We start from the raw sequence: 60,948 nt of genomic DNA on the forward strand, positions 1-60,948 counted from the left end.
ATGTTTTTAAACTTCCTGTTGAAAACGTATCAGGGCATCGCTGCAGCAGGCACCTACCGCCAGCTGGGTTCATTCGTTCCTCGTTTCTGATTTATTGCTGCATTTATTTATTTATTTGAAAGGATAAAACCCCTTGAGATGAAACCATCTCGTTTTCAAGAGGGTCCTCAATCAAAACAAAACAGAAATAACAAAATTACAGCAGTGCAGATATGCAAAAAAACCAAACAAAATTAAAAATACTCTCTCTTTACACACAAACACACATCCACACACTCAAGCTACACACATACAAACATGCACATGTCAAAATAGTAATAATAAACTAAAATTGCAGTTATTACATGAAAAAATAAGATAGCAACACAAAGTTAAAAACAATTACAAGCATTTTGAAAATGTAACAATAGGGCATTTTTAAACAGATTATAAAATTTTATAAAGCAGATGGATGATGGAAGACTGTTCCAATCAGCGGGAGCTTTGAATTGGAATGCAAATTTCCCTATTTCCTTTTTAATCCTCGGAACAACAAAAAAGGTTTGGTCAGCATGACGTAAACTATAGGAAGATTGGAAATAAATTAAATAATGTTTCAAATAACCCGGATAACTGAGGTTAATGCATTTAAAAATAAATAATAACCAGTGAAATTGTCGTCTGCAGGATGGAGTAAGCCAGGACAGTTGTTGGTACAGCAACATTTTCATTGTGTGTATGAACTATTGTTGTCTTTTTTTGTATTTGGCATTGTGATTTTGACTTCTGGCACTATACTGTTGACACGAAAGAAATTTCTTGTGTTCAAAAATCATCAGTTAAAAAACATGGTGCGTCCCGTAGGGCTTAATGAACAGAGAAGACCCCAAAAATGCGGAGACAGAGCCAGGGACCAGATCCGAGTCTTTAATCACGCTAAACAAAAAAACACTGTACTGAGGGGCGGACGGGCTGGAACGTCCAGTAAGAAAAGCAGCCAAAAGAAATTGCAAGAAATAACGGGCTGGATCTGGTAACTTATCCAACAAAACGAACTCAAGATACTCAGCTGACTTCATGCGAAAAACGGCAGAGAACGGAAAGGCATCACAAGAGCAGGAACAGGAACAGATCGGATGGAATGGGAGACATTCGGGTGATCTGGTGATTGGAACACAGGTGACCGAGGGACTTAAGCAGTCGGGTAATTGGAGGATGGATAACCGGTGTGCCCGCTCTGCTCTGCCGGTCCGTTCTCTGTCACGCCCACTGCCGAGAGAGAGAGAGAGAGGAGAATGAATGAACAGAAATTAAACAAAGGAAAAATCCCAAACCCAACAAAACATGGAGATTTAATTCAGTTGAGTGTGTGTTTGTTTCCAGGGCCACAGGACCATGGCTGGTGTTCGGGCTACACCTGCCGGAGGAGATTGTCTCTCTTCCACGCCATCGTGGCCACCGGCCACAATTATGACATCTTCTTCTCCAGCACCAGCCCTCAGAATCTTCGCCTCATGATGCTCAATGCTGAGCCATCAGAGGTCAGTGAACACAACACTAATCTGCTCAAAGGGTTATACAAAAGCACCTCGAGTTAGAGACTGTGAGGTTGGAAATCATTTGTCATCAATAAAAACCTGTTTCTGTCTATCTATCTATGTCAGTAAAGTAGAATTAAGTATTATGGTCATATAAGCCAAAACGTGATGTCCGCTTCATCTAGACTCCAGGTCCTCAGAGGTTAAAGATTTATATTTCATTTATGTAGACCATCGTGGCGTCCGTCTTCTACTCCAAGCCTCAGCGGATGGAAGTGTATGTCGACAGCAACCTGGTTGCTCCGTCTAATGCTGAGTGGAATGCTGACAAGTCTGACTACGCCCTGAAGAAACCTTTCTATACAGGTGCTAATGCTTTGTACACGTGCAAATAATGTAACTGCAAACTGGTGCAGACAGTAATACAAGTAGATGTAGTAGCACTAGAATTTTAGGTCACTTGGATCAGACACTTGCATTTGACTGACTTTTGCAGATGCTCTGAGGTGGTTTACAAAAAAAACGAATCTATATGTACGTTGAATTTTAAAGGAGAATTTCCAATTTCACAAACGTCTCTCTTTTAACCTGACCAGATCACCTTTGCAACTTTCATTAAAAAAAATAAAATAAATAAAATGTCAGCCTGTAAAGTGTGAACCATGATGGGCCAAGGCAGGTACCTTGTGCAACCCCACAACATTTCCAAAGCTGACCCTTGAAGTAGGATTTGAAGCAATTTAAAACTTACTCTCAAAAACCACCAGATTTTTCAAGACAATTGATTAAGTTGATCAATCATATCCAACACTGTGCATAGGTCAAAGCAGGACAAATCCTTGTTAAATTGATATGTTATCGGGAACACAAGAAGCAATTGTGGTACCGGTAACAGTATTGGTCTCACTGAAAGTTGCAGAATATTCAATACTGTACTATCAAAAAAAAAGTATTGACACCTTTCTGAGTTTTTTAACGTATTTGTTACGCTTAAGTCTTTCAGGTCTTCAAACAAATGTTAGTATTAGTCAATAACAATGATAGCAAGCACAAAATGTAGTGTATAAATACACACCAGCCTGACCTGTTAAATCAAGAAATCATGTAAATGGAAGCTGTGAAGTAGGCTAAAAGATCTCCAAAAGATCATGCAAAAATAAAGAAATTCACAAGATGATGAACAAAGGGTTGCAAAGACAGTGCACCAGACCATCAGCTGTAAAGCTGAGGGTTGAAATAAGTAGTAAAATTGTATTCTTTTATTTCTCGTCGCTTGTCTCTTTCATAACTCCAGGGCAATATTTCCCAAAGCTGAATGGCACTTTAGGAAACAACTACTTTGACCCAGACAAAAAGATGGTGATGGTGTTGCTGAGAGGCTCCGAACCAGCCGAGGTCCGAACCTCTCCCATGATCTTCGTCTCCTTTGACCTGCCTGCCATGACCGAGGAAGAGTTCTTTGGGGAGGCCCTCGTGAATAACCTTGCTGCGTTCCTCAAAGTTCCTCCGGATATGATCAGAATCACCAATATCATCCGGGAAGATGGAGGTGCACGCAGGAAGCGCTCCTCAGAAGGGGGACTGACAGTGAAGCTTGAGATTAGAAAAACCGTCCAGCAAACCGAGAGCAGCACCAACGGTCAGTGGAAGGAGTTCCACGTCCAGCACGTGTCAGTCTATAATTTCACGCCCATCCCCTAACAGACATGCGTGTTCCACCTCTCTGTCACCTTTGTCTCTTCAGAAGAGACCTTTACAGACATGAGGAACATTGCTGATCGTCTCGGTCAGGCAGCGATTTTGGGAAGTCTCACTGAGGCCACAGGCTACAATGTGTCTTCTTTAAGCATGATCAAACCACCTCCTCACTCGTCTGAGTCAAGCTGGCTGGAGGTGAGCATCAAGACAACGTCGTAGTAGCTTTGGGCCACGCGGACATGTCGGGCTTGCGTGGGCTCCCACTGGTTCAGCGGGTTTCTGCTTTTTGTTCTCAGGAGGCCTCGGAAAACGTGACAAGGGAGGAGCCTGGAATGAGCTTTGTGTCCAGCATGGCCAGCCTGATGCTGATGGTGGAGCCAAACGCGAGGGGGGTTGTGGGTCCTCTGTACCAGCAACCCAAGCTCATGGCTGTGGATGAGAGGGTGGGGCATCGACACATGCCCAGACCATGACTGCATATCTGCTGTTATAGCTGATGGCTGTAGGGTGGAAGACGTGGATTGATGAGTGGCTCAGGATTAGTTTTAACTACAGTGGTACCTCGACTTACGAATGTCCCTACATCCGAAATTTTCAGGTTACGAAGTTTCTGAATGGGAAAATATTGCCTCTTGTTACGGAAGCATTTCAGGATACGAGGTGAACTCTGGGAGCGGCGAATAGCGCTATTCGCCGCTCCCAGAGTTCCCCGAACGTAAACAAACTTGTAGCTGCTCTGCCATTGGCTATCGCCTAAAATCTGCCTGGCAACCCGTTGCGTATGCGTGTATCTCAGCATGCTATTCGTGTCCCCCTCGTGTCACCCGGAAAAAGTGTTGACAAGTCGGGCTATTGCTCATTATGATGACGTCTGCCTCGCACATTTCCGACGGATTGTCAAAAGCCGGCAAAAGCAGACGTCATCGGATCAGTTTTTCAAGAAACGCGAGGCAGAAAACACCGCAAAGGACCAGTAAACAAAGAGGACAAAAAGTAACAGCTAACAGGTAGATTAATATTTAAAAAAAATATCATAATGTAGCGTCCGTCGGACGCTGGAATAAGCACACGACGGGTAACTCTCTGTGTGTGTGGGTGCCGCGGGGAGGAGGAGGGGAACGGGAGAGCTGCGCGCAGCTCTCCCGTTCCCCTCCTCCTCCCCGCGGCACCCACACACACACACCGCCCCTCCTCCCTGGATGCCTTTGCGGACTCTCTGCAGCGTAGGAATAATGAACACTCCTAAAACATGAACCGTTACAATACTTTTGCGGGGCTTGGAACGGATTAGTGCATTTACATTCAAAATGCGTCTCTACTTACGAAGTTTTCACGTTACGAGGTTAGTCCCGGAACGGATTAAATTTGTAAGCTGAGGTACCACTGTATTCTACTATAACCCGGAAGTGCTTGAGGAGGTGTCTGGGGACAGGGAATTCTAGAATTCCCTGCTGAGACTGTTGCTTCCGTGATCCGGCCCCAGATAAGTGGTGGAGGATGGAGGGATGGATGGATGGATTCTGCTGTATTTGATTTAGAAATCCTGATTTCAATCCAGCTGAGCTTCATATCCACGCCTGTCCCTGGTTTGCGACCATTTGTCAAATATTACTTAAAAAAAAAAAAAAAACTTATAATGTAAAACATTTATTGGAAGAAGGTCAGGAATCAGCTGACACCAGGAAAATTCCTTGGGAAAATATGAAGGATTGTAAATCAACAAATAATAATAAAATGCCGCTGTAAACACCAACCCGTGGTTCTGTCTGCAGGGTCAGTGTGTCTCTGTGGGGGTGACGACTCTCACTGTAACAGCGAGCCTGCAGGACTCCGAAGGGAACAGCATAGACGCACTGGGTGGAAACACCACCATCCTGTTCAGCGGCTGCTGGGCAAACTTCACCGACATATCCGTCGACCGCAGCGGTGCGGCTAGACTTCAGCGACAAATTCAAATATACTTACTTGCTGCTCACTTAACCCCAAGAATTGTTCCTTCTCTCCCTGCAGGAGAGAGCCTGACAATGACCTTCACTCTGAAGGAGTGGCGTGCTACATCAGGCAGCTTCTCCATCAGAAACACTGCAACCGCCAGCAACACCGCTCCTCCTACATACAGCACAATCCCAACAAAGACCACCGCTGACAGCGGCATCCCCGCCGCCGGCGCCGCTGTCTCAGCCGGCAGTCTGTGTGTGATTAGCATCATTTACTCTATAGGCTGCTCAGACATGATCCCAAGTTTCTAGAAGCTAAGATGGTTTGATGAAGGACCGCCAACATATTTATAATCTCATCTTTGAACACAGTGAGGGGTTTCCTTCCTTTCTAGCAGCAATACTTGTTTAATCAAGGTTCCGGGGTCATCTTTTTTTGTTTCTATTGGATTCTTTCTTTCTTTCGACTGTTTAATTTGCAAAGACACAAGGTGTAAGAATGTTTTTTACTTTTTATTTTGAAACGGGTACAAATGGCTTTGAGATGAATATTTTACAAGGTGAAGGAATTTATGAAGTTTGAATTTTGATAATGATTAAATGTATATTTGGCTTTAAATAAATACGATTTGTTAGCTTGCATCATAATTGCCTGATTTTTTCATTCCTTCATTTTCTTAACCTCTTAATCCCAAATCTTCTTTCGTGGGATCTACTAGAGCCTAACCCAGCATTCTACGGGCACGAGGCGGGGTACACCCTGGACAAGCCGCCAGTTCATCACAGGGCCACGCATAGACAATAATTCACGCACACACTCACACATATGGAAAATGTTGGTGTTGTTTTTGGAGGTGGGAGGAACCCGGAGAACCCAAAGTACTCACAGACACAGGGAGAATATAAAAACCCCTCACAGAAAGGCCCCAAGATGCATGTGAACAACGTTCCCTCTAAGATGTGCGCGTGCGCAATTGCGCACTGCTGGCGCGTTCTTTGCGCAGCGAAAACCTCCGCTGCGCACAAAAACAAAATTCAACCTGAATTGAAAATAAAAGAAACACGTAAAAATTCATCCTGTGCTACTTTCCAATGTGAGCCGGTGAGTGACCGGCTGCTGCAGCTAACGATGAGAGTCACGATGATGACGTCACTTGGAGCAGCAGATATTGCTGCACTGGCAGAGAAGTGTGAGGCTGTTCTGCAGAACTCACGTTCTGGAGGTCATTACTAGTGAATGTGTTGAATTCAAGTCCAAAATGAGGCTAAAACTTAAACGTGGGTCAATCAGCACCTTCTCAGACGTGGTGCTGCAGCACTAAAATCTAGGAGCTCAAACATCTCAGCTGTTTGTGCTACATCTCAAGCATCCAGAGCAGAATGTGAAAGAGAACTTAGTTTAATGAACTAAACGTGTTAATGAACGTGTCCAACCATTGGAGACATGAGAAGGACACAGGACAAATGAGGTTATATACTGTATTTTGCAGACTACCACAGTACACACATGACTGAATGAATTTTATTTTTGAACATGTATAAAAATATGTAATTATTTGTACATACAAAACAAAGAAATACTGATAAAAAAACAAAAGACATAACAAAACAAAGCACATAGTTCGAAAAAGGAGTGGGAAGAAGTGGAATACTTATTTACAAAATAAGTTATTTAAGTCTAATTATTATTCAGTTTAGAGCAAAATATTCAACGTAAATACTTGGAATAATAAACCATAAAATACTATCATATATAAATAAAAAAAATATATACTCCTCGTCATCCACAGTTAACACCTTTCCTCTTCCTTACTTGTTTAGAAAAAACATGTTGTACCGCCCTTGCTTGTTAATTTTATGTTTTATTTGTTGATTTTATCTCTGTTTTTATGTTTTATTTTGATACTATTGAGGTTTGCTTTCAAATATAAAGTGTGTTCAACATAAAATGTATTGTTATGATGTTGCTCACATTTGTCTGAGGGTCTGCTCACACTTTGTGTGTTTGCTCAGACACATGAAACATTAGAGGGAACATTGGATGTGAACCTATGACCTCTTGCTGTGAGGCGAACGCGCCATTCACTGCGCGAGCAGACTGCCAAGAGTGCAAAGACTCTGTCCGTGGTGCTGAAGGAAGCTGATTGGATGAACGTGGTCTCTCTGGATCAGTGCAATATGTTGAACGCCACTAGAGGGCGGAATACGCTTAGCTAAAATTCATGATGCTGCAGTTGGAGCGACTTTTGGAAGCGCGACACGCAAAGAACAGACAAATAAAAACACCAATATTCATTTTGATATTTTTTTTGTCTCAGGAAGAAATAAAAACAAAACATGAATCCACAGACACGAAGCTGATCAGCATCTTTCTTTGCCTGTCGAGGCACCAACAATCACTTTTACAGCCTCACTTGCTGCGACCCTCCATTTGGCCGTAACGGCACAATGTGGGCGTGTCCGCGCCCCCTTTTAACTTTACACCGGCTGTTCTCTTGCGCTGTGCAATTTTTTTTTTATTTTTTTTTTTTTGGCGGAGCCGCCACTTGGCGCAGAGTGGATGCAGAACTCAGCTCCGGATCTGCCCGTGCCCCCCCCCCCCCCCCCCCCGCCCCCGGCCACAGCCCGGGCTCAGGCTCTGATACCACGACGAGACCAGAGGATGGATGTCCATCACTTCACTTTTCTCTGCGGGGCTCTTGCGTTTGTCTGTGAAATTCCCTGTTTTCCATCTCTTGCCATTTTCCCTGCGACGCGCCCGAAGGTGGCGAGGATCCTTGATGGACAGGAGGCTTCTCGCCACTTCAAAAAGATTCATGCGCCGTCGTCGATCGACAGAAACGATAAATCCGCGTCGATCGAGCCTCACGACTACATGCTGTCCATCTACAAGACCTTCTCCACGGCAGAGAAACTGGGGCTCAACGCCAGCTTCTATCGATCCTCAAAAGCTGCGAACACTATTGCAAGTTTTGTGGACATGGGACAAGGTATGTTGAGCCGTGTGTGTGTACGTGTGTGTGCGCGCGCGCGTGCGTGTGCGTGTGTGGCAGTCAGCCTGGGATGAATCCAAAATTGAACCACTGGAAAGTCAGAAGGAAAAATAATAATAATAAGTTCATTGCTTTTGTTAATTCATCTTTTCATATCTGAGGTTCAAAATTATTTATAGTGTGTAAAATTGCAGAATAACGATAAAGGGTTAGTGTTACACTAAAGTCTATTAAAAACAGCATTTTCTTGTATAGAGAACAAAAACAAACGATGCATTATTATAACACCTGTAACAGCATGTGTTATAATAATGAATTATAATAATGGGAGCTGAATGTTACTGAATGCTCATGTTACAAGCTATTTCAAGATGTGTAATAAGAGGAAAAGTTTTACAAATTCTAATAACAATTCAACTTTAATGTACAAATGTACTTTTCTTACACAGTACTCCAATATTTCACTTTTTTCTGGAGCTATTTTTTTTAAATACAATTGAAGGATTTTTAAAAAGCAGACACCCTGTGGGACATGCCAAGTGGGGGGGGGGGGGGGGGTATTTGACGAACTATTTAGTTTGCATCTGTGCATTGAAACTGTGAGTGATGGTTCTGGATTAATTCAGCGCAGACAATTGTTGGATTGTTCCTGCTAAATTCACACACATCATCTCTGCGACAATGCATGTGACCCCCCCCTGCTTTAATGCTTCCCCCAGATGACCTCCCACACTCGCCTGTGATGAGGCAGCGGTATCTGTTCGACGTCTCGACCCTCTCTAAAAAGGCGGAGGTGCTGGGAGCTGAGCTTCGGATATACACAAAAGTGTCTGGGAATTTCAGGATATCGGAAACAGAACCCGTCGACATCCAGCTCCACTCCTGTCATGACCAACAGCTGCTTGACTCCAAAACACTGGACTTGCAGGATTCCCAACGGCCGAAGTGGGAGGTTTTGGACGTGTGGGAAATATTCAAAGAGCTGCAGCACCTGAGTGACGGTAAGCACTTCTGTCTGGAGCTCAGGGCCATGCTGGACAACCCAGACAGGGAGCTGGACCTGCACCTCCTGGGCCTGCACAGGCATAGCAGGCCTCAGCAGAAAAAAGCCATCTTAGTGGTGTTCACCAGGTCGAAGAAGAGGCAGACTCTCTTCAGCGAGAGAGGGGAAGGGAGCCTTTTGCTCGGTTTAGACAGGAAAGCCAAAGAGGGGGGCCCTGGTTCCAAAGCCAGCAGGAGAAGGAGGACGGCAGCATCAAAAAGTCGCCATGGGAAGAGACATGGCAAGAAGTCCAAATCCAGATGCAGCAAGAAGCCACTGCACGTCAACTTTAGAGAACTGGGCTGGGACGACTGGATCATCGCCCCGCTGGATTATGAAGCCTACCATTGTGAGGGAATGTGTGACTTCCCCCTGCGCTCCCACCTGGAGCCCACCAACCACGCCATCATCCAGACTCTGATGAATTCCATGAATCCCAGCAACATGCCTCCAAGCTGCTGTGCCCCATCCAAACTCAGCCCCATCAGCATCCTCTACATCGACTCAGGAAACAACGTGGTCTACAAGCAGTACGAGGACATGGTGGTCGAGTCGTGCGGGTGTAGGTAGTACCACGGATGTGTTCGTTTCCTTTTCATTGGGTATCCTGGTTGGTGGAAATGAACCAGCATTACAGTTTGGAAGGTGGAAACGCTGCACGTGAAAAAAAAAAAAAAAAAAAAACCCGTGACATATCATTTCCTACCCAGAAAGGTCATGAAAAATACCTCAAATGTCTGTTTTCTTATTCTGTGCATGCTCCCGGCCACTTAAACACTGCAGTGCCTGCGTATCCTTTGAAATGTGAGATAACAATGTTTGAAACTCTTCTGTAGCCAAATGTCCATCTAACTACTTCATCAGTCTACCTCTAGTTTACACACATCTCCCTTCAGACATACGTTTTCAACACAAGGCAAGACCTTTACAAATGTCTCGTTGGGGTCCCGATGGAGGATGGTAAAATGGGTTCTGCCAAGCAAGAGTCCTGGAGGGTCAGGGTGGAAAGCACAGGCGTGGCCGTCGAACACTCACGTAGTCAGGAATCGTAAGCGCTGACATTAAAACGAAGGTCGGGTTTGCAGTGCTGGATACTCTTCTGCTGAGTATCAAATCATGTGCTTCTGTTAATATACTACCATGTAGTATGCTGTATATGAGTATACTTCTGTAGTGGTGGTTTACATCTGCCATGGTGGACTGGCTTGAAAAGGCAGGCGTAACATGTGACTTCAAATGTCTTAAATATCTAGTCTTTTTCCCTTGACTAAAAATGAATGGTCCAATGTACTCGACACGTCATGCGCATTCACACGGTGTATTGGATTTATGTACTCAACCTGTCACTTGCACTGTGTACTGTTCTTCTACTCATAACTGTTGCCTCTTTGGCCACCCGTTTTTGTAAGCTTGAAAAGTCTTGTACGCTCCTGACCCTTCTGCTATATAGCTAAGCCGGAGAGCACTGAGGGCGTGACGTGTCGCCTGACACTCAACATGTAGGCTGCTTTGAATTTGCCGTTCAAGTACGTATCGAATACCACAATGACTTGTCAGCGTAAACATATGGATGATGGAAGTACACAGTTTAGCAGTGTAATAATGAAGTATGGTCCGATAAGATAGCAGACATTCCACTGGGGTAGCAAAAGTCCACTCTTAGAACCTCCAGGTACGTAGGGGGCGCTGGTGAGCTAGTCCAAAATGTCACAGGTTCATGGAGCTGAAGCCCCAAAATGTTAAAAAAAATATTTTCTGCCAACTTTTATTATGTTTTCAATATATTGTGTGGAAACAATACTTGAATGCATGGACCAGATTTACAGTTGTCTGTCAAAAATGACGATTTTTATGGGATTTTATAATGCAAAAACTTTGAGTTGTCAGGTTGCGATAAACTCTTAAAACTGGCTAATCAGCATTCATTAGCATTGCCACAATGTACACAAACTAATCAAAATGTGGGCTGTTTAAGATGCAGGTGAAAATATTTATTTTACACTTTTAATTCCATTAAAATTTCTTCAAAAGTGCCCTGTGGGTGAATCATAGCCGATTTCATATCTGATTTCATGCTTTGTATTGTTTATTTGTGGTAAGACTCTTTTGTGATGCACTGATGTTCAAAGGTACCATGTGTAAATATTTGATACAGAAATAATAATTTATGCTTTATGAATAAGTTATTTCATTTTAAATGTCTGCGGTTCTTCATTCCGTTACAACCTCCGGACAGCAAAGGTCACACAGCTGGACGATCGGGTTGAAATAAACCGTGAAGGCTGTGTTCCACTCACCGACTGTGAAATACTGAGTGTCAAAAGCATTTATTTTAGGTATATATAAAAAAAAAAGAAATTGTTTGCTTAATGAACTCTTTATTTTAGGCTATCCTGTTGTTTACTGTAAAACATTATTGCCATATTTTAGCCTCTTTTTTATTTAACATTATTTAGTGGAATGTGAAAATAATATATAATACTTATTGATGCTGACTGTATGAATTAATAATTTAGTGTGGGCAAACACACACACACACACACACAATTTAAGCGTACTTCTCTTTGCTCATCGTCATCAAATAATGTGACACATTTTTATTTGTTTATTTGAATTCGTCATGTATTTCTCCAGAGTAAAGTCATCAGTTACGGATCTGTTCTTATAATTTGTAATTTAAAAGTTTGAAATCAAAAATATTTTTTGCCGATGGGAGGAATTTGACAATGTTTTATCTATTTCTTTAATTTACCACAATTGGGCAGTGGTAATACAACTACCACTTAAGTTGCATGTTCTTAATTATTCTTTTGCAGTATAATAGTATAGTAATCCATATTATAATACTCTATTTCATTTTTTCTGGTTCTGGCTGCAGACCAGTCATTAAAATCTTCATATGTTTGGTGAAATGTATCTTTAGTTGATCAGCCAAGAACCACTTAAATTTTTATTGTCCTGCTAGAAAATAAAGATTTAAATGTCCTGCTTGTTTCCTTTATTAGTATAAAATGTAATCAAGACAATGATAGTAATTTCTTCATATTTAACTATTTTTTACATTTAAAAGCCAGAAAAATATTGCAAAATTATCAATTAATCTTATTATTTAACCAAAAAAATAATTATACATTTGAAAAAGAAATAAATAATATACAAGCTAGAATATATATAGTTCTCCTATAAAAGAACTCGTTCTGGAGGTTTAATACAAACAATATAATTTGTCTTAAAGGAGCTAATAGATTGATTAAAGTTTATTTTAATACACTGTATATAAAATAAAAACAAATTTATATACCTCCTGTCATCAGCTTGACTGAAGTCGTTGGCATGAAGCTAAACGGTCCCAAATCTGTTCAGCAGCATTTTAACTGATGAGCGGGTGAATGACAGTTTGCAAGGTGAAAACAGGGTCAGCAGACAAGTGGAAAGAGCGCCATCTTCTCTGGGTGGCCCGTGTGTGTTGGAGGTCGTGGGGGGGGGGGGCAATATGTGACAAACAAATTGGTGTGCAGATGCAGTGACTGATGCCCCCCCTCTTCCTTTAGTCTGGAGCCACGCTGGGCCCTCGGCCTCTCACACAATGGCAGCGTAGGATCTCAACATCAGATTAACCCTGCCTTTTCCTCACTGGGGTCAAAGGTCAAGTGGAGCATTGTCTCCGTGGGCTGTGGACATTAAACTACACACACATGCCCTTAGGAAAGGACTGCAATCAGGATGACCGGAGGAGGGTGAGGGGAGAGAATTTGTGTGACGGTCTCTGAGGTCCTCGCTGTCACCCCAAAAACAACAAGGTGAGAAATAAAAAAGGGGCGGGATGAAAGCAGCTGCTCTGAAGAGTTAGTGGAGGACAAAAGACCGGAATTCACCGTCTCTATAGCGCCGTACGGAGGCGTTTCTGCACTGTGTCTCCCCAACATTTGCAGGAGAAACAAAGCCGGGTGTAAATCGTTGTTATCAGAGGGCGGGATAACTCGGAGCTTATGTTCGTTCTGTTTGCTTGCTGGGTTCTTCTGTGATGTTTAATGTCTCGCACATGTCCAAAGTGAAGTCCAGAGGAAGAGAACGCCAAAAAGGGACAAGAAATGAACACCGAGATCTGGAGTAAGATATCTCCTCCAGCAGAAGAACATGTGGTGCGTGTCGTAGAAAGCTCAGACGGTCACAGAACAAAGACAGCAATCTAAATCAAATTTATTTTCTACACTCATTTCCTGTTTGCTCCCAGTGAAAGTTGATGTGTTGTCATCTCGGCCTCCAAACACAACCTGTTAAAGCAGGAATCCTCTCCGTGGAGTCCGACGACAGCGGACTCAGACACATGACTCAGGCTTGCCACTCCTGTTGCTTTCGCAAACTTTTATTTTTAAGATTTCATTCCAGTTCATTCCCTGACCTTTCAAACCAAAAAACATCTTGAAATTTAATCAATCAATGTTTTTGTGCAGAAAACCACTTCGGTCTTCCATTCATTCATTTTCCAACCGCTTCGTCCGGTACAGGGTTCTGTTGGTCGGCGGAACCCGGAGAGAACCCACGCAGACACGGGGAGAACATGCAAACTCCTCACAGAAAGGAGGAATCCACAAGTCAGATTCGAACCCGCAACCTCCTTGCTGTGAGGCCACCATACTGCCCACCTCAGTTAGTTTTTGTCCATTTCTTTGGCTCATTTCTTGAAGCTGAAATGACATTTCAGAAGAACCCAAATCTCCAACCCATTTGGTAATTGTTCACAACTGTACTGTAATACATGCTACTGTGTGACTGTACTTGTACTCTAACATTCTATCTAATAAATATATTCATCATCATCACTGAATAGCATTTCTCCCTCATTTCATCCAATTGTCTCGGCGCCTCTTTGCGTTGATTAAATGCAATCTCCAAGTGAATAGATCTTGTTGATCTAAGCCAGGGGTGGGCAAACTTTTTGACTCACGGGCCACAATAGGTTCTAAAAATTTGACAGAGGGGCCGGACCAAGAACAGATGGATGGAGTATTTGTGTGAACTAATATAAATGACACATGAAAGCTATAGCATTAAAGGATTTGGCCTTTGACAGGCAGCATTACAGGGAAAAGGTCGACTGAATGAGGTTAAATTATAATACAATTTTATTTAATGATATAATTTGGATAAGTTTTGCGGGCCGCATTAAAAAGACCAACGGGCCGCATATGGCCCCCGGGCCTGGGTTTGCCCATGTCTGATCTAAGCTGATGGTTGACTCCTCAGTCTGTTGTTCTTTCCCAAACACGTCAGCATCATTTCATTGTATCGACTGTCCGACTGTCAAAATGAATCAGCAGCATGTTGTAAAGCCATGAATACCATGCATGACTCTCTTTTGGACAGATCGATGACAGTAATTGAGAGTCAGGTGAAACTAGAACGAGACGAACAGTGTGTTTCGTTACCTTGTGAATGCTGTCAAACATGTTATATAGAGCTTGACCGGAACTAGTACAACTTCTGAACATGGAGGCACCTGGCCATAGAGTATGTAGGTGGCACAGTGGTGCAGTGGGTAGCGCTGTTGCCTCACAGCAAGAAGGTATACTACACATTCTCGCTATGTACATTTTCATGATGATAGATAGATAGATAGATAGATAGATAGATAGATAGATAGATAGATAGATAGATAGCTTTCCTCAGCTCTCTGTTGAAGGATCCTTCTTTTTATCTGGATCTGCTTGAACATTCTGCAGCTCCACTTTTGGCCCCAGCCCCGTTCTTGCAACGTTTCATGAAGAAACTATCTTTTGTGTAATCCTGCTAACAGACAGGCACGCCTGTGTAAACATTACCTCCTTGGCGGAGACAATAATATTAGTTTGTCAGTTTATTGGGTACAGCCGGCTGAAAATACTTCAGTCTTATGCAACAGTACTGTAAAAATCGATGTTGTAATATTCAGCTATTATTGAAACTGTTGGACTGTCGCGCATCATAGAGAATACATCTTATAAGATGTAAGAGGACAAAGTAATACCTTATCCAATTTAAAAGCTGGAGACTTAAATTCAACCAGTAAATAACAAGTCTACATTTTCAAGATTACAAATTAAATATTAAACATAAAAATAATTGCAAATAACTAATTGTTACACATATCAGATGTGTAGGAAAATATTTTCAACTAGAAAAGCACTCGGAGAGCGCAGACCTCCACCAAGCAGCTCATTCCCCTCCTAACTGGATTTACGCTGTCCACATGGTGATCTGGATCATCATCAAAAGGTAATAAATAGTTCTTGGTTAACTTCATACACCAACTATGAAAAGTAAAAGTTAATTTTTAACTGATTTTTTAAATCTGTAATTGGGGTTTTCAATGTTAAATTTTCATATTTCTTCCTGACCTCATTCTGCATCAGATCTAGAAGATTATGATTTTTGGTGAGTGAATTGAATGCATATTTTACAAGATACAATTTTCTATTATAAATAAATGGCAAAGTCCAGAGATTTTTATTTTTTATTTTTTGTATCCAGATGGGAATCCGGATCGCTCTAAAACTTTAATAAGTTGGACCAATATCTACCTAAGAAAAATATTTGACATATTTAAAATGATTTATTTATCTTTTTTACTTTTCGTTGACTTTAACAGGATTCAATCTCACATAAAGTTAACACAAGCAGTAATCCACTAAAATATTTGTAAAAAAAAAAAGAAAAGTATTTAATTGTAAAAATGTATTTAAACATTTGTTTAAAGTAAATAAACACAATAAATTGCTTCCTCATGTCAGCAATACATGTTTTGAGACATGGAAAATGGAAGCTATAAATTGATTGACACATTTTACTTTAAATTTAGAGGTCATTTAAAGTTAACAGGGGATCATGGTGGCGCAGTCACCTCACTGCGTCTGCGTGGGTTCTCTCTGGGTTCTCCGGTTCCCTCCCACCTTCAACAACATGTAACATATATGAGTTGGTCACACCAATGTGAACGTGAGCAGAAGTGGTTGTTGGTCTTTCATGTGGTTCCACGATTAGATGGCGTCTCATCCAGGGCGTACCCCATCTGGAGCCAGCTAAGACGGACTTCAGCAACACCTGTGGCCCTTAAGGTGGATAAGAAGCCGAGGATGAGACTAATGAATGAATGAATGAAATTCAATAGGTGTGTCTTTGGCCTCTACCTGTGTGTAGACCGATCAGGAGAAGGGGAGGTTTACGATGATGTTGTGGTTGTATTACGCAAAGTTCAAAGGTAAGCAAACGTGTCACCATTCCTCACATTATTTTCTCGTAGAACGCATGTAATACACGTGCACGTACGTGTTGCTTGCAGCTGTTACTGCCCATCATGTCTTATAATATGCATCAGCTGCTAGGAGTTTCCCCATTCTGGCTTTTGCATTGCAGATTTTTGGGATCAATCGATTTCAGTCAGCACGCTGGCTTGTGTCTGTGGGGTTTTTTTTTTACTTTTTCTTATACTTTCAGAGTGAACTCATGACAAATTGAAAACAGTTAGTTCATAGTGGAGCAGTCTGGACTTGAATAGAGAGACTTCTCCAACTCAATGAGCAGAAACTACCCCCCCACCCCCCCCACCCCCTTCTCCATCCATCAGTGGTGGAGTTTAATACGTACATTTACTTGAATTTGTGTAATACAAATTTCAGGTTTTACTACAATGTGAGTGTTCTATTTTACACAACTTTACAAACGGTCGATCACACAACCCATAATAATGTAGGATTAAAAATCGCAGCTGTCATCTCCAGCTATTACACTGTGGCAGCATCGCAGTCGACGCTGGACTTTTGAAATTCAACCACCCACACGGGGAAGTGTGGTTTCCTGCAGCATGCCACGTTTGGTACGCCATCGTGTGGGACATCACCGGACTCGTGCATGAAGATGAGGACTAAAATGTGAAAGGACAACCACAACCACACCTGAAATGACTCTGGACAGCTCACGCGTTATGCTCCGTCTCATTGAGCTCATCCGGGGATGCATGTCCGTCCGCTAATGAAAGCTCATTTTCCCACCTTAGACGAGCTTCACACGATCACCTCTATCGAAGCAGCTGCAGTGAAGACTTCAGCTTTTAAAAGGCATTTCACACCAGTCAGGATCTCTAGAGCGGTAGATAGGTTCTGGGCACCGGATTACTTTGTTCAGCCTGTATGGAGTCGTTTTTGTGTTTTCAGATTGTATTACAAGTCTCTCGTCTTCTCCAGTCGTTTGGAAGAACTCTGCGATTGCTGTTTTGCCGTGAAGTTCCAGAAATGGGCTGTAGAGTAGACCAAGAAAATAAAGAGTGAGTGTGTCATGTATTTAAATACCTTCAAGATTACACAGCCAGCAGCAATAAAATCACAATCTGACTAGTTAAGATACGGCGAGCTCTTTTAATGATTGAAAATGATATCAGATCAAATCAAAAATTGTGTGTGTGTGCGGTGAAACGGCGCCCTGTTCCTGCAGCAGAGGCCTTTTGGCAGCAGAACAAACCAGGCAGAGTTACTTTTCAGCGTCTGTTCTCCTCGCCTCCTCTCTGCAGCCTTTTACTGTCACACGGGGATCTAAATGATGAGGACACGCAGATGTTTGCAGATGTTTGCAATATCTCTCCAATACGAACGCTCGTGCAGACGCACCTGGCTCTGATTTGTCCGAGATACGGCATGTAGCGTGTGCACTTGACATTGGTTTTTATGTGTGCAGAAAGACACTTGAAGGGAAAGAGAGAAGAGGAGGAGGAGGAAGAGGGTGGCGGGGGGGGGGGGGGGTTTAAGTAAAAACAGAGCAACTGTCGCTCACATGCCTGACACAGAAAGATAATCAGGGCCTGGGCTGCTTTTGTCCACAAGCAGCTTTGGTTTTGGGTGACAGTGCTGCTCGTGTTGTTTTACAGTCAGTCTGCAGTTGGAAATAAAAACCAGACAAGGTGGACTCCACAGCCAAAATCAGCCCCCCCCGTAATTAAAAGTGCCTGCTGAGAGCTCTTCAGCCAGATCACTGATCATCACCGGACGATCACATCAAAAGGAAATGACACGGGGCACACGGCAAGCCATTAGTAAGTCGATTTCCTGTGAAAGATCACAGGCAGCCATTGGGCGGTTGACTACCTGACTCCGCCCGCGGAGACTCGCTGCAGCTCTTTGATTGTTTTTTAAAGCCTGATCTGTGGTAAAACTCCATGGAGTTATTTCACTCAAAGATGTTTCCTTTTTAAGCAACACCCGATCTTACATGTTCTTCCTGGTAGAAGCAGCTCAAGTGGATTTTCAGTCCGCTCTGGAATCATCCTGCAGCAGCAGTTCTGACTGGGGATGGGAGACCTACTGTTTAAATTAGTTTATATACATATTTTCAACCTGTTAACACAACACAAGATTACAAACATTCATAACAATTGATATCCCCATTCTTTGTGGAATGTTTTTTTCCATGTTTTTTTTCCAAGAGGTTGTATAAAATAAAAGTCAAATACGCAGTTCTTTAAATGCACAACTTAATTTATACTGAGGGACACTTAATTACACAAAATATATCATATGTCTGAAAATAATAATAATTGTTTGGCATCTCCAAAGTGCCCCTCCTTTGTCCCACTTACACAGACCTGCTGTTCCACATTTGTCCTGTGATGATCTGGTCTGGACCTGATGAGAACAGGCGACATTAGGTGAAGGAGAGACGGAGGTGGGCGTGGTCTGGTGGCTAGTTTGGGTGTGGCCTCTCGAAGCAGGTGATCATTCACGTCACCCTTGAATTCGTACAGGCGGCCTTGCTGTCCTCGCTGTTGCCATGACGACCAGTCTCTGTCTCTGAGTCACATTTTTGAGAAAGCCTCCCAACAATCACGATTTAACATTTTACAATGTTTAAAACTTGGGATTAAATCAGGATAAACACGACAGAGTTGGCGTTTACAGTTTTGTGGATAAAGGAAGAATGAACTTGAAAAGCATCCGCCTGAACTCTCACAGACCACGAGGGTGGAAGCCATCCACAAATGTGCTCTCAGTCGTCCATTGATATTTGGGGGGGGGGAAAATACTTTTTGCTCGACATAGTTAGTATGGATTAAAATATTCAGAAAGAAATCACACGACGTACGACCACGACAGTCGCACGTTGAATACTGAGTGCATTAAATTCCCCACAGCACTGATTGGCAAAGCAATGTAATGTGATCATCTGCAGCCAGTGGCGGCAAAGTGGGACGTGTCATCACGAATTGACACGATGAGTCGGGTGTGTCTCGACCTCCACCGTGGAGGCTCCGCCGAACCCCTGAGACCGGGTCACTGAACCCCTGGGGTTCGATCAAACCAAGGTTAAGAACCAGTGCTCTAGAGCGAACAAACAAAATCTGGATTTTCCCCATTTACTTTTTTTTTTTTTTACAAATTTATTTATAATTGACATTTACTTATAATTTAAGCTTTTTTATTTTTACAAATATCAAATCTTGTAAAATATGCATTCAATTCACTCACCAAAAATCCCAGTCATAAAGGGGTCCGAGAGGCACTATCATGCAAAATGTCTTCTGGATCTGATCCGGATGAGGTCAGGATGATGATGAATATATTTATTAGATAGAATGTTAGGGTACAAGTACAGTCACACAGTAGCATGTATTACAGTACAAGTACAGTCAAACATCCTGTCTAAGAGCAGCATTTCTAAAAAGCCCTTGCGGTCTTGTTTCTGTTGAAAATCCTTTGTACATAAATCATCGACATGTAACAATACCAATAAAATAAAAATAAATTACTCCATTGATGCAGAATAACAACAAATTAAAAATACACATAATATGTACAACGTAGGTGGACAACATTGGAAACTCCATTTATGATTTTAAAAATCAGTTACAAATACACATCAACTTCAATTCACTTTGACTTTTCATGGTTGGTGTATAAAGATACCAAGAACAATTGATAACCTTTTGATGATGATCCAGATCAGCATGTGGACGGTGTAAATCTAATCAGGAGGGGAATGAGCTGCTTGGCGGAGGTCCGTGCTTTTCTAGTTAGAAAATGTATTTAACTGCCAAAAGGATCATTTCTTATTCATCGTAGGGAACATCAATTGTTGCTGTTGACCCTATCCCTCTAAATTGTAAATCTAAGTACTACTGGTTTTATTCGATAGCTATAGATGTTGTAGAATTTTGAACGTATTCCAAAAGTATTCAGATTACATTGAGCTATTTTTTATAATTGACTAGACTGAATCACTCACGATAAATATGATGTCTTGAGTTAAGAAAAAGCAGAATCACTCAAATTAATTAATGTATTAATAAAAGGAATAATAGTTTACATAGAAAAAGTGGGATTTTCCATTTCATCAGATCATCCGATGAAGAGTGAGTGAGTTTTAATTGGATTAAATCTGTCTGGGTGTCATCGAACAGCTAAAATGTTATTTTACAGACTTTCTGATCCTTCTCATGTTGCATGTGAAATTCTAATACACCTATATAAGATTTCATAATCTTCCAGTTCGATCAGTTAAACAACTTCCATGCATTATATTTGGTACTTTGTATAAAAATACATGCAGGAGGATGAAAATAAATGCTCAGACTATTATTATATAATACTATTGTTTTCACGTAAAAACTCATATTTAATTACTTAATACAAAGTTACGTAGTTTAAATTACAAAAATTTTCCAATCAATCCTGCATTTTTACAAGTTAATTCTTCTTATGAAAACGTGACATGTGGCTGAAGCCGCTGGAGAAATTGTGAAGATGTGAAACTGCTCGAGGGAAGACTCTCCAGTGTGAAGCCAGACGTTCGGGGATCCCTCTGCTGAGGGCTGGATATTTCTTGAACACCTTGTTAAATGAGTTGCAGGTGCAATGAGCAAGACGACACGACTTTGGAACTTCAGCACAATCACCCGTCTTACAGTAATTTATTCCCTTTAAAGAAATGTCGGAGGGGGGGGGGGGGGTTGGGTGCAGAGCGGGAGGGGGCAGGGAGGTGCTGAGTTCTTGGGTCAATAAAAATCAAAAAAGCAGTTATTGACTTTGAAGCCATCTGCCGTTTGAGAGAAACCCGAAACTGGGCCGGTTGTGGCGAGCTGCTGCGCTTGAGGCTGGAGAGGAAATGCAGTGTGACACTAACAGGCTGAAGGAGGAAGTGTTGATGGACGGAATTAAACATGGGGGGGGACTGAGGGGGTAGTGGGAGGGTTTGGGAGGGCATGACACTAATGTTTTCCGTTGACAAGACGGAAAAGCCCCACTGCTATGCCACACACACACACACACAGAGAGTCATAAAATCATGCATTTATTCAGTGAAGCCTGAGCAGGGTCGCTTTCCCGTGCACGCTTTAATGAAAAGATACACCAACATTTGGTTTGAACATTTGGGAGGCGACGCGTCAATGCGACCGACACTAGAACGCTGACGTGACTTTCCAAAGGCCGTGCTAATTAATGACCGTCGTTCACCTGGACTGGAAGGAAATCATCCAGGTTGAAAGGTATTTGAGGCGACTGGTCTGTTTCCAATCATGGCTTTTAAGCAGTTTGAGGAAATGTGTGGTAACTTCAAGAGGAATGGATGTAATAGAGGAGCATTGTGCGCCGTCTGAACCGCCGGAGCGGGGTTTTATCTGCACGGGGGAAATGCAGCAGTGGAAAAGAAGAAGTGATCAATGGGGTGGGGGGGGGGGGGCATTAATAGGAAAACGAAAAGATGCTGAATCCAACGGTACAAACAGTCAGTGAGTGTTCTCATCTTAAAGGCTCCTTTTCTGTTGCTGCCGCATTTAACAATGGGTGAAAGCATTAAACTAACAGCCAGTAAAACTAATAAGCTCCAACTACAATACTCACATCGTCTTCAATGGTTTGGATTCATTCTGGTTTTTATGCCCCCCCCCCCCTGCACAAAAGCGCCAACATTTTCGTTTTATGTCATTCTAAACTCCACGTGTTTGTTTTCTGCACTGATAGTTGGGCAAGGCATGTACATATCATCCTGGGACCCAGGCCGCCAGTTAGCATGTCCTCTGTAGTGGACAAATGTCCACTACAGAGGACATGCTAACTGGCTGGGTCTCCGGAGGATATGACATCATTAGAGCACTAAACAATTAATTAGGCTGCTGATTTCCCACTATTGATATATTTATCTTAACGCTCTCCGGTCACATTCCCTTAATGAATACTGAAATCATTTACTATTTCCATCTCATTATTGAACTGATTGCATTTAGTGAGTTGATAGTTGTCCTGTTGCAGCCGGTCAGATGTTCCAAAGACATCTTTATAAACAACAAAAACTCATGTTTCTGTAATCAGTATGTCTGAAAATAAAAAATAAAAAATAAAGGCTCCTCATTTTATATGGTCAACAAGAACCTCTGTAGAATGTAGTTTGTGTTATTGTTGGAATGTCATTTAGAGCTTTATCCCAGCTGAGGAATCTAAGCTGGTTGCTGATTGGGCAGCCCAACTACCTGTCCATTGTACTCAAATGTGATTGGCTGTCTGACAGGATGCAAAGCCTTGTTTGGAGCCAGGTGTTTTTGAATTGGCTTTGTTTGAATTTTTAGGAGTACAAATTCGTAGTGTGTGTGTGTGTGTGTGCTTCTTTATTAGTGTTTGAACTATTTATATTTTCCATCTTTTAAGTTCACACATTGTAATATTCTCTACATAAAAGTGTAATTTTAATTAATTCAATGTAAGTAATAAAATATTAACAAAAAACGGATACACATTTATATAAATAATGAACACAAATAGAAGAAATAGTGTTAATGTGTTATTTATGATTACTATAAATTAACATAATATAGTCATTTAAGTCTTATTTTACAACCAGCCCTGTGATTTTGGGGGGGGGATGCTTCTGTGTCCTGGAGTGAGATTTTGTCATGCTGGAGCCTGTCCCAGCAGTCAACGGGGCAGGGGGCGGGGTACACCCTGGACAAGCCGCCAGTTCTGACCAAAATTCTTATCCTAATGAATATTATTGTTCAGCTGCTCTACGTTAGTTATTGTTATCGTGCTTTTATCCAACGCTGTGATGGATGTGTTATGTTTGTTTGTTATCCTCTCTCTCTCTCTCTCTCTCTCTCTCTCTATCAGACAGAGCATGGTGATGAAAGCATGTTTTGACGAGTAAGCCACTTTTCATATTTGTTAGCCACATGGCATGAGAGAGTCCAGCATTTATGGGCATTAATGACGGACAAATCCACTCTGCTTTTAATGAAGCTGGTTTATTCAAGGTCCTTCACTCCTCAGGCCTTGATGAGGACATCAGTCATCGTCACGGTTCTGGAGGTCCGGATTTAAGCCGCATTGCTTCTGAGGCAGGAAGCCAGGACCTGCTATTAACAGAGGATCCCGTGATTGAACTCTTTTTGGAGAGGTGGACGTGTACAGTGTTGTTCTTTGCTGTAATGAACAGGATTTAAGTGAAACTTTGATCAATGTCATTTGACACAATGTCTTGTTGTCAAACTTCAGTTAATCCTCAGAGCTGTCAGGACGCATCACATCAGCTGCTAAAAACATGACCAAAGTGGATTTTGGAAGCGGCCCGGAGTCACAGGATGAGGCCCTGCAGCCAAAGAAACGTAGGCGTGTTGAAATGTTTCTCTCTCTCTCTTTCTTTTTTCTTTCCTCTTCTTTTATTTCTTTCTTGTCTGCATTTGTGCTCAAGAGTGACAACATACATGACGTTCGTCACTGCTAGAGTTTTATGCAATGTTATTTTTATTGTGACCGTCACCTGCCCTCTTGGCAGACGAGCCTATTATATTTTATTAAGTTTGATTTTCCTGCTTTGCGCCGTAGAGGGCTGTGCACACCACAGTGAAACACAAAACATACAACATGGACAAACAAAAAGTGACAAATACACAGTGTTCTGAGGAGAAAGTGCAGTGAATTTATTTGTGCTCCATGATTCTACCCATTCCATCCAACTATTACCAAGAATTATACCAGAACCCGAGATTCTCATCCATCTCTAGAGGAAAGTCTGGATCATCAAGTTCTCAGGAGATCTGAGGAAGAAGAGAGAGAGCAAAGTGAGAGCCACAAACACTGACCCAGCAACCTCCACTGACTCAGAGATCTGTGGGCGGAGTTAACTCTCTAAACGAGTTTTAATAGGTGCTGGAGTGGTGGATCTGGCATGCGTGAAACCTCCACCTAAGAACGGGGCAGCCATCCCGGGCCCAACAACGGCAACATGAGCCCCCAGATCACCCCAAGCAGCCACAGCAACCCGAGAACGACCCCCCAGGGGCCCCACCAGAGCAACACGCAGAAGAACCAGCCCAGGGCCCGGGGGCGACCTCCACCAACACAGCGGCACGGGGCACAGCAGGCCGGCCCGGCGCCCGACCAGCACAATCACACCACGCCCCCCTCACCATCCAACCCGCCGCCAAGCTCGGGCCACCCCCCCAACCCGGAGAACCAGCGTCTGGGGAACGGGCGTAGGCAACGCAGGGGCTTCAGCTCAACCCGACCCATATGCAGCCATTTGTTCTTGTTACTGCGCCATCATGGAGACGAAGCCGAGGCGTTTTCACTTAGGTTCTTTTTCTTTTTGTACAAGAAAGGTTGCTTTGACTGATAGTGTGAGTCTTCTGTTTTTAATGGGGGGGGGGGAATGGTCACATTATCATAAAAAATGATTCTTCGAATCCAAAATTCCTTGACTAGAATTTTAATACTAACAAAACACAATGGCTGAGATGAGACGATGCATGGGTGTGTGCCTCTCACGTGTTACCCTCGTCCCAGAGCGAACCCTCTGAAGAGTCCAGCGTCGTCCGGAGTGATCAAATGACTTTGTGAGGCTGATTGGGTTCAAGCAATAAGATCATCGTCGTCCAACCAGATCAGAGCGATCTCGTGGCGGTGACCCAGCCGCCCCTCTTTCACCTTTAGCTGTTGATTGCTTTGAGAAGCCTAAAGTCTCTATCCAGGCCTTTTCCCATGGAGATTAGACTATCTGGTTTAAAGTTGTTTCAACAGGTCACTTGTAAGGGGTCAAAGGTCAATTACATAGTAGTGCCTAATGGTAGCAAATAATGCCAGTCATTTTAAACGGGCCAGCGGTGAGACTTGTGCCTGACTTTGACTTGGAATGTGGAGAATCCAGAGGTTAAGCTGGTGGCATGGAGTGGCTGAGGACACGCACACACACGCACACACACACACACACACACACACACACGCACACACACACGTTTACGCCCAGTTCCTGGACTGCTGGCTGAGCTCAGTCACCATTGCCTTCCATGCCATGCTATTATAATCTTGTGATGACCTCATTCAATCTGAAAAACAACACACTTCTTAAAACTGCAGAGATCATGCAAAGAAGAAACTGCTATAAAAAAGACTAAATAGACTAAAATAAATTGAAATCTATCATTTATTGAAAGTAATGGCGCCACAATAGAAGAACGCTGTTATCAGTAAAGGTTGTGCATTCGACCTCTTACTTGCTGCTCACAAAGTAAACGTGTGCGTTATGCAGAATGGCCATTAGCCACATTTTCATGGGGAGGGAACAGCTGAAGAATTCTGACTGGGATTTAGCTGAAATATTATTAATCATAAACAGCTTATTAAAAGTCAAGAGTGAATACTCCTGATTATACCTGATATTAACCTAATTGAATATTTAAAACAGAAAACACTGAACAGTGATCAGGATGGAGGCTGGATAACTTTAACCTGTGTGGAACCAGAATATGTCTTAATTCATTTAAGGAGATAATGTTTCCAAACGTCATCTTTTTCTAAATGAAACCAAGTCAATTTTCTCTCAACCTTAAATCAAACTAAATTATTTTATTGTTAAACATTCATTCATTTTCTTCTGCGGGTTACGGGAGTTGCTGGAGCTTATCCCGGCCTGCTATGGGCCGAGGCGGGGTACACCCCGTCTGCGTCTCCAGGGCAGACAATTGACCTAAACTGCATGTTTTTTGGAGATGGGAAGAAACCGGAGAACCCGGAGAGAGAACCCACGCAGACACAGGGAGAACACGCAAACGCCACACAGATAGGATTCGAACCTCGACAGCGCTAACCGCCGTGCCACCCTGTTGTTAAACCAGGTCTGTGAAAAAGCAGAAAGATTCGGATAGGAACAAGACCACACCTGGAACTGGATTGGACCCACAGTTGGTGGAAACACTTACTTCATCACGGAGATAAAGATAAAAGCCTGAAGTGTGAGCTGATGTCGACAAACTCAGCCAGCTGCTCTCAGCAAACGCCAGATAACAGCTCAGCCCGGATTCTGCTGCATGAATCATCATCACCTCTTTGTTGCTTTGTTGTTTACATCTGATCGCTGGCATTGATTAGCAGTTATCAGTTACACTTGTGTGTTTCTGACAATGGCTGTGCTTCCTTCAGAACTGATGTTTAATGACCATTTAAGTTATTGCTTGTATTACATTTCTAAAGAAATTGTTCCAAAATATAGCTCGACTTTTACGAGAGCAAAGTCCTAATAGCACGCCGACACGCTGATAGCTGTGCTGACAACGCTATGAGATCTTATTCTTGTAAAATATGTTTTATTATTTCATATATTTAGGCACACGCTTTATACATATTCTCACAATCATACATTTATATTTATATTCCTGTTTTTCTTTGCCCTTATGCTTGTAGCTTTGGCTGTCAGATTTTTACTTTGTCATTAAAAATTATTTACATTTTTATTTATTCTAAAGAAGAACTGCCTTAAGCAGTAAAACACATTTAAGCAGTAATTATGAAACTGTTACTTTGCTGTGGAACCGACCTGTTCTTCACATAACGTGTAGATTTAATGTAAGAATTTCCATGCTGGTTATGTGAGGATAGTTTTGGACCAAAACATCTGCAGTTCTAAGAATCCCACTTTATATTGTATCCACATTATAAGAAATAAGAGCATTTGTAATTCATTGAAATGATTTTGTGGAAGTATTTTAACTGCTATGAAACAGAGACAATCTGACAGAATGGAGTAAAACGATGATAAATCTCTGTAGGATCTCTTTGAATGATGCACCAAATGAGAAAAGGCTGCTTCGTCCAACATTTCCAGAATAACTATAAATCTAAGGCGTGAGGAATGAAGTATCAGGCTATGTTGTATAATTTTGTTTCTTTATAAATAGCAGCCATTAATCCCTGCCCTGCCTCGTTCACTGCAGCCGAGACACATCACTTGTGTGCCATCATTTGGTCCAGCAGACAAAACGCGTTGCCTGGCTTCAATCTGTCCATCGTCCTGATCTAATCTTTGAGTTTATTTTTTGGTTCATAGCCATTCATGACTAAACCCTCAATTACGCTGGGATCATATATAAGCGAAGGTCAGGGCATGTACAACCAATTGGAGTTGCTTTGAGCTTTATCGGTCACAGCTGCATAAGTTCAAATAGCAAATCTTTGAAACTGCTGGAGCAAAATTTCACGTTGGGCATCTGTGACTTCAAACTTAAGCACACCGTCAGAAATGACGTTAGCATGAAGCTCGAGTATAAATCCACGCAAACAAATGAGCCTGATCAGAGAGCATTGCAGGATGCGGCGTGATCCAGCTCGCAGCGTCCCACACACACACTGTCTGTATCTGCAGGATCGTGTTTCCAAGCCTCCCTTGGTCTGAAAACTGTCTCGCAGGGAACAGCGTGCCGCAATCAGGCCTGGTTTATGGCAGCCAATCTGCCATTCACTGGAAACCAAGATTGATGATGCCTGTCCTGCCTGGCTGACCGGCTGCCTGGCTGCCTGGCTGCCACTATCCGGCGTGGACCGCACACTCATAAATCTCAGTGTGGTCGGAGACAAACAAGGAAATCCAAACTTGCATGAGAAATGTTACTTTTTGGCAAATGAAGAAGTAGAAAATACGGCGATTCTAAATTACGGAGGCGCTTGTGTTTTTCTTTATCAGGTAAACAGCTGCACATCTTCATCTCCTTTAGAGGCGTTGCCCTTTTGACCCACTTGCATAAACTACACACAATGAATTGTGCAGGGATTGCAGCACGAAGCAGCACAGCCCCCCATTGAGAGTCAAACGGAAGTATTTTTATGGCCTCCAAGCATCACTGAGCAAGTTTAAAGCAGCTTTAATTGCAGTGGTGACCTGATTGGCAGCTACATGAATGCGTATTATTGGAGAAGACTGTTGATACGGCGAGGTGCTAAAAAAGAAATAAGGTTATTGGGCTAACTGCTGAACTGCCCAGTCAGCTTTACATTTGGGGTGCATTTCTTTATCCAAGTTTAGAAAGCCTGTCTTAGGGGAAATGTCCAGAGGCCCCCCGAGGGGCAAATCACAAAACTGGATGAAATTAATACGCACAATAGAAAACAGATTTCTTAAAGGTTTTTGCGATACATGAACTGAGTCAAAGCAACCCAAATGTGTTCAATTTGACCGACCACAGTTTTGCTGTCTCAGTGTTTTGTAGTCTTTACTAAATGATGTCATTGTTGTTGTTATGAGTGGCAATAAACCACAACAAACAATATAATTGTGACAATTTTAAGGTTAAAACTTGGGCATGTTTTCTAAAACTGTATTCACGTCGTGTGCAACGGTAATTTTGAAAAAATAAATACAAATAAAAGCAGTATTATCATAGAACAATTCGGTTCGACTTTGTTGGTCAGTCACAATTAAAGATCTTTTTAGTGGCACTTTCAGCTTTTGTGTAAATGTTTGCATTTCAGAAAATAATGTTGCTTTTCTTTTACATTCTTTCCTAAATGGATGTTTTCAGAAATGTTATGCTTGAATGTATTTTAGACACCATGTTGTTTTTAGGAAGTGTTAAAGTAAGTTTGTTTAACGTCATTATCTTTCCCTAAACCATGAAATGAAGAGACTTGCCTGGTACAGTAGTAACAGGAAATGAGGTAATGAGGGTCTCTCTGGGGGGGGTTCGCAGCATGGAGAGCAATGTAGTGACCCGTGGCGACCCAGACAGGCCCGCTGAACTTTAAAGGGGAATTGGATCAGGGCTCCTGCCCAAGCGATCAGCTGAGAACCTCCTGATTGGGGCTTAGCAGTGGCAGTGAAAGCAACCTAATGAGGGAAGAGTCATCAACACTGTTCCTGGTCAGCAGGCTTAATGTCATTAACAGAAACCCGACACCGCCATCAGAGTGAGAGGGGGGGGGGCTGTTAGTGAACTAAAGGAAAAAAGAAGCAAACACTTGGATGGATGAGATGAAGTGGATTCTTCATGATGGCCTCGCTGCCGTCCATCCTGCAACGCGTTCTCAAAGAGCGACGCCGACACAAAGGGCGAGACGAGAGCAGAATGTCAGAGGTCACAGTGGAGTACGACATTCGTTAGACGGAGAATGTTTATATATTTTAGGGGAATGTTTCTGAATACAAGGCAGCTGCTTTGCATTTAGTCTCAAATTAACAGCAAGATCAGGATGAGAAATCAGAAATGTGGGCTTTACTCCAAAGCACAATAAACGCAGCCTCATATTCTCAGACATTCTGCACAACTCTATGAATCAGGACAGAAGAGTTTGGTGACTTTCAGGGACAACGTGCCCTGGGAAAGGACGCAGGAGAGAGATTAAAATGATTTGTTTGTGTTTTCTTAGCTACCTATTACTTCTAAAACAAAGGCTATGTTTGTTTTTTTTCATTCAGTGTAAATTGCTTATTTTTTTTAATCGATTACAATCAGTTTCAAATAATTACCTCCGTCTGATTGTGACGGTCTGGACGGTGACGGTCCAGAAATGATCCTGGATTCTGGATTACTTTGAATTACTTTCTATTACTTTCTATTTTAGCACCGAATTTCATCTGGATCGGATCCAGAACAAAAAGAAGCAACCTATGTTACAAATCGTACTTTGTTGTAATTCATCATATTTCGCTGCAGCAGTTTAAACGTCTGCAGTTCAGTTCCGGTCGAATCCTGGCCAGCAGCAGCAAGCAAGCGTCCGATCAGTTGAACGATCAGTTATCGGGACACTTCAAGCAATGAATGGATCCATAATGCTTCGTGTGTCGCTGATTTAATGAGTGTTCTAAAGCATCAAAGCATCAAAGCAGCAGGCTGCTGCTCTTACTGCCCTTCCCCTTCCTGCCTGACGGGGCTCACTAGAGCAGACCACTCCCTGCAGCAGCTAGAGAGGGAGGGGCGTCAAGGTAAAGCTGAGACACCTGCCAAGGGGATAGATACTCTCTCTCTCTCTCTCTCTCACTCCCTCTCCCTCTCTCTTTCTCCCTCTCTCACTCCCTCCCCCTCTCTCTTTCTCCCTCTCTCACTCCCTCCCCCTCTCTCTTTCTCCCTCTCTCTCTCTCCCTCTCTCTCCCTCTCTCCCTCGCTCTCCCTCTCTCTCTCTCTCTCTCCCTCCCTCTCCCTCCCTCTCTCTCTATCTCCCTCCCTCTCTCTCTCCCTCTCTCTTTCTCCCTCTCTCACTCCCTCCCCCTCTCTCTCCCTCTCTCTCTCTCTCCCTCTCTCTCCCTCTCTCTCTCCCCGTCTCTCTCCCTCTCTCTCTCTCTCTCTACCTCTCTCTATCTCCCCCCCTCTCTCCCTCCCTCCCTCCCTCTCTCCTTCTCTCACTCCCTCCCTCTCTCTCTCCCTCCCTCTCTCCATCCCTCTCTCTCTCTCTCTCTCTCCCTCTCTCCCTCCCTCCCTCTCCCTCCCTCTCTCTCTCTCTCCCTCTCTCTCTCTTTCTCTCTCTCGCTCCCTTTCTCTCTCTCTCCCTCCCTCTCTCTCTCTCCTAGGATTCACACCACTCCAGGTTTTGGGTTTGTGCGTCTGTTCTCTTTGCATTCAACATGCACCAACACACATTTCATTCGCCCACGCATCCTTCTTCACCACCGTTTTTCCACACCTCATGCCAGTGATTTGTTTGCTCTTTTCAATAACCCAGAGGTTAAGAACTCACCTTGACTGGTCTCCCCTCTCCAGTCTCGGGCTCAGAGCCAGCTTGTGACACTGCTTAAAACACGAGTGTGTTCCATTTCCTCCCCTTGATGCTAATCAGAGCTGTAAATCCACATATTTTAAGATTAGGCTTTATCAATCCTTGAGAGCAGAACAAAACAAAAGCAAAGTGTTTGAGGAGGATCTGAAATATATCAAAGTGCATGCTTTCAGATGGAATCTCTGTTGAGTGGTGTGTGTGTGTGTGTGTGTGTGAGCGCGGGATTCTCTGGCATGTGAAAGAGCTTGAGTTTCATGAGGAGCTCTGGTCGTTAATTTGCCTGTTTATCTCAACGCCGAGCTCTGGACTGCATTTAAGTGCAACGCATGATCCCCTGAGACATATTTTATCTCTACCAACTTCTCTGTGCACCTCCTCCTTCTCTCCTCGGCTTCACCCCCCCCCCCTCTCACCTCCACACACCCTGACAGACTCTTATCTTCGTCCTCCTTGCCAAATATTTTCCAGTCAAAGAGCAGCCAATTCTGTGGGTTATCGGTCTAAGGCCTCATCATCGCTCCCTTTTCTCACGTTGGCTGAGCTGAAGCTGATCCGTGTCTACCCGTGTTTACCCGTGCATCACCGCTGCTATCTCCTGGTAAAAGTCTTGCAGGTGCTTTGGAGCCATTTGTCATGCTTACTGCTACAAAACAAGACGTGACTCTGATTCAAGGCATCACTTTGGATCTGGAGGACGTGTTGATGCGCTGCAGCTGCCGCAGATGTGATAGACCTGGAAGAGCCACGCCAGCTCTCATGTCAAACTGCACCGGTGGTTTATGTTGCCCCCCCCGATCAGGATCACTCTCAGATCTTCACTGATCAGCGCTTTGACTCTGGGTGTTTGTCACAGTGTTTACAACCAGGAAAAGATTGTTTCTGTAAAAACTTTGTGGAGCAAAACCCTTTTCTCTAGTTTATATGTGCAGGTATCTCTCCAGTCATCATGCACTTCAGTCTTCAGCCTTTACTTACTTGCAACCTTGCAGCGCCATCTTGTGGTCGAACACAGCAGGATAACTTGTGCAAGTAACTTAAAAAGACAACTTTCAGCTTGTCCCCTGAGGGGTCGCCACAGCAACCCAACGTTCTCCACTTCACCCTGTCCTTTGCATCGTCCTCCTCAACACCAGCCACTCTCATGTCCTCCCTCACTACGTCCATGTCTCTTCTCCTGGGTCGTCCTCTAGTCCTGTTCCCTGGCAGTTCCATCCTCAGCATCCTTCTACCAGTTACTATCTCTCCTCTGGACATGTCCAAACCATCAAAGTCTGGTCTCTCTGACCTTGTCTCCAAAACGTCTAACCTTCACTGTCCCTCTTATTGTCTCATTTCTAATCCTGTCCAACCTGGTCCCTCCCAAGGAGAACCTCAGCATCTTCATCTCCTCCACTTCTAGCTCCGCCTCCTGTCTTTTCCTCAGAGACACTGTCTCTAAGCCGTCCATCATGTCTGTCCTCACCACTGTCTCTAAGCCGTCCATCATGTCTGTCCTCACCACTGTCTCTAAGCCGTCCATCATGGCTGTCCTCACCACTGTCTTGTAGACCTGTCCCTTCGTCCTATCACAGAGCACACCTGATACTTTCCTCCCCCCGTTCCAGCCTGCCTGCACACGATTCTTCACCTCCTTTCCACATTCTCTCCATCACTCTGCTCTGTTGACCCGAGGTACCTGAAGTCCTCTCCCTTCTTTACGTCTATTCCTTGTAGCTTCACTGTTCCCCCTGGGACCTTCTTATGTTCACACATGTACTCTGTTTTATTCCTCTCACCTTCATTCCTCTCTTTTCTAGAGCAGACCTCCACTTCTCTAGATTCTCCTCTCACTGCAGGTCACAATGTCATTTGCAAACATCATATTCCAAGGAGCTTCCTGTCTCACCTCATCTGTTAGTCTATCCATCACCATGGCAAACAAAAAGGGGCTCAGAGCTGATCCCTGGTGCATCCCACCTCTACACTAAACTCCCGTTACTCCTACTGCACACTTCACCGCTGTCGTACAACTGTAATACATGTCCAACCATGAAAAGTCAAAGTGAATCGGAGTTTATGTGTATTTTTAACTGATTCTTGAATCCATAAATGGAGTTTTCAATGTTAAATGTTAATATTTTTTCTTGACCTCATTCTGGATCAGAACCAGAAGATGTTTTTCATGATAGTTCTTCGTCTTGAGATTTTTGGTGAGTGAATTTAATGCAAATTTACAAGATATAATTTTTTTTAAACATCCATTATAAGTAAATGGGAAAATCGTAATTTATTTGTATCCAGATTGTTTTCCTGATCACTCCCAAAATGTAATGGGATCTAAGTTATTATTATTATTTCCATCAAAATCCATACAGCAGTTTTTTGGCAATCCTGCTAACAAACAAACAAACAGACAAACAGATAGACAAACGGCATCAAAAACATAACTTCCTTACTGGAGGTAAATATATTTCTGAACATTGTCACTCCCACGGTGGAAAATGTGTTTAGAAAGTACCACCTGTTATTCTAACCGTCTACCATCCCCTGATGGTGACTTTAAATCAGTGGAAATATTACCTTCATGTGGAGGTGTAGCTTCTCTCTGTGGCGTCCTCGCAAAGGTTTTAAAGACATCATAAAGTTCACGTCTGGTTTGTACCTCTGGGACTCTGAATGCACCTAACAGGCTATCAGCTGCGATGCTGAAACCTCCCCTATTTAATTCAAACAATTTTACTAACTCAGAAGTATCCTGAAATAGTAAATTACCTTTTCTTATATTCAAATTGAATGTTATTCAGATAAACAATATGAAGCTCCCAATGCCCCACCTTTGAAGGCTGGCCTGAGGCACTTCAAGAGAGCATTGATATTTGGATTTATGCTCAAATTGCATAGGATGGAGAACTTTTTTTACTAGTTGACACATTTATTTGGTTTATTTCAGTCACCGAAGGCTCCAAGTGCTTCTTTTGGAATGAATGAGATATTACGTACCACCACTATAAGTTGTGCTTGTGTTTATATTGTGGTTACAAATGCGTTTTATATAATCAATAAAATGTATTTGTAAAACCTTGATTAATTCGTTATTTTTCTTGTGTTTTCCATGAACATGTATTTATTTAAAAAGCAGCTTCAGGATGAGTTGGAACGTTGAACTGTGTACAGAGCACTGCTGCTTCCTGACCTGTCAGCTGATCGGGTTCAGATCATACCTCAGTGATGTCACTACGACCACGAGCGTACGTGCGCTCTGAGTCAGGACGTCTTCCTTTAATCGTGCTGTTGTGACTCGGGGACAGTCACTGATTAAGCATTATCACAAGAGGACAACTGAGCAGTAGTATTTACAGACAATTTTATTTCCTGGCAAAAACAAGATGAAGCCTTTCAGCCTCCCAAAGGTCTGGCGGCGGTTGCTGTCGCTCCTAGAAGTAGAGTTTGGCCATGGCCTGCAGGAATCGCTTCTTCCTTTTCTGTGCAGCCAGCTGCAGAACCTCCTCTGGGTTGCTGGTGTTGAGCTCCGTCTGCCCGATCGCCTTTATCTGAGCAAGAGTTTGGTGTTTGAACATTAAACACTGGATTATACGGAAGAGACCATCTTGAAAGCATTCGTTAATAAGTGAAAGCAGGTTTCAATGTGCTCACCGCTATTTGTCTCTTCTCAGTCTCTCCTCGTTTGTGGTGAATATCTGCGCAGTCAAGGAAGACGTCAAAAAGAAAAATACATTTTGCAGTTTCTTTGAAGAGTTGAGGGAGAAAAGCTAAATCAGATTCCGCACGCTTACATTTAAATATCAGCCTTTTCTCTAATTGACTCTTTGGAAATGTCTTCTATTGTCACTTTAGTGAATTGGTAATGAGCACAAGCGTTTGTCGATCTCTTTGTAATTCGGTCCAGGATACGTGTGAGGTACTCCAGGATGGTGACGTCCCAGATGTAGTCGTAGAACGAGTCCATGGCATCGTGACTGCAGTGAGAGAGGGGGGGGGGGGGGGGGGGGGGGCGGTTAGAGACGTGCTGCTGGCTGTTCGTTTGGGCGTCTGCTGTTACCTGTTCTGGTCCTGAAGCGCTTTAAACGCCGTCATGTAATCAACCTCTCGAAGAAACTGACAGAGAACCGCCACCTGATGGGAGAGGGAGGCGATCTCAAAACCGACATCTGGTGATCCTGATTGAATAAGTATTTAATAGCCCTTAAACTAAAAAATAGTCATTAAAAAACACAAGTGCGTCTGTAAAAAGCTGTCATTTCAGCCAGGTTTGGTAAATATTCTTACACTTAAATGTTCCAAACAGTTTGCGGTTTCAAAATAACCGGATTACGACAGAACTGAAAACTACATTCTGATGCCCTCACCGGTTCATAAAGTACAAAATAGCACATTTCCTTTTGAGCGTTCTGTGAAGCGTCCTCTTGCAGGATCATCTTACAACGTGCACTACAGACAGCAGCCGGCATGCTGGTGGCCCTCATAACGTCACCATAGCAACACAACAGCAGCACGAATGGATTGACTGATTAATTACAAATAATTTAGAAATGCAAATTCCAATCTACCGAATAATTTAGTGCATTATTTGTTAGATAACATGAATACTATGTTCACGTGACTTAATTATAACCTCGTGATATTTAACGTTCGTCCGACCTGCTGGACGTTAATGTACGAGCAAAGCCTTCACTAAACATGCCACGGCGGCAGGGTCAGAAGGGTCAGAAGGTCGGCAGGGTTTTTCTCGACAAAACATCAAACCGACGACAGAAGAAAGAACCCCCCCCCCCCGGAAACATTGACCTCTGACCTGCGTGTGGCAGTTCATCATTGAACAGCACTTGATCATCCTCTTCAGTACCTGGAAACAACAGTCGGTGAGTTGGCAGCGGTTTGTTTCATTTTAACGTACAAAACAAACGAATATACGAGTCACAGCGACTCGAGTATTTTACATTTGTCTTTTTATATTGCTCACGTTGCGTTTTCACGATTATTTATCCGTAGACGCCACTTTTGAATTGATCCATTAACATTTCCTTCGGGTTGACTTTGAGCTTTGCGGCGGCTCCTCCCCCTCGCCCCCCAAACCGTGTTCCTACTAACGCTCAAACACACACGGGGCATCTGGCCCCAGGCTGCTCCGTCACGGAGTACCTGATCAGTGTAGACGTCGGGGGGCACCGCTTTGGTGAAGAAGTCGGAGCCTACAGCTCCAGCCTGGAGGTAGAAGTTCAGTGCAGCAGGATACTGATTGGTCACTACGGACGGATGCAGAAGAAACGTGGTCAGACCGACCTTTACGTGAAAACACTGACTTCAAAGACGAAGCGTCGCATTAAAGACCATTCCTCACCAAAGTAGATGTCGGCCTGCGTGACGAGCCACGACTGGTTGTTAGGGTTCAGAATGAGAGCATGGGACACCAGCTCTTTGACCGTCACGGCCACAGCTTCCACGTCTACTGCCTGTATGCTGCTCCCACGCACACGCACGCACACACACACACACACACACACGTCACATTTGCAGCTATCGTTTGAGGAATCTCTCGTGAAGCGAGCGGACCTTACTTTGGGAGAGAAGAAGGCCAGATGGCGAGGTGCTCAGCCGTCACCTCGTTTACAATATCATCCTGAAGAAAGAGGAAACGCAGAATTTAAATGAACGTGTTCTTTTAGATGCCCCCCCCCCCCACCCCCCACGCAGCCTGTGTGCGGACGCGTACCCTCACTATGCTGTGGAGCCTCACAAACAGCGAGATGAGGGTCGTCAGCACCAACGGCTCCTGAGAGAAATCAGATGAAAGTTCAGCAGGATATCCAGTTCAGCAACATTTCGCTGAGCGGACACTTACTCTAAGTTTCTTGACGAAAGTGATGAATTTACTCCTGGAAAACAGAAATAAGATGGTTTTAATTGTGCATTCTCAACTATAGGTTAAGGATCATTGTAAGCCATACACTAAGAAATAAAGCCGATAAAGCAGGTCAGAGTTCAGAGCTTTCAGCTGACTTCAGGTAAGGACAGGCGCACCGGTGCATGATGCCCATGGAGGACTCCCTGTGTTTGATGAGGCCCACTCTGCCATCGCTGGCCCTCTTGTGCTGGATGGACACGCTGCAGATCTGCACCACCACCTCCCAAAGTTCCTTGGCCGCACGCCGACTCTCTTTAGGACCTGGGAGCTCCTTGCATGTTGAGGCCAGGAGCTGGCCAAGCTTTCAGAAGGAAAGGCGAGACGGTGAAGACGGGAACGCCACAATGCAACTTACAAACATTAAGTAGACTACAAAAGAGAGCCGTTCCCACAGTAAACAATGCAGGATACTATGAACACGCCAATATATTGTTTTTGAAATTACACACCTTAAAGTTAGGGGAGACTGCACAAACGCAAAAAAGAAACTGTTACCTGTAAACATACAAAAGCTGTTCAAAGATAGAATGGGGGGGGGGGGGGGGGTATGATTATAAAAGGACATTAAACTTGTCCTAAAGTAAAGTAGTCCTCGCATTATGCTAGGGCTACTTTAAAAAGTATGTGTATTTCCATTTGCAGAATGGTCTTGAAGAACCAATTAAACAAAGTAAGAATATAATGCAATTTAAACAAATGTACGGGACATATATCTTTGAGAAGTATAGACAGGAGGAAGGAGAGTGTAAAATAGACATCAATTCTGTTCCTTTTGTTCAATTCTTATTCTTTTTTCGCTCAGATAGCTTAAATTGAGTATTTTTATGTTGCCTGTTTAGTTTATTTATTTATTGGAATTTTGCATTGTTGATGGTGAAGCACGCGGTAGGACTTGATCAGCCTTGGCTTCTTCCTATTCCTTTTCAAATGACTCTGCTGGACAGGCCACGTACGGTACATGATCAGCAGCCTGCTGTTGCAGGAAACCACGCTGAGAAGAGCAGCCAGCATCTGTAAATGAAGAGCTGCAACAAGCTAAGGCAGGAGATCACGTTTTGTCCCTACGGCAGACGTTGGGCTTGGAAACGGGCTTCCTACCTTCACGTAAGGGTTGTTTGTGGCCAGAGATGGGGGCACCTGCAACGTCAGGTAATCATTCTCCCTCCAGTTCAACATGAAGGCGACACACTCCTCTCCTACCACCTGACGCAGAGGCACATCTATAGACAAAGCAAGCGCATCCCATAATTTAGAGCAGCAGAAACGTATCTCCACGGACCGCACATCGAAGTACGAGAACATCACAATGAGCCTTGAAGACGGGCGTTAGAGCATCATCACATGGAGCCCAGCCACACACCATGGATCCTCATCTCCAGGTACCCTCGGACCCTGCTGACCAGGTCGGGGGGCGGTCGCTCCTTGCTGCCCTCGGCGGCCATCGTCTCGTGCGAGCGGATGTCCAGCAGCAGCATTTCGTTCAGCATCACCTGCCGCAGCTTTGGGGAGAACTCGGTGACGAGCTCCAGACAGGCTGCAAAAAGCTGCCGGGCATGAGAGAAGTCCTGAAAGAGCAGCAAAACGCAGTATTATCATTGAAGATTCTGCTTCTGGTTCCGATGGATTCTCACTGAGAAGCAGCGTTTTTAATTATCATGACTATAAACATACTGTAGCAGGCTTCACGGTCAAAAATGGGTTCCGTGAGACCCAAACAGAGCTGTGGAACATTTGCAGACTCTGACTATGTTCTTTGAGCTGCCGGGAGTCATTTTATGTTTGTTTCTGCCGTTTCCCATCTGCTTCATGAATACAGGCTCCACAATCGTGCAGCGTTTCCCCCCACAGGTTTGCAGGCGAGTAGGCAATGACTGCATTTTGGTGCTTGACACTGATAATGATATATTTACAAGTACATTTGTGTGCACACCTTTATTAATATGCAGTGAAGTCCTTTGGCCATGAAAATGTAGACCAGGTCCTTCGTCAGGTTGTCTTTAATGCCGAGGATCGCGTTAATGTAGTCTGGAGGAACTTCCCACTGTACATGTAAGAGGAGAACGGTTTTAGTTGCTTCAATTAACATTCATTTAGTCACAAAAGTCTATCTTAAGTGTTGGAAATGTGCGAATTTATTCTAAATATTCACTAGATACGTGGAAAGTCTTTAAAATCAGCGCTTCCTATTCTCTGACCTTACTGTTGACCTTCCAGAAGGGCCTTTCAGCCATGCCGTGGAGCTCGATGAGGATCTGCCTGAGCCTGCGTGGCTCTAGCAGCAGGATGAGCTGCTGCTCCAGCTGCCCGATGCTCACACTAGCGGAGGCTGCGGAGGGATGAACCAAAAGCAGACTCGAGAGGCTGACACACAGGAGGGATTACCGGTCGCACAAGGCGACCTTCATACCGCACCTGGAATGTCGTAGAAAGAGGGCAGAGGCTTGGCGCTGAGATTGACGGTGGCCGATCTCTTCCTCATCTGCTCCACCAGAATCTTCCTCTCCTCCTCCCTCAACAGCTCCGTGAACAGCTTGTGAGAGGAGACCGTAGACAGGAGCGGCAGCTCCCCCAAGCGTTCACACAGAGTCCTGCAGGATAAGGACAGCCTCCTGTGAAGAAGCTTTAATCTAATGATGCAGCTTTACATGACACGAGCTCCTCCACACCGTCGTGCTGGGTAAACCAAGAGACGACACTCACCTCATGAAAGCGGCCATGTTTTTTCTGATGGTCTCAGACAGCTTCTCCTTTTCTAGTGAAAGTGTGCAAACCTGTTGGAAAAAGAAACCTGGATTCAAATGTGCAGGAAGCTTTCAATTTTACCTTTTACCAAGAGAAAGGTTCAGCTACAGACTGAATAAAGTCGACAGCAAAGCTTATACACCCCCCCCCCCCCCCACACACACACACACAGTCATCTCTGTCGGGGCACCAATCGAAACAATGATGTATACAGTATTGCCCAAAGCGTTTTAATAACTGCCAATGTTCATGTTTTGTCCCCGTTGTGTTGCAGCACCCACACATTCCCACAGAACACTGCAGCATTGCTTTACCCGACTTGATTTCAGTGTTATTGCTAATAAAGGACAAGCTTAAACAAGTCATTTTTCTACTTAAACAATGGATATGAACTAGAAGGATATTGGAAAATAAATACATGAATTTAAAAAAAAAGGTTTGTAAGCGTTGTCCAGAAAATAACTTCCCTCCTTCTCCTCATTACTGCACAAAATGTTTGCGTTTATGAGACTTGTCTTTCCAATTATTCCATCAGCAGTTTGTGCAGATGATTAATCAGATGCAATGTCGCTTGAACAAAATGACAGCTTTCTCTGGGTTTGAACACCAATGTGCCTAAGAAAATATAATGCAGCAAAATATGAGAAAGTGCTTTATATGTGTTCATCTCAAAGCTTACATGCTCTAATGATGTGACTTTACGTCATAGTGGACCTCAGAGACCAGATCAGACACCTTGTACGTGCAGAGCCATGAGCTCAGGCGCTAATTGGGACTTAATCAGGGAGTAGATCAAAAGATCAAAACCTGTTTTCAGAACTAAACATTTGTTTGAGAAATATAAATATATAGTACGTACAGTAAACGTTTTCCTGTTAATAATGTTAAGGCGTGCAGGTCGAGGAAAGAGCCGCTTGGAGTGCAGAAGAACAAATATTCTACTCGTGCTGTCTTTAGCCTCTCATGCTGCTTTATTGGATAGCTTAGCACAGCGGGACGGCAGCGGCTACATGTATTAACAGGAAGGAACAAAACCCAAAAGGGACGTGACGTTTATGCTCCTACAAAATAAAAGAATAAGAGCGCTATAAAACAAACGCTTAACAAATAAACATGATAGCTTTTAGAAATAACGAATTTAATTTTAATGATCAACCTACGAGGTTGAACACATAAGAAGTTATTAATAGCAACTCGCGTGTATTTCACAGTTCCTCCGACCGCGCCCCTTCGTCTTGCGCCGTTTCAAGGCGTGTTCAAGTACAAAAAAAAAAATCTGAAATTGCACTAAAAAACTCAGCGAAGCAGCGAAGTCGCAGAAAATGAACCGCATTATATCGATGGATTACTGTACCTCTAAGATGAAGTCCACCAACTTTTTACTGGGCTTGAGGAGGAGCTGCTGGAAAGGAACGCTGAGGATGTCTCCTTCTACAGCATCTCGTACGGCGTTGCAAATACACAGCTTGTAGCAAACCTCATCCAGGCCCGACTCTCTGCGGAGGGATAAGGAAGAACCATTTGCTGCACTGTGGACTCCAGCTACAAACTAGATCATCCCAAGAATATAAATACCGTACTTCAATGAATAACTAAAGTACTGCGTATAATAAAAAAGGCTTTTTGACACAAGGTCAGCTTTAGTTTGGATTCATTGAATTGTGCTCTCACCCTTGCAGGACTTTGTACAGGAACTCTCTGAGAACAGACCGTCTGAAGTGGGTCGGCAACCTGCGGCTAATGTTGTCCTTGATGAAAGCTTCAATAACAGCCTGTCAGGGAAAGGCTTTATGAAAATAATGCATGATCCTCAGTGTTAAACATCCTGTTTGCTCACTTACTTTCTGCTTTACATGCATCGTCATTCCAGAACTGCTGCAGCGTGAGCTCTCACCTGGTAGTTGTGTGCTCTGATGAGGCTGTTGATTTGATTGTAGGATGTGGTCTGGCTGTCTGAGTCACAATCCTCAGTCAAAGCTTTGCAGGCGTTCCAGTAGCCGGCTAGACGTTCCTCATCCAAGTGAACATGGACTGCCGAGTCCAGCTGAGACAATATTAAGGAATATCTCAGCGTCATCACCTTTGCTGAAGGCAAACTGTTTCATAACAGTATTGAATTCAGTACAAGTACCTTTCTTAACAGCTCCCGCGTTTGCCTGAAGTGATCATGGGCCTTCTGATAGGCTGGCTGGTTTGTGCAGCCTTGCTGGAAGAAAATACCTCCCAGATCATAATGAACCTGAAATACAAATGAGACCCGTGCCAGGATGAGATCTACTGATTCCATAAATTCAACTCCAATTAGAATTCTCCAGAGTATTGTTCTGAAGCCAACAGTGTAATCAAATAAAGAGAACACAGATAGAGCATCCACAGCTAAAGTTCTGGAGCTATAGACTGAACTGCTTGAGGTAATGAGGTAGCATCGGTGGCCACTTCTAGAGACCCCCCCCCCCCCCCCCCGTCCACTGACCTGGCAGTGCAGCTCATCAGCGCTGATGCGAAGCCCTGCAGTCGAGGACTCGGTCTCCCCGTTGGCGGCAGCGTCAGCAGCCAGCAGATCCAGAGTCCTCAGGGTATGAACGAAGAAGTCCTTTTTCAGCTGCAATGCTCCTTCGAGGACGCTGATGGAGTCCGTCGCCTGCTCTTTCAGCTGAACAAATAAAATAAAAAGAAGTAAGCAACATCTTTCACCTCTAGAGAGAGGGCTAATTAAACGAGCAGAATCATGAACTCACAACGGTAAGGATGTTTTCAGTCATCTCTTTCTCCTGCTGCACAATACTCAACCTGGAAAAGCCCAAAAGGCAAACATCGAAGTCATTCAGATGAAACACAAAAGCCTGCCTTTAAACTCGAACTGGAAACGGCTGGCAGAATTTACATGTTCATCTGGTGCGGTCCCGGTTTGGTCTGTTTCTCTGGAAAGCTGCTCAGCACAATGGTTCGGATGGCCCTAAAGACACGGGACGAATCGGACAGAGAGAGAGAGCAAAAGTATTTCTGTTCAAGCAGAGTTACTCTTTTAGAATAATATGACTTAAAGTGCAGAAAAGGAGGAGACGGTGCGAGGCTGCAGTCACTAGTCCCCCCCCCCCCCCCCCCCCCTTCCCCTCCAGAACAGGACAGTAAATGAACACATGCGGTGGATTGTGTCCTCCTCAAGGAGCTAACGTACCAGCGGTTGTAGATGACAACAGCCATCGCTGTGGTGGGCGGCAGAGTGGACGGGTCCAGGTCCACATGCTTCACCCCTGGGGGCACTTTGCTCACGCAAAGGAGTTCGTTCAGTAACATGTTCAATACTGGGATTGTCAAGCTGGAAAGGAAGAAGGAAAATGATCTCATTAAACGATTCAAATGTCTGTTTAATTTGAAACAATTATAAGAAGGAGGCGTGTGGAACCAACGTCACTTTCTTTACTGTTACTTTACTCGATTACAGACTATTAATGAATGGCCTTTTGCAGAGAGCGACTGATATTCAAGCAGGACAAGCAGGATTGGGTCTCGCATTGTCGCATTGTCTGCTACTAAATGACAAGGTTCCACGACTGCAAATGTAACTAATGTAAATGCAAACAGGAACAGTTTAAAAGTGTGAGAAGAGACGCTAACGTCCAACATATTAAAAGGAAGCTCACACGGACTCTTACCCTTTCTCCAGGACATTCAGATCCCACTTCATGTACGCAGCTACTTTCAGGGCCAGCAGCTTCAGGGTGCGATTCCTGCGGTTGTCTGCTGGAGGCTGCACTTGGTTCTGCTCATTCACAGAAGGCTTGGAGGCTTGCTCCAGGAACTGGATGATCAGCTGTACTGGTGTTGGGTCTTGTTGAAATACACACAGAAACATAAAGCATTAATAAGAACATCATCTAAGACAATGCGTCTAAACTTCACTGGTTTTAAGGTGGTGCCATTTTTATTCTGTTGTGAGCCAAATTGCATATTTTAACTTCTGGGTCCACCTCACACAAAAATCCGATCAATCTATGCGCTGACCTGGGTTTGACCTCTGCAGGTGCTTCTCTAGCAGGCTCCCATCCAGGAGGAACTCAAACCAGCAGGTCTGGAGAGGCGTGCCGGGCCGACTGTCGCCCACAGCAGCTCCCCGGCCGGCTGCTTCTGCACTCATCCTCCCCTGGTGAACCGTAACAAAAAACATTTGAGCCTTTAACAGATCATAAATCATATCATTACTAGGCTTGAAATATATTTTATGAATATAGGACAATTATCCTCAACAAAAACATGCTTAAAATGACAACAAAAAATATTTGAAAGTAGCCTTCAGGGAATATCTTCAATATTTATACTGCATTTGTATATCATCAACCTCCCATGTACACTCCACGAGTATAAAACACAGTACAGAGCGCAGCTAAAGAGATGCTAGCTCTCATGAGGATTGAGAACGCAGCTACTTTGTCATAAGTGTTGATCATTTTCGTGTTTTATTTTGTGGTCGGGGCTTGTCTCGATATTTAAACGGGTTGTTCCGACCTGACAGGCTCTCAACTCGTCCCGAAAGCAGCCAGTGTTGCAAAGATGCGGTGTCAAAAGCAAAAACAATGGCCCCACCGGGGTGCGTGTAGCATCTTAGCTTCCAGCTAGCATTGGTCTGACTAAAGGTCTCTGGCCCGGACACACAGAGACGGGTCATCTTACCGTAACAGCTGAGAATGTATAAGTAGAAGATATAAAAGATTAATTTACAGAAAATAAATTATAAAAGTGATTTCTGAGAGAGCAACATGGGCGGTTCGGTGCTCACATAATTCATTCTGCGCATCTGCGTCGCGTAACGGTGTTTCCGGTTCCGCCGCTTCTTTTTTTTTGCACGATATGCGTTGTTATTTTGTATTAATGCTGCATTACCATGACGGAAAAGAAAGAATAAATAAAATAAAATGAAATGAAACATGTCTGTGCTTTTCACTTGTAAACCACTCTTAAACAGAGTTAGTATGTGCTATTGATTGAACAAAATGTGACCAGTAGCATCTCCTCTCCTGCGCAGAGCAAGAGGCTCGCCGACAGCGCGAATACAAAGGAAGTGACGTCACGGCGTGTCAAACTTTCGGAAATTACAGTGCCGTTACCAAAATAACAGCGAGTAATGTACAGACATATGATCGTACAACATTCAGATTTATTTGGATTCCAGTGTGTAAAACAACAAATTGTTTGTGGCACAACTGTGAAGTTGATTTTGTGTTTTATCTCCCTATCTTAAATGCTGAATTCTGATTGGTTGTAATGTTTGTATAACAGTTGATCCTCCCCTTTAATCCTTTCATGCCTTTGATGTGACTATGGACCTGTCACATATAAGAGAGATGTTTTTGATGCAATATTTATTGATTTGATTGTTGGTGAAGCCAAAATTTGTGTCGATTATTTTCCACACTTTGACTGATAATGACAAGATTATTAAAGACTGTCTTGAAGCTCTGCTCCCGTCTTTTTCGACGCAAGGTAACACACATAACATACATTCCAGCAGTGGGGATATCTATATATTTTTATTTAAGTTTTCTTGTGAAGTAAATTATTTATATGACTTTGTTTATTCATGGGTGAATGTTTTGTTTGTTTAAACAGAAAAAATCTTGCGATGCCGTGGACGTTGATACCCAGACCACAAGCACAGAGACCAGGTAAGGATGGTGTTTCAATATTTTATGCTTCATGTTTAATTATTTGTTTTATTTATTATTTTTATTTGGCGTACTAACTAGGGAGATGTAGAATGCCTTGGGGATACTTGATTGTTAAAAGAATTGTGAATTAATAATCAATATTTTCTCTTTATTCCTAGTGTCAATCTTCAGGACGTCACGCCACAACCTGAAGTCCTCGACACTTCGGTCACTTCCGTGCCTCCAGCATCAGGAAGACCTGAGGCACGGAAGAGGAAGAAAAAGGCTTCCAGTTGGCGGTGGCGGAAGGTAAATTTATCCAGAATGAATATAATAAACAAGTAAAAACGTGCAGCCATTTGTGTCTGTGTTCACTTTATTGAACTGGATTCATGTTTTTATACCTAACAGAAAGCCAAGCTGGATCCTGCGACCATCGATGCGGCAGAAGAGACCGACTCCGGATCCTCCGATGCAGAGGACTGGTATGGCATTCTGTAACGGTTAATTACAGTGATTCTAATTACTTTGAGCTGAATCTTCTGTCGACTTGGTTTCATTACTGTGATTGGAACATGCACTGAAATCCCCATCTTGGTTTCCCATTGTCACCAGTATCGACATCCAGCTTTGCGGAGGTGATGCTGACGTGGCAGCCACCATTGAAAACTCACTCTCACCTCTTAAGTCGATGGTGGTTGGTGCAGCTGAGAGTAGCCGCTGCCCTGAGTCACCTGCTCCGATCCAGCCGGTCCAGGTGGATGACAGGGAGCGTCAACCGGAGGCTAAAGTGGAGACGCTCTCCAAAGAGGCGCTGTCCTGCCTCGGGTAAGCGCCGAATCTGCTTGAAACTTGGCTGAGGCATATGCATTGTGAATATAACTAACCTCAGTCCTACTCTGGGCCTCCGTCTTGTTTAAGGCTCCCCAACCTGGGCATGACGTGCTATATGAACGCCGTCCTCCAAGCCCTTTTGGCGCTGAATCCCTTCATTGAGGAGATCAACAGCCAGCTAGAGGTGTGGGAGTCTCAATCTGCGTTCCTCAGGTACAGAACGGCCTCTCACTCTGGTCACTCCGTGGTCTCTCCACTGCTTTGCACGTGTAGAACAATAACAATAATGAACAAAAGGAACTTTCCTCTCTTGCTCTATAGGTCGTTTTTAAACATTATGATTTGCCGCCTCACCAACGACAAGAAAGAGAAAGTGCAGTCACTGCTTGTATTCAAGATGATTGTCGCAGGCTGGAACCCTGAGTTTGAGGACGATGAACAGAAAGTGAGTGTGATTTTTATTAAAACATGCTGCAACACATCTCTCTCTCTCTATGAGACTTGATTCAGTCGGTATAACACCGGTTCTCTTTGCTCTGTGTTTCTGATCAGGACGCCTACGACTTCCTCGGCTGCTTCATTAACATGCTGGGTTCCACGGGTTCAGCTCTGTACGGGGAAGCCCTATTGAAGGGTATGACGTACACCTGTCCCGTCTCTGCTCACATTGGATTCCAGATGTTGAGCACCAGGACTTGCAAGGGGTAATGAATCCCACTATGTTATACTCAGAGGGTGGAAATTCTCTGTGTTTCGTTACAGATTGTCAAGGCAGAACGTGTCGGAATGAAACCTGTAGTGCAGCTTCTTACTTGAACTTCCCTTTACTTTACTTTACAGATGTGGCAGGAAGTCCGAAAAGCAGGAAGACTTCATCAACCTGCCACTGAGTCCCATCGCTGGATCCACTGTGAGCCAGTGTGTGGAGGAGTACATGGGAGTAAGAGACAAATCTTATTTTCTCCCCATATTTTTGATGCCCTTCCATTCAATTTTGTCCAAATTATTTGAACATATTAATTTCACCCATGAAAACATTTGAACTGAAACCCGTTTGCTGCTGTTCTCTCCTGTAGGCGAGCGACCTGGAGTTCCAGTGTGACTGTGGAGCCACAGCCTCGTCCGTTACATGGGCCTTCTCAACTCTGCCAAAGTGAGTAAAATCCTTCATCCTCACTGTTGTCCCTCCTTCTTTCCTCCTCTGTCAACTCATATCTGACCTTCTCCCTCCTCCAACCTTCTTCTGTCAACAGTATACTGATCATCCAGCTTCTGCGGTTCACCTACCAGCTGGAGGGAAGTTTTGCGAGCGATTTCCTACCCACCTACGGGATCAGAAAGCTCCGCAGCCCAGTCACTTTATCACCCGATTTGACTCTGGCTCCGATTCCTGACAGCTGCAAACGGGTGAGAGAAAAAGCATTTACACGTCCATATCTTTATATAAACTGAATTTAAAGCAGAAATCAGCTCATCAAAATTAACATTTGTAGTTTGCCAATTGCTTTGAACTGTTTTTTTTTTTTAGTCTCACTACTCATTGGTCAGCGTCGTCAGCCATTTGGGAACTTCAGCACATTCTGGTAAGTGTTTCTGACATGTTTGTCAAGATTTAAGAGTGGACTGTCCCTTTAAACGTAACAAATGTGTCCCGTCTTCTCAGGCCATTACATCTGTGACAGCAGGCAGCAGTTTGAAGGTGACGGAACAGGTCGGTGGCTGACCTTCAATGACGAGAGAGTCAAGGAGACAACAGCCGACTGCGTCTGTCACCAGCGGAGGAGAGACGCCTACCTGCTCTTCTACCAGAGGAAGTGGTAGAAAGGCATACTGGGAAAAGTCGTCGATGTCATTCAAGATACAAGAGGACGTATTCGACAAGCTAAGATCAAGACCAAGTTGTCTCCTTCGGGAAGCTGAAAATATCTGATTGGATTACCGGGTACTTGTCTTTGACATGTCTTGTGACGAAGACCGAAAGCTTGAAGACACATGACGAGTCTGCAAGGGCTGTGTAACATCTTAGTCTTGTCCATTAATAGTCTAACTGTACAGAATACATGTTTTTTATATTGAAAATGTAAAATAAACACCCACAACTGCAGTAACGGCTTCATGATTCATCTCTGGACTCGGCGTGTCAGACAGAGCCCCGCTTCCTCCTCTCAGTGGCTAATCCGGCTCGATGGCCACACGGCAGCGTGTATTTACTTATGTGTTGTTCTCGTTGGTGAAGCCATTGTGTTGTTCAGAATGACAGACTGCAAAGACAAATGTCCCTATGGGACAATCAAGATTATCTCTCCATCTACCTGTCCCTTCATCCTCACCGACACTTTCCTCCACCCGCTTCACCCTGTCGCTGAAAAGCCAGTGACAGGGTGAAGTGGAGAAAGTTGGTTTGCTGTGGCGACCCCTCGCGGGACAAGCTGAAAGAACAAGAAGGTGTGTTCCTTCTCTCTCATTCATGAAGATCCAAGATCACAAAAAAATCTGCAGCGTAGATACTCCAGACGTGTCTCCCTCCTATTTCATTCAGCGCTTTCAAAGGTTTCCTAATCCCAGTGAGGTTGAGGAGACTCAATGGGTGGATTAATTATTCACACCTGATTTAATGTGATTTCCTTTAGAACATCTGGAAGAAAGTGACAGCAGCAAGAGTGTAAAAAGCCTGTAATCTTGCCCTATAGCCTATATTAAAGGCATAATTGATTGAAATAATTGTAATTGCAATTTTTGCATATTCAGATATTAAGTTTAAATTCTCCCCTTTATAAGTTTCAATCTGCAACGATAAAAACAATTAAAAACTAGGAAAGCACTCAATAGCACAGACCTCCACCAAGCAGCTCATTCCCCTGATAATTGGATACTGTTCCCATGGTGATCTGGATCATCACCAAAATGTGCTAAATCCAGAAGACACTTTTCATGACGGTCCACATCGGACGCCTTTGACTGATTTTGGCTGTGTGGACTTTCTTCGCAGTGTTTGCAGAGATGTGTTCTACCTGTTTGACTGTGATGTTGAAGGTTTTCAAGAAAAGATTAAAATACGAAACACTCCTGATGGCCACAGACCTATTGCACCCCCTGCTGTCCATGTAAAGAGTGTGCTTCCTTCCTAGGAACAAACAAGTGCCTCCATCTGAGTGTTAATTTTGGCAGTTTTGGTCCTCCATAGCACCTTGCCTGGTTGGAATGTTACCACTTTCTGTCTCGGTACAAACGTTCCTTTTAACAAACAGGGACTCACAAATTCAATGGAAAAAAGCTTCGTTTCACCACTGTTTTTATTTTTTTTAATACTGCATAATAATCTTAGTATTATAAACTGCTGCTTTGCAATATTTACAGACATGTGTTGGATATATTAGTAATCTAAGCTTTCATTTTACAACATATATACGAGAGCCACTGTTGCCATCATCGCAAGGAGTCATGGAATTTGTTTTTATGTAGGCCAAGAGCCACAAAAGATGGCAAAACAGGACACGAATATTTACAGCATTTAAAAATCACATTAACTACCTTTAACTAGTAGTGTGTTTCTTTTATCATTTTGCCCCTTCTACAAACAATGGCAATGGTATTCTTTATATTTGAAATGCAGTGACAGCTAAGGTTAGTGGAGTAAATGATAATAAAACAAATTGTGAATAAAGCAAACCAAAAAACCTTACTCAGTCGATTCTCTCTATTTTAATGTTCATCAATGTTTTCCAGCTTTTAAACAACAAACAGACTTGATAAGTGTAGATGAATGTGATCTGTCTGTCTCTCGTCTGTTGACGCGACCATTCTCTTCTTGCGGTTGGAGTATTTGGAGTGAAATAGAATCGTGCCACATCAGATGTGCATTGTTGATTCATTTTGAAACTTGCCAGATAATGATCCCAAGAATGACGAGCACAACGGACCCAACCATGACGAGGATGCACATCTTCTTCCGTGATTTTTGCTGAGGTGAACAAAACAGAGAGGCGGATTATTGCAAAGGCCTTCAACTTTACACAGCACTTAAATTCAGTTCAGGACATTTCCCAGCAGGATTGGGCGATACGTTTTACATAACGGCATACCGGTTATGGCTTATACTTATAAATGACAATTGAAAACGGGTTGATTCCGTGTTTTGCCGTTGAGTCAGAGTGGACCGCGGTCTCCACCTCCGTTGTAGAACTGCAAGAGCTGTGGATGCAGAGTCTTTGGTGCCTGCCGTGGCGGCAACCCCCCCGAACCCGGTGGTGGAGTCCGGAAGTAAGGGACGCCCGCCCGTCAAGCTCAAGGAGTCATATTGAGTCTCGTTGACATGTGGGACTCCGGAAGCAGGTGAGCGGTACCGGTTAAACAAGCGTACCAAGGCCCGAGTGTTTATGGAGGAGTTTGGAGATGACAGAGGATTATTATCACGCTCCTTATCCTCTCAGGGGAAGTCTATTTCAGGGTGCTGGAGGAGAGGAACAGACCGATAGCCGAACCTCGGATTCAGGAGGAACAACGTGGTTTTTGTCCCGGTCGTGGAACCCTGGACGAGCTGTACCCCCCCAGTCGGGTGCTCGAGGCCTTGTGGGAGTTTGCCCAACCACCCCACATGTGTTTTGTGGATTTGGAGAAGGGCTGCCCTTGATCACAGGCTCTATTCATAATCTCTATGGACAGAATTTCTAGGCGCGGCCAGGGGCCGGAAGAGGTCTGGTTTGGGGGCCAAATGATTTAATCTCTGCTTTTTGTGGACGCCTCCCTGGGGAGGTGTTCTGTGCATGCCCCACTCGGAGGAGGCCTCGGGGAGACCCAGGACACGCTGGAGAGACTATGTCTCTCGGCTGGCCTGGGAACGCCTCGGGATCCCCCTGGAAGAGCTGGAGGAGGTGGCTGGGGAGAGGGAAGTCTGGAAACCTCTGCCGAGAGCCGGCTCCAGATCAGCGGTGGAAGACGGATGGATAGTTTCTCTATACAGGCTGCGTCTTCAAGCCGTTAATACCAGCAAAGGCTTTTGTATGCTATTCATGTCAGTAAGCCTGCTAACTACTTTGTCCCCGTGTCATTATACATAACACATAACTTATAGGTTTATAAATCCAACATCTCCTTGAGGCCAAATCTCTTCATTTGTTTCACAAACACTAACTAGAAAGACAATCAGAGATTGCAGACCCCGCCTCCAAAAGACTATTGGATCTTGTGAGACAGTAAACAGGGCTTCCGGATCAGAGGGGCCAAACCTGCTCTAGCTTGCTGCTCCGGAACGTACTACAAGACTCCTTCTGGACTCTTTTTCCCATCATGCCATTCGTGTCCCTCCCTCTTAAAGTGGCAGTTTACAGCACAGGCACGATTCCAGATGTAAAAATAATTCTAGAATCTGGATCCAGATACGGATCAACGCCATTCTCGGGGAGGACCGAGCCACGGACAGAACCTTGCTTGTGTAAAGATTTCAAGTCGATTGGGTTACTAGTTTTTGAGTTATGCGCTCGGACAGACAAACAAACAAAGAAACGCACCCAATTGCAATACCCTCGCCTCCTCTTCGGCGAGGGTAAAAAGGTTACTCATGAATGCCCGGCAACCCATTTAATAATCCAGACCCCCACTTCTGGTGGAGACATTGAGGTGTCTACAGAGAGTGCTGGAAAACAAGATGAAGTGATCGTCTCAGACTCACCTGGTAGACGGCAGCTCGATGGAGTTGCTCCGTTCCTCGTTCCACATGAACTTCAGCATGTTCCACATTTGCCTCGATGCTGTCTACAAGGTCAGAGCAAGGTCAGTCTGGGGATTGTGTCGTTTCAGGAAAATGTTGTTTTCATCGTTATTGAAAGTAAAAATAGATTTGACCTCAGTATGGTTTACATTACAGGCATGGGCAAACCCAGGCCCGGGGGCCATATGCGGCCCGTTGGTCTTTTTAATCCGGCCCGCCAAACATGTCCAAATTATATCATTAAATAAAATTGTATTATAATTAAGCCTCATTAATTTGACCTTTTCCCTGTAATGCTAGCTGTAAAAGGCCAAATCCTTTAATGCAATAGCTTTCATGTGTCATTTATATTAGCTCACAGAAATACTCCATCCATCTGTTCTTGGTCCGGCCCATCTGTCAAATTTTAGAACCTATCGTGGCCCGCAAGTCAAAAAGTTTGCCCACCCCTGGTTTAAAACGTCTCACAACATCTCAGAATATCGCCAATGTCTACCCATTTGTGTACAAGATATCTCAAAACTGCTACTGATGAATTCCAATAGAACCGTGCAGACGGATGGGCCCTCTGCTTTGGGGAGTCGTCAAGACTTAGAAGATGATGTCAGAAAATGCAGACACTCACCGACCCCCCCCCCCCCCCAGTGCCACTCACCAATCATTTCTCCCTGATCATGGATCATCACTGCCAGGTCCTTAAATATCTGGTTCACATCCATAATGTCAGACTGAAAGAGGTGATAAGATTGACTCAAGACAAATGTGTGGAGATCCAGATAGAGAATAGAGGCCAGTAGTCATGTTGAGAAGTTCTGAAAATTGGAAAGATGAAAAAGAAAGGTTCACCTCCAGCTGTCTGATGTTGGTTTCTCTGTCCTTGATGAGATCCAGATCCTCCTCTGTGATGGCCATCTCATCAGCCTGAGTGCTGACCTGGCCCCAGTCCTCTTGGCTTCATGCAACAGGACAACAATTAAAATAATAATTATGTGAAGAATTAAAAGAATGTGTGATACTGCAGACTGCAACACAAAAATGAACAAGCATCCAAAACATCTGAACAAATATCATCTTTTGATTGATTTAGATCTTTCAGAAGTACCTAGATAAAACATAAAAAAAATAAATGCAGTATTTGCCTTTCTCCATGGATGACAGTAAGAGCAAACAGTAAAAATATAGCTTATGGCTTATATCCTGTTCTTAAAAAAATAGAAGGTGCTTCCCAGAATTGTGCAGGCAGACAAAAACCGAGATACGAGAGGATTTTCGGGCTTATACATTTGCCCGACCAGTTATTACTCACTTATCAAAGGAAACAAGCTTTTCATCCCAGGAAGAGTCTTCAGCCTAATGGAGAAAAAATAAACACACTGTGACCAAAGCAGTCAGGAAAGCAGCGTTTTATAAAGACACCATCCATCTGAAGCTCTCTCTCAAGGTGCCAACAGCTTACACGACCACAAAATCTGGTTGGTTCGTGAGACAGTCTGCTCTTGAACATAGGGGGTGTCCAACGACTTTCATTTTTAACAAAGCTTATAGGTAATCAATACAATAATCAATATGCTGTCATAGGCCAGCACTGGTGGCTTAACATCATGACACACTAAGCTCTTTCCTCTTTATCTGGTTATTCATGTTATAAATATATGTGCGTAATCTCTCTCTCTCCCCTGTAGTCTTGTGCTCTCTCTCCCTCTGTTTGTCCCTCTTTCTGTCTCTGTCTGCAGGTCCTTCTGTCCGTTCGTGCTCTTGTGGGCCATTCATCGAATGGTTCGGTTGTTTGCAGATACAAATTTATTGGATCGATCGATTGATCGATCGAGCACACACACACACACACACACGCTTTCATTTTTAGAACGTTCATTGGTTTTCATCAATTGCTGGAGCCATAATTAGGATTTTGAGTTCACTTACAATTCCCCCACGTTGAACCCTAAACCTACACATTTGTTTAACTGTACTGAAGTAGATTCATGACTTTCAAGTTAAAAAAAATAAACGTTTAGGACAAGATTTTCTTTACATAAACACAGAAGGCTGGTCGCACAGACATGAACACCATACATGGAGTTAAGTGGCTTCCGTCTGACTACACGCGTGTAGTTACCGTTCACAGCCTGTTTAGCACGTGATCCGACTTACTGACAGGCGGGATCCTGCTCTCGCTCTGGCTACGGACTCCTTCTCCTTCTCTGCTGCACGCCGCTGGACGGCTTGAAAGTTGTTAAGAACTGCTGAGAAATCATTCATCAATCTGTCCCTCTGGATCTTCTGCTGCCTCTGGAGGGGGGGGGGGGGGGGGGGAGTTAACAGAGGATGTTAGATCAATTACAGAAACAAGGAAAAGATTAAAGCCGCAAGCGGCATCGAAGGCCTTCGCCGGCCGACAGGCCGATGAGCTGACCCCCCGACGCACGCCGCTTTTGTCCTCGGTGCTTCACAAGTGTTTAGATTTGAGCTGCATTAGTCGCTCACAGTTCAGTCACAACTGTAATGGGATCATACGGGACATTTTGGCCATTGCCATGGCAACAGCGTAAAAAATGCACCAACATAACACTGTGTACCGATCCTAGCTGAGACTCAGATCGGCACGGGGACAGCTTGTGCTGCTTGAAGTCAGAAGGCAGTAGCCGTGGATCATCGGAATGACTGACATCTACAGTATTTAAAGCAGACCTTTTCAAGTGGCTGCTTTCATGAGGCCTTGTTCAATAAGCAAAGGAGGAATAGATGCATGTAAAAGGGAATATTATGAATTATTTTCACAGCTCTGTGTGGATATGGTTTATTTTGGGTTAAGGACACACCTGATAATGTAGCCTGCACATCCAGACCCGTTTACCCGAAATCAAAGGAAAGTAGATTATTCTGTCCATGCTACGTATTTTCAGATAGAAAAGATTATCCCAGATTACCGCCACTTCGAGTGTGACGCACACACACAATAAACTACGTCTGCGTACGTTTTTTCACGTTTCGCAATATCTCCTCATCCAGAATGGCTGATACCGGCCTCCAAGAAGCAATAAATGCAGGAAATACCAAGATCGATTTGTTTATACCATATGTGTCAAACTCAAGGCCCGGGGGCCAATGTGGCCCGCCATGTCATTTTTTATGGCCCGCAAGAGCTTTGTGCAGACATTTGTTCTCTTAAAATGCTGAAAAGTAAAAGTGAATCAGAGTTGATGTGTATTTGTAACTGATTTTTAATCTGTAAATGGGGTTTAAATGTTAAAATTAAATATTTGTTGCTGACTCCATTCTGGATCCGACCCAGATGATATTCAGTGGTGAGATAGAGCCCCCCCCCCCCTACATGACTGTTAAATTCCCTAAATATCGGTCAATAATCAATGGAGATATTGAAGAACAAATTACAGACAGACGCCGGCGATTACATAACCTCGGCGGATATTTTTACAGCAGTAAGGTATCGATATATTTTTAGAACTATGCAATTGCATATGTAACATTTATAATTTAATTAAGTATGTAGTAGTAAATACAGTTATTTAGCAGCATGTTAAGGAGTAGTTACATTTATTTACATTACATTACATTTAGTTACATTTACAACTGGCCCTTTGAGGGCGACCATAATGCTGATGTGGCCCTCGGAGAAAATGAGTTTGACACCCCTGGTTTATACCCACTTTACCTCCGTCTCATACGATGGTACATCTCTTTGTTTTCATCCTGATGTTGCTTGCGGTCCCCATCTTCAACGTTTTAATAATAATAATGCGTTGGTCTTATGTAGCTTTTCTGGACACTCAAAGACGCTTTACATCGTGCATTATTCATTCACTCCATACTTGATGGTGGTGAAGCTACTACTGTAGCCACAGCTGACCCGGGGTAGATATAACTGCCCCTGGGGCAGACTGAGAGGAGCGAGGCTGCCCAATTTGCGCCATCGGCCCTCCCGACCAGCACCGACATTCACTCGCTCAGTACACATTGTAGGTGGGTGAAGTGCCTTGCCCAAGGACACAACGACAGTGTACACGTGTGTGTAAGTCTGAGACTTACTTGCTCAGAGAGTGATAATGGCAAAGGAACTGATCCAAATTCCTTCAGGTATTTGTTGGTTTCCTTTGCCAGTTGGTTTGTATCGTGCTGCATCTGCTGCCTGTGGAAACAGAGTTCTGATTAAGAAACGGCAGTAGTACATATATAAAGGTGGACCTCCTATTTCCAATAGAAATCCTTTTAGGCCGGTAGGAAGGGCTGATGGACACAACGCACATGTATTTTGGTTGTTTCCATGTAAAGACAGAACCTCCTTACAGGAGATTGCAAAGAGAGGATGATTCAATAAATTACATTTTTGCACACACCTGGCAAAATAAGTACTTCATGATTTAGATTTGGAAAATTCAAAAGCATACATGCGTAGTTTGCATACAAACTTAATACACATACGCAACTGAGTTGTGTGAGGTACAAGCTCAGGAGACAAAGTCCAGAAATTATTGTAACTAATCATCTTGGGAGAAAATCCCATTCAAGAGCTCCATTTATTGAGACTCCCGTACAGCCTGCCCTGCTCTCCTTGCAGCTTGTTCTTTGGCTCAGTTTTAATCAATTATATATCTAAAAAAAAAATAGAATGAAAGAAAAATCAGACCTGCTAAGAGAGCGATCTGGCATATGTCAGAAAACACAAAACAATCCCCACTTTGAATTTAAGATTTTCTATTTTCAAAACGATGAAAACATCGTTTGGGGAAAGCAATAATGTCTCGGAAGGAACATGTTGACGCGACAAAGTGAGGGGCCACTTCCTCTGTGATGCTGTTGGCCAATGTGTTGCCCCTCCTCCACTAATGCCCCAGTCACATGCCACAATACTGCACTCCATCTCCTCACAGCAGCTCTGCCCTGGGTTTCTGACACATCATTACACAAAAGGGTAAAGACAGGTGTAACACTGTCCTTACACAACAATAGCATAACTTGCGTGAATTACATTTGGATCCCTTAAAATATGTCCGAGAGAACATTAGGAGAAGAACTGATGAAGATAAAATCACACTTCTTCAATCCAGTCCACCATTTTACTGCATTCATTCAAATAGTCCCGACTTTAACTACGTAGTCAGATTCAGCGCTGAGCAGCAGTGGACATAGAAAGGGAGGAAGACCGGTTTCAGAACAATGCAGCATGAATATTTGATGGTACTGGCATATAAAAATGGTTTTTTCCTGGACAGTAGCCATGGAAACGACCATCCTGCAGACAATATTCTTTGCTTCCCGGATATTAGAGACTCGGTACAGCAGCAGGGAATGGATCCACGCTAGGGTGACGGAAACAAGAACGTTTGGCAGAGGAGTGGAGCCGTCCGGTCGTGGGAATCGTCCTTCGGTTTCGGTTTTAGTTCGGTTAATTAATAAATAGTCGCGTCTCGGTTTCGGTTTTATTGAGTAATCATTTTGTAAATGATTCACAATCTGTGAGAAATGTGTAACAACAAAAAACTAAATATATTACTTCAACAAAAAATATAAAAACAAAAGTGGTTCCGCTTCAGTTCGGCAGAAACAAAAAATACATGATAAACACAATACCCATTCTTGCTCTGTAACTATTATAAACATGTTATAACATAGCCTGAACCCTGAGATTGTGTGTGTGGCCGTACGATGCCGCCACTTTCTTTTTTGTCCTGAGCATAATGTGCATGTTGCAGTTTTGTTGTTTGAAGTAAAGGCACACGGGCCTACTTTGCCTAACGTTCTTATCAGGGGGGGGGTTACCGGTAACTGGACAGCTCTACAGAGGAGTAACAACGTGGATATTACTAGCTGATATACGTACAGATTGTCCTGGAGCTCACTGGTGTCCTGTTTGGTCCCCAACTGGCTCACCATGCTCTTGATCTGCGCAGCTGTCAATTAGAACAAGTAGCAGTGATGAGTTTCGTGTTGTTCCAAGAGAGCCACATGAAAAACAGCATCAAGGCTCAGTGGAAATAATCCCAATCCTCAATCCGGTCAGTGAAAATGTGTTTGGCTAACTTCCTGAGGATAATACTTACGGCGACGCTTCAAAAGTCTCCTCATGATAACTAGAAAGGCTCTCAGAGAGCGCAGACCTCTCTGCCAACCATGAAAAGTCAAAGTGAGTCGGATTTGAATCGGTAAACGGGGATTTAGACAATGTTACACTATAATATTTTTCCTGACTCCATTCTGGATCCGATCCCGATGGAATTCGGTGGTGAGATAGAGACGCCCGCCCTACACGACTGTGTCAAAGTCCACAAACATCGGTCAATGATCAACCGAGATATTGAGGAACTAATTTTGAAGCTCCAATTAGTGCAATGTTACCAAAGTCCAGGATCCAAAACCCAGGATCCCCTTCTGAATAATCACCAAAATGTAATCATCTGTTCCTGGTAACATTCCCAACATGTCCTGAAAAGTTCATCAAGACCAGTCCAGAACGTTTTGAGTTACGGACTGACGGATAAACGGCGAGATCTCAGACCTCGGTTTAACGGCTCACCTTCACCACTCGTTGTATTTGATATCGTCACATTTTGTTTTTGTTCACTGATAAATAATTATTGTTTGGCTCATAAAACCTAAATAAGCACGTCCTCTAACAGCTGTGGAGAGGGGAAATCCACGTGAAAATGTTGGCGTAAAAGATTATTTCATTAAGTGACCACAAACGCATTCTTATTCGACATGCTAGAACAGTAAATAGATTTTAGGAGCTGCATGATCGTTCTGCCAATTTGACGAAATACTCCCGTGTTTTCGCTTCAAGTGCTCGAGGTTAAAGAACACCACAATCAAGGGTGACCGTTTTTAGCTGCAGCGTGTTTGCCAGACGAATCATTCTTGAACACGTCCAGAAAATCAACCCATCTCCTCTGTTAAGGTCCCCAGAGGGACACACCCACAAACACACATTTATTTATTTTTAGCCAGTCTGACACGATATGCTTTTGCATTAAAACACTTATCTGGCCTCCTAAGCAGCCTTGGTGAGGATATGAAACCGATCAGGCAAAAATACAGCACCTTTTCAAACCAAACGTGGAAGGCAAAAGGCAGTAAACGGTTCATTTCTGCATTACGAATAAACTCCATTCATTAGTTTAACAAGCACTTTACTGCTGAACGGCTCTTTTCAGTCACACATTAGACTATTGCAGCTAAACTAATTAATGGTGACTTCTATCAAGTGCTTTATTTTAGTATTTCCCACCTCTCAGTCTTGTTTAGACTTCAACTTTCACTTTATTGCTATCGTGTGTGTCTCCCAAGTCGTGAGAAGATAGATAGAAATGAATAATCTCATTAATAAGCACATTTCTCACCATGGAACTGGTAACCGCTGCAACATTAGTGACAAACAAAGACGAATGATTCACTCACATGTGATAACTGAACAACCTTAATTCCAAAAAACAAACACTTCCAGGATGTGTGATAAGATCCGCCACAGCCATCATACATTAGAATGGAATTACAGTCAACCACCATGAAACACTTTGCATGCGCAGTATCAGTAGTATTCATGATGAATGCACAGCAGAAGCAGACGGGCTTCCCGGTTAAATAAACCCTCACAGCCGTTTCCACCCCATTGCAGAAGCAGAAACGCGTGACGCTCCGAGGCTTACTGTTCTGAGTGATCCTCTGGATGTTGGAGCTGCATGTCTGGATCAGGCTGTTGAAGTCCCGCGGGACGCAACGGTAGCTCTCTGCTTTGCCGTAAGACATGTCTGTCCTCGGGCTCTGGGTAACACAAACAGGGGACATTTGACCTGAATGAATTATGAAACCAAACTCTTCCAGCCATTTTAATACTGTGGACGTTTAGGATGATGATGATGCGGGCCCCGAGGTGGTCCCACATGAACGACGAGCGTCACCACAGGTGATGTAAACTATCAGGTATCTTTGGGACATGATGATCAATATTATTATTATTATTATTATTATTATATAACTTGTATGTTATGGCTTTACTGACAGGAGCGATGAAGCGTTTCTAACTTGGTCCGAATAACTACTGTTAGCATGCTAACAGGCTAGCCTGCTAGTGTCTAGTCGTTTCATGCAGATTTCTCAGACCTGAAAGTGCATTTGTGACTAACATGCTTTGTACACGCATTTCGGTGTCTACATTGTGAGGCAGCCGTCGCTACCGATCGATGATCCTTGTTATTTAACCAAAGTTACGGAAGGCTAGCTAACTAATAACGAGCCGCTAGCTCTCTGTCTGCACGCATTTTGAGAGCGTTCCGTTATTTAACTTATCTTGAAACAGCTAATCGCGTTCGTCGGAAGGACAAAGCACTTTACCAACCAAAGTAGAACGTTTGATACAAATACTTAATACGTATACTTGCGTATTTGCCAGTTACAATTCCAATACTTCGGTGGTCTTCAAAAGTCGGTCCTGACTTCCTGGTCTCTGATCCCACAAGATAACGCTGTTCTTCTTCTTTTTGGTGTTTTAACAGCGGCCAGACACATTTGCGAAGGGGCATTACCGCCACCTAGTGTTCCGGGGTGCGTCTCAGGCACCGGGGCATTACCGCCACCTAGTGTTCCGGGGTGCGTCTCAGGCACCGGGGCATTACCGCCACCTAGTGTTCCGGGGTGCGCCTCAGGCACCGGGGCATTACCGCCACCTAGTGTTCCGGGGTGCGTCTCAGGCACCGGGGCATTACCGCCACCTAGTGTTCCGGGGTGCGTCTCAGGCACCGGGGCACTACCGCCACCTAGTGTTCCGGGGTGCGTCTCAGGCACCGGGGCATTACCGCCACCTAGTGTTCCGGGGTGCGTCTCAGGCACCGGGGCATTACCGCCACCTAGTGTTCCGGGGTGCGTCTCAGGCACCGGGGCATTACCGCTACCTAGTGTTCCGGGGTGCGTCTCAGGCACCGGGGCATTAC

The 60,948-nt window shown here is 43.7% G+C and overlaps 4 protein-coding genes across 6 annotated transcripts in view; 2 read left to right on the plus strand and 2 right to left on the minus strand.

The window, feature by feature from the left end:
* pkhd1l1.1 (PKHD1 like 1, tandem duplicate 1) overlaps nt 1–5,464 on the plus strand; it is a 49,819-nt gene extending 44,355 nt beyond the window's left edge. The window contains exons 49-55 of the mRNA XM_068747630.1: nt 1,363–1,520; nt 1,748–1,883; nt 2,812–3,156; nt 3,262–3,410; nt 3,512–3,658; nt 4,988–5,141; nt 5,226–5,464. Coding sequence (XP_068603731.1) covers nt 1,363–1,520; nt 1,748–1,883; nt 2,812–3,156; nt 3,262–3,410; nt 3,512–3,658; nt 4,988–5,141; nt 5,226–5,464 — 1,328 coding nt within the window. The remainder of the gene's footprint in view (nt 1–1,362; nt 1,521–1,747; nt 1,884–2,811; nt 3,157–3,261; nt 3,411–3,511; nt 3,659–4,987; nt 5,142–5,225) is intronic.
* A 2,344-nt stretch (nt 5,465–7,808) lies between these two features.
* gdf6b (growth differentiation factor 6b) lies at nt 7,809–9,757 on the plus strand. The gene is made up of 2 exons (XM_068747271.1): nt 7,809–8,142; nt 8,865–9,757. Exons 1-2 carry the CDS (start codon nt 7,815–7,817, stop codon nt 9,755–9,757), a joined length of 1,221 nt encoding a protein of 406 aa, XP_068603372.1. The 5' UTR covers nt 7,809–7,814.
* Nucleotides 9,758–34,529: 24,772 nt separating this feature from the next.
* On the minus strand, nt 34,530–43,958 carry ints8 (integrator complex subunit 8). Its single transcript, XM_068747251.1, has 27 exons — nt 43,826–43,958; nt 43,477–43,651; nt 42,999–43,139; nt 42,705–42,776; nt 42,559–42,610; nt 42,294–42,473; nt 41,952–42,059; nt 41,715–41,864; nt 41,492–41,592; nt 41,175–41,316; nt 39,779–39,849; nt 39,491–39,666; nt 39,274–39,404; nt 39,009–39,119; nt 38,439–38,643; nt 38,177–38,298; nt 37,195–37,379; nt 37,016–37,049; nt 36,887–36,946; nt 36,732–36,793; nt 36,515–36,633; nt 36,316–36,419; nt 35,969–36,019; nt 35,216–35,289; nt 35,068–35,132; nt 34,810–34,853; nt 34,530–34,706 (listed from the first exon to the last, which is right to left on the minus strand). Exons 1-27 carry the CDS (start codon nt 43,956–43,958, stop codon nt 34,590–34,592), a joined length of 2,985 nt encoding a protein of 994 aa, XP_068603352.1. The 3' UTR covers nt 34,530–34,589.
* Nucleotides 43,959–49,580: 5,622 nt separating this feature from the next.
* stx12 (syntaxin 12) lies at nt 49,581–60,464 on the minus strand. Of its 3 annotated transcripts, none has more exons than XM_068747075.1 (10): nt 60,400–60,464; nt 59,668–59,782; nt 57,846–57,915; nt 56,054–56,153; nt 54,158–54,295; nt 53,313–53,356; nt 52,853–52,958; nt 52,662–52,734; nt 51,968–52,046; nt 49,581–50,260 (listed from the first exon to the last, which is right to left on the minus strand). In XM_068747075.1, exons 2-10 carry the CDS (start codon nt 59,765–59,767, stop codon nt 50,149–50,151), a joined length of 822 nt encoding a protein of 273 aa, XP_068603176.1. In that variant the 5' UTR covers nt 59,768–59,782; nt 60,400–60,464; the 3' UTR covers nt 49,581–50,148. The 3 variants fall into 3 exon arrangements, with proteins under 3 accessions (XP_068603176.1, XP_068603175.1, XP_068603177.1); XM_068747074.1 differs by having other exon boundaries at nt 60,396–60,455; XM_068747076.1 differs by having other exon boundaries at nt 51,968–52,050; nt 60,396–60,455.
* Between the last annotated feature and the right edge of the window lie 484 nt (nt 60,465–60,948).

The sequence above is a fragment of the Brachionichthys hirsutus genome, chromosome 13, assembly GCF_040956055.1.
Source record: "Brachionichthys hirsutus isolate HB-005 chromosome 13, CSIRO-AGI_Bhir_v1, whole genome shotgun sequence".
NCBI lineage: Eukaryota > Metazoa > Chordata > Actinopteri > Lophiiformes > Brachionichthyidae > Brachionichthys > Brachionichthys hirsutus.

Bases quoted from the DNA above. Each gene is read 5' to 3' on its own strand.
- ints8 (XM_068747251.1), bottom strand. From the start codon at position 43,958: ATGAGTGCAGAAGCAGCCGGCCGGGGAGCTGCTGTGGGCGACAGTCGG. The intron at 43,652-43,825 runs GTCAGCGCATAG...TATTTCAACAAG, and splicing joins CCTGCAGAGGTCAAACCCAG to ACCCAACACCAGTACAGCTG. The intron at 38,299-38,438 runs GTGTGTGGCTGG...CTTTGTCTATAG, and splicing joins CCTGGAGATGAGGATCCATG to ATGTGCCTCTGCGTCAGGTG.
- gdf6b (XM_068747271.1), top strand. From the start codon at position 7,815: ATGGATGTCCATCACTTCACTTTTCTCTGCGGGGCTCTTGCGTTTGTC. The intron at 8,143-8,864 runs GTATGTTGAGCC...TGCTTCCCCCAG, and splicing joins TTTTGTGGACATGGGACAAG to ATGACCTCCCACACTCGCCT.
- stx12 (XM_068747075.1), bottom strand. From the start codon at position 59,767: ATGTCTTACGGCAAAGCAGAGAGCTACCGTTGCGTCCCGCGGGACTTC. The intron at 52,735-52,852 runs GTGAACCTTTCT...CACCTCTTTCAG, and splicing joins CCAACATCAGACAGCTGGAG to TCTGACATTATGGATGTGAA. The intron at 52,047-52,661 runs GTGAGTGGCACT...CCTTGTAGACAG, and splicing joins TGATCAGGGAGAAATGATTG to CATCGAGGCAAATGTGGAAC.